The sequence below is a fragment of the Arvicola amphibius genome, chromosome 6, assembly GCF_903992535.2.
Source record: "Arvicola amphibius chromosome 6, mArvAmp1.2, whole genome shotgun sequence".
In the NCBI taxonomy this organism is placed as follows: Eukaryota; Metazoa; Chordata; class Mammalia; order Rodentia; family Cricetidae; genus Arvicola; species Arvicola amphibius.
The window spans coordinates 35140958-35192686 of NC_052052.2; the positions used below are offsets into that span (position 1 = coordinate 35140958).

Here is a 51729-nt window from a genome sequence, read left to right on the forward strand (position 1 = left end):
CTCTGTTGCTGCTCGAAATGCAGCCTTGCTCCTTTCTGGATCACTGCTTCTGTGTACCGACTCTGAGACAACACCCCCAGAAGACTCTGCTGTACCTAAGCAGGCTCATGGGTTAGTTGCCCAGAAGGAAGGAGTGAGAACAGCTGTGACTCTCGAGCCTTTGGCGTTCTGGTACCGTGTATCACCTGCTGGAAAAGGACTGAACAAGCTCTCCAACCTCTCACGTGCTTTTCCCCTGTACTGTGCTAATTCGTGTAATCATCTCTCTGGGAATTTTAAGATATCTTGAGAGACTTGTTCAGAATGTCCTAAAATGCCATTTCACGTGTACATAAGAACGTGTAGCATGCCATACTCAGTCTTATCCCTGCTGAGAGAAGAAGTTCACCACAGTAACCAGAGGTCCGATCCATTAAACTTTCAAGGGGCTAAGCACCTCCAGCCCCTTCTGTGGGGACACTCACCTGCCCAACTGGATACGAACATGTATCTTATCCAGTGGTGTCTCACCTACGTGGTGATGGGCTTTGCTTCAGGGACGTGACAGAAATCAAGAGCAGTTGGTGATTTTTAGTTTCGTGTTTGTCTTGGTATAAAAGACACTGACTGGCAGAAAAGCACACCCTGATTTTCTGCAGTGATACAAGGGAAGGAGAGGAAAGGTGATTGCAGTCCCTGTAATATTCTGCAGATTTGTGTAGAAAATATTTAAATTTATGATACTTGAAAATGACAAATTTATAACATCAATTCAGCTACCTTATATAGCCTACTGCAGCTGCTTTAGACAGCCTAATCCAGCTACCTTATACAGCCTAAACCCACCTGTTTAGATGGGACACACACACTCACACCCACACACCCACACACCCACTTACACACACACCCACCCACACACCCACTTACACACACACACACACACAGAGAGAGAGAGAGAGAGAGAGAGAGAGAGAGAGAGAGAGAGAGAGAGAGAGAGAGAGAGAGAGAGAGAGAGAGAGATATCTTATGGAATAATAGGTTTTCCTATAAGAATATTTTTGTTTATTTTATATTTATTTTATTTTATGGTTTGAATGTTTGACTGCATGTATGTGTGTGCCTGGTTCCCATGGAGGTCAGAGAAGGTGTCAGATCCCTAAAAATGGAGTTATAGATGGTTGTGAGCCAACACGTGGGTGCTGAGAAACAAACCTGGGTTCCCTGGAAGAGCAACAAGTCCTCTTAACTGCTGAGTCATGTTTCCAGACCCGAGCCTATATTTTTTTCAGTTTTATAATATATTTTTGCAAACTAATGTGAATAGCAAATCAATCTTATTGTTATACAAAAAGAAGTATCTGATGAAGCAATAAACTAAACTGATTTTATTGGAAGTATTCTATTGATACCCAACATTTATTTTTATTAATTATTTGGGAATTTCATACAAGGCACCCTGATCACACTTGTTTCCCTTTCCTTCAAGGTCCACCCTCCCACCCTTGTTCTTCCCAAGACAACCCCCAAACCACTAAGTCCAATTTGTGTTGTCCACCTACTCACTGGAGCATGGCTACACTTCCACAACAGCACAGATCATGATCATCAACATGATTTCCAGAGGGTGCAGGGATTACTGAAGTCTTTCAAGGAGGCTTAACACAGAAAATGAACCAGTCTTCATCTCTGATACCTTGTTTTTCAGAGTCAGGGTGATTGCACAGTTGATCAGTGTGCCCTTTGACTCCAGGCATGACCACTGTGTTTGTAACCCATACTCTCTTCCCTCCAGCAGGGAGAGCAGCTCAAACTGGCAGCAGCAGCAGCGACTCCATGCTGATGGCTAGGCCTGCAGACCAAATGGCTGCTGTACCTCTAGTTCCGATTCTCTCCACGGATTCACGCTTGCTCCATTTTGTCATCTTTTATTCTTATTTGAGCCTATATTTTAAACCGATGGTGTTATTGAAAATATGAATACAGGTGGAATTTAAAGTAGTTATGATTCACTGGGCAAAAATTCTCAATACTAAAATTCAGGCTTATGGTGGTTTTATGAAAAGTAGCAATCATGGAAAATCATAGATTGGATTTGCGACCTAAGAATATATATCTGTAAAAATGTTTATTTCTTATATTTTGATATTCCCAGCATCCATGTAAAATAATCTAGGTTTGATGGTACACATTTGTAATCCCAGTGCTGGGGAGACAGAGACCTGATAATCTCTGGGCTTGCTGAATAGGGAATCTGGCAAATCAGGTGAGTGCCAGGTTCAGAGAGAGACCTTGTCTGATGGAAAGCAATGGGCAAAGACACTGAACATTGGCCTCTGTTCTCTACACACCTGTACACACCTGTACACACCTGTACACACCTGTACACACACACACACACACACACACACACACACGCACACACACCCCACATGGAAAACATGATCACACCATCCTACACAGAAGAGCAGGGAAGCAGGAATTTTGAGTCTATGTTTTCTCTGTCAAGCTAGAGTGTTATGAGGACATGGCAGAGCCATCGTTGTCGTATGTGTCGGGGCGCAGACACATTTTTTAATAAGTCATGTTTTCTTTGGAGCTTCAACTCTGGATCAGGCCTGTAGAATAATTGACTTGGTCCAGCCTGGCTGCTTCACATTCCTGACTGCTCTCCTGCCTTCACCAGTCCTACTTACCCGCTTCTCCCTTCACACTTTCATCCAAAGCTGGCTGGGGTTGTCTCTGTGCAAATACAGTCTGAGCGGGAGGGCAAGACATTGGTAGAAAACAGATTAGAAAGTTCCAGATGCCAGGCTGAGGCAGGAATCTCCCCCGTTATTTCACCCACTTCATAATACACAGTTAATTAATTAATTAATTAATTAATGATCACATCTCACATAATACAGCAGCTTTCCACTGTGCATAGGGGGTTGCCATGGTCACAAGTTCCTTGTAAGAACCAGTGAAGAGGGCTGGGTGGCCAGGAGGTGATGGATCAGCACAGAGGACAGGGATTTATAAAGGGTCTGGCATTTCGAAGCTCCTTGAGTGTTTCACTTCCAGTGGAGAATTCTGCTCTAGCACATCTTTTCCTGTGAACATTATTTGCATCCCTGCTGCCTTCATTAAGAATCTATACCCAGGGCTGGAGAGACAGCTCAGTGGTTAAGACAGCTAAGTGCTTGTTTTTGCAGAGAGGATCCAGGCTTGATTTCCAGCACCCACATGGTGGTTCACACTCATCTGTATCTCCAGTTCCAGGGGATCTTATGCCTTCTTCTGACCTCAGTGGCACCAGGCACTCATGTGGTGCACACACATGCACACAGGCAAAACACACAAACAAAAATGAATGAGTCTAAAAAAAATCCTATACTCATGACTTCATTTTACCTAGCTTCCCAGAGAAGCTTGAGTGTCAATTAAATGTTCAGAGAGCTGTGGGTAGCAGTGGTGTCATGTGAGTGGATGCTGGCCCTGCTCTCTCCACTTCTGCATCACAGTACAACTTTTGAGGCTGTTTCACCAATATGGTTCTGGCCCCACTGAGTGCATTTATGCTCTGTGTAGAACAAGGGAAAGGCAGGCTTGGTCTCTGGAATGCAGCAGGTTGGAAAGATTTGAAGGCTATAACACACACTCAAATGGCTGCCAGGGAGAAAGTGCACGCATTTTAAAGGCGTGTAGATTAAGGTTTGAGCTGGTGTTTTTGGAGAGAAAGGCGCTGGCGGGAGGCTTCCCGGAAGAGAAAAGCACCTTTCTCTCTCATTTTCTCTTCCACGTCTATAGCCCCGGTTTTCCTCTGACAACTAACAAGTCTAGATTTTCAAATATTCTTTCTGAGGCTCTAAAAAAGGATCTTCCAGTCTTGCTACAGTCTTGCATCATGTGGACTCTCAGCCAAGGGCCATTGAAGAAGGAATTTAAGCCTGGGATTTGGGCCAATGGCATATTGGAAAATGTTTAACAGCTGGCTCCCCAGGAGAGAAAGCCTTGGTAAGTTTCACATTTCTGTGGTGTTAACGCTCCTACCATGGTCAATTTCAAGCTGCCTGTGTGATGTGGCTGAACCTAAGGTTGAGAAGAAATGCAAATCTGCTCCTGATTCCTAGTTCAGTCTGTCATAGCACACTCCTGGATTGTGACTTATCACCAAACTTCTTTTCACAAATGTTCTCTATGGTGGCCTTGAGAGATAGGCCAAGGTCAGTGGATGGGCACTTCAGAGAAGTATATATGACTTCCAAGGATCACTATTCATGTGGTAAAGTGTAGGTACCTTTCAGGGTAAAACTAGGAATGAACTGTTATTCAGCCTTTGGCTCTGGTCATGTGGCCACTTGTCTTTTGCCTTAGAAGTATGGGTGGTTGTTTAGACTTTAGGTGTGGGTGTAGGTGTTACAGCTCTGTTCCAGAGGGGGATGGTTTCCCCAGAAGAGTGTTATAGTCCTTGCTCTGGGTAAAGTTTTCCTAATGCAAGTTTAACAACTCTGCTCCAGCAGGAGAGGGTTTCCCCGGTGAGTTTGTCACAACTCTGAGCTCTGGTCAGGAGAAATGTTAGAGCTCTGCTCAGCTTCCACAGACTGTAACTACACTTTGCTACAGCAAGGAAAGGTTTCCCCAGCCAAAGTGTTACAGCTCTGCTCTGCTCCTGCTCCTCTCTGCTCCAGGAGAGCCATTACAGCTCTGCTCTCCTAAGGGAACTTTCTCCACAGAAAGTAGCAGTTCTACTTCTGCTCAGGTGAAAGCCATTACATTCTCTGCGTCCCCTCTGCTCCAGAGAAAGAAACTCGTTACCACAAACCTCACTCAAGAAATTTATTGGGAGGGAGGAATCCAAGAGAATGACTTGCCTCTGCCAGGGTGGAAAAAGGGCAACCCCAAACTGAACAGATACAGGGCTTATATAGGATTTCTTAGGGGCGGTGCTTTCCAAGATGGAGATTTTTCAGGGTGGTGATTGGTAGGATCTCAATTCCTGAGCTTGGGACAAGCTCAGAGATTGGTTGGTTTTCATGCTCAGGGTCTGATTGGATTTCAGTTCCTGAATTGGGAAGGGACAGGGTATATTTCTTTGGCTGTAGTCTCAGGGCCAGGGGTTTCTTTCACTGGCCCTTTTTACCCTACGGAGGGGAATAGGGTTTGTATGATAGATCCATCATGAGTCATGGACCTTGTTTCTAGCATGAAAAGATAAGTAGAATCTCTGAGGCTACCAGAGATGTCCTTTTTCTAACTTCATCTCCTAGACTGTCAACCTTAGCTGAGCCTCAGGCCCCTCCCAGAAGACCAGTCCAGAATCATGCTTTCTTCTACCTCACTACCCAGACTCGTCATCTCCTAAAAGAAACAGTGCATTGACCATTTAGTCTCCCCTCTAAGTGTTTAGCAGGCTTTACCTCCTACCTTCCAGAATCAACACACACACACACACACACACACACACACACACACACACAGAGAGAGAGAGAGAGAGAGAGAGAGAGAGAGAGAGAGAGAGAGAGAGAGAGAGAGAGAGAGGTGATCATCTTCCTGGAACCTCCTGACCACCCTTTATTCTGTGCTCTTCTTTTTTAAAAATATTTATTTATTTATTATGTATACAATATTTTGTTTACATGTATGCCTGAAGGCCAGAAGAGGGCACCAGACATTATTACAGATGGTTGTGAGCCACCATGTGGTTGCTGGGAATTGAACTCAGGACCTTTGGAAGAGCAGGCAATGCTCTTAACTGCTGAGCCATCTCTCCAGCCCTTTCTGTGCTCTTCTTATGAGACCTTTCCCTGGGTCAATCTCACAGACCCTTCAGTGCTGCGCAAAAGAATTTATGTTAATCCCACATGTTCTTTCTTTTTTAAAATTCATTTTACATACCAACCACAGTTCCCCCTCACTCCTCGCCTCCCCCCCCCCCCAACACCCTCATCTACTCCTCAGAAAGTTTAAGGCCTCCCATGGGGAGTCAGCAAGGCCTGGCGCACTCAGCTGAGGCAGGACCAAGGCTCCCCACATCAAGGCTGAGCAGTGCTTTCCACCACACAGAATGGGCTTCAAGAAGTCAGCTCATGCACCAGGGATAGACCCTGGTCCCACTGCCAGGGGTTCCACAAACAGACCAGGCTATAAATCTGTCACTCACATGCAGAGGGCCTAGTTTGGTCTCATGCAGGCTCCCCAGCTGTCAGTCTAGAGTCCATGAGCTCCCACAAGTTCAGGATAACTATCTCTGTGAGCTTTCTGATCATAATCTTGACTCCCTCCTTGCTCATATAATTCCTTCTCCACAAAGAAGCCAAAACTGTACAATGGGACAAAAAAAGCATCTTCAACAAATGGTGCTGACATAACTGAATGTCAACATGTAGAACAACTCCTATTGATCCATATCTATTGTCTTGCACAAAGCTCAAGTCCAAGTGAATCAAAGACCTCAACATAAATACAGGTACACTGAACCTGACAGAAGAAAAGTGTGAGGTAGCATTGGACACATTGGCACAGGAGACCACTTCCTTTTCATGACACCAGCAGCACATGTTACTTCCTAGGTTAATTTCATTCCATGTGGCTCAGGCTAATGCTCTAAATAAGTTTTAGCTTCATTTAACAAGAAAGACCTCTGCCAATTTCCTGAGTTTTCTCAGATATGTCATGTATGATTCCCAAGGTTATAAGCAATAGAAAACCTAACCTGAGTTCAAGCAATAAAAGAATTTATTGGTTCATATAAGTAAATGGGTTAAAGTTATTTGGAGCTATTGGTGAAGTTTGATCTAGGAGTTCAAGCAATGTAATTAGTGACTATGATTTCAATGTGTTTCCTAGAGGTTTATGTATTAGAATTTACCACGGTGGTCATCTTAAGAAGTAGTGGGACCTTTAAAAGTAGGCTCTATGGGAAGTTATAGGTTATTAAGGGTGATACTCCTGCAAGGAATTGATGTAGTCTTGTGTGATCCCTGGTTAGTTCTTGAAAAATGCTTGTTATAAGAGAATGCTAGACTTCTGAATCACACTGGGGTTTACTTTCTTGCAATGTGATTCCTATTTATTATAATGCATTTGCTATAATGCCATCTGACCTGAGGTCCTTCCCAGACCCAAGCTGATGGTAGTGCTGTGCCCTTACACCTCCCAAACTGTTAGTGAAACAGTCTCTTTGCTTTACAAATTATACAGCCTTAGGTATATATTTTTATAGTAATAGAAAAATGGATGAATACTGTTTCAGTGTGGGTATTTCTCACTTCTCTTACTTAGGTGTTGAGTACATTCTTGTTAACCTCTCCCCATATCAATAGCATGTGATATTATATTCTTCCAGGTCAAATTCAATAAGAGAGACAGACAGACAGACAGACAGACAGACACACACACACACACACACACACACACACACACACACTATCCAGACTCCTTAATTTAAGATAGAAGTTAAGTTTTATTAGCTTTGGTTGGATGACATTAGTTCTGTATTTATCCTGGAGATAACGAATCTATGGGAAGATGAATAAATACAGGTGTCTTTAATTATACTACCAAATGGCCAGGGATAGGTAGGATCAGGACCTCGGAGTTGATTGCTGTCTAGACTATGATTTTGGCCACAGAATGACCTGCCCTTTGCCCTAGAAGGATAACTAGCTGTCAGACTGTAGCAGGAAGTAGATGGCAGGGTGTGACAAACTGACTATAATTCTGTTTCTATAAATACAGGACCGTTCTGGAACATGGGGTAAGGCCAATCTCAATATACTCCTGAGACATTAAATTAATGGCACTGCTGAGAAGAGGGGTTCAGGAAAATGATACTGGGTACTCACTCAGCCAAAGTCTACTCTAACCACTCAAAGCTTTCTAGGCTAGCCCTTTTCTAGGTGAACCCCATGTGGTCCTTGGAAGGGTCTATGACCTCTTCATCAGCTTGGCACTCCCTTAGGTCCTTCCTCAAACACATCCTTTATCCTGGTGGGGTCATGCTGATATACAAATTTACTATAAAATGTGAAAGTCAGGAGATAGCTCATCATGTTCGCTAATTCTCTGACCTGGGTAAACTGTATTTTCATTGGGATAAAGTGAAACTTGTATATGAATTTTCAGAAGTGAGATAGACCAATAGAGAAGGAACTATTGGGGTTCCTTTCATCTTATTATCTCATGCTTCCCCACCTATGGTTAGGTCTGGCTCCCCTATCTCCTTAACAGGGAGGAGACTTGCTCTCCTCTGCCAGAAAGGACAAGAGGCCACATTGCCTACTCACTGTTTTCTGAGTCAGAACCTACTGTTGGAGTTCCAAGTCCACCTGTGCCCTTGTTTGACCCTGTCACCTTTGCACCACATTCAGTCTTTGTTTTTCTGTCCCTATGGAAGATCTGACTTCTACAGATTGACCCACCTTTATGCCCTTGCTATCTCCTGATTTGGTTGACTTTGGGGGGACATCAGTAGGAGGTTGGAAAGTGGAAAAAGAAAGGGTTCGGGGCATAGTTCCCTGTGCCAGCACTATTTCTAGCAAAAACAGTTCCGGTTGATTTTTGGAGACACCATTCTTGCTCCTTCATGTAAGAGTGTTGATGAGATCTTGTTGCTAATTTTCAGATGCCATGTCAGATCTTGTCTGGTGCGTTACAACCCTATCTTCCCTCTGATAGGACCCTAACATCAATATTGGTGGTGAATTCTGTGTTCTGTAGTTGCCCATCATGATACAACTCTACAGTGCAGGGAAGACAGCAGGCACTTCCTGTCAAGGCAAGGGCTGCAGTTAAGACTGTCCTTTAGCAGAACTCTTGGCTGTGGCATCCAGAGTAGCCATGATCTTTCTGGGAAACTGGGCATTTCTCTACTCATCACCAGGCCTGAGTGGCTGCATCTATTCGTGAGGGATTTGATGTTTTATCCTCATCATCTTGAAAGTATGTTCTATATTCCTGTTCAATTTGCACTATGGTTTTGGGGGTAGTAGTTCATCATCCTCTGATCCTTCTGGGGCTGTGACATTGTCCCTAATGTGATCTCACACAGAGGAACTAAAGACGTTATGAAACAGGCAAAAGGATGAATTCCATCATGGCTTCACATGAAGGGGACAGTGGAAGCTTTCTAGTGAGAAAGCACAGAAGATCTTATCTGGAAAACAGACACATAGAACGAGCTCCTATGACCTCTTTGGGTGGGTTAAGTGAGATAGTGTGTATAAAATCTCTTAAACATACAAGGTACTTATAAATAGAAAGCCAGTTGCAATGATCACACAGAGAACTGCCCTCTGTTCTCTTCTTCAAGAAACCAAGGTGGGATGTTCACGGTCTGGTCTCTATTAAGTTGTGTTTTGGTCAAAGTCAGTCAAGCTCTCTCTCTTGCCTATGAGCTTTGAGGCAGTTATCTCCACCCTATGGCACTCAGCCCAGTTTGGGCTGTTGTGGGCCGTCACTTGCTGTCGGGTGGGGCAAGGGGGTGGGAACTGTCAGGGTGCCTGTGTCCAGAGTATAAGACGACCCAAGGGCAGCTGGAGGCAGTTGGAGAGCCTGGTCCCTGCAAGTTTAGCCATGGTGCTCAGCCTCCTCTCCCCGAACTTGTCCCGCCTGGGCCTATGGGCTTCAGTAGTGATCCTGATCGTAAGCGTCCTCAAGCTCTTCAGCCTGCTGGTGCGGAGGCAGAAGCTGGCCAGGGCTCTGGACAGCTTCCCAGGGCCCCCTACACACTGGCTCTTTGGTCATGCCCTTGAGGTATGTGGGGATGGGGATGTGGGAGAATCAGGACTAATCCTCAGGAGGCTGGGAAAGGAGGCCATCAATTTGGGCAGGGGATAATGCTTGGAATCAACACTCCTAGTCAGCTTTGCTACCCCTGCCTTTCAAACTGAGTTCGGAAGCAACACAGCTCTTCAGAGTTAGAGCTTAAGAAGGGCTCAGGTGCTTTCCCATTATTCTGAGGTCCAAAGTGTAAATCTCTGTGGAGGCGTGTTGATAGCTCACACCAGGGGAGAGACTAAACCCTCAAAATGCCACCCAACAACTAGGCAGTCATGTTTGAATTTCTTAAGTGTCCTGCTCTGTGCAGTGTAAAGATTTCCAGGACCAATGAGGAAATTAAAGACAGAGGAAAGCTCTGCCTCCTGAGACCTCCCAGCATGTCCGAGAGATCGGTACCTAGAGCCAGGAGGTGCCTTCTGTGTTCTCTTCGTGTGGCTGAGCAATTACGGCATTTTCCCAGGCTCAGATCCTGTTTGGTTCTCCTGTGAAGGAAGCCCAGTTGGGGTCACCTCAGCATCCAGTGTCAAGAACTCCTCCTGTTGTGGGGATCCAGACCTTCTGGGGGGGGGGGTTGGAGTCAAGTTGGAGAAGCAGATGCCCCCTCCCATCCCCAGCTTCTAGAGATTCTAATATGTCAGGTTGGAACTAGGAACCTGAGATTAAAAGTCTTTTTTTTAAGCTGGTCGGTGGTGACACATACCTTTAATCCCAGCAATTGGGAGGCAGAGGCAGGTGGATCTTTGTGAGTTCGAGGCCAGCCTGGTCTACAAGAGCTAGTTCCAAGACAGGTTCCAAAGCTACAGAGAAACCCTGTCTCAAAACCACCTCCTCCATCTCCCCCCCCCCCCCGCCAAAAAAAAAACTTTCCTGAGTGTTTGAGCTCCAGTTAGGGAGCCCAGGCATGGATAGCAGGGATAAAGTCACAAAAAAGGGGTGTAATTCTTTCTCCATTCTTATTCCTCCATCTCTCTTTTGGAATTGACACTGTAAATGAATTTGATCTCTATTCTTTTTTTCTTAATTTATATTTTTCCTCTTTTTTTTTTATTAAAAGTTTCCATCTCTTCCCCTTCTCCTTCTCCTCCCCTCCCCTCCCTTCTGCCCATACCCCCACTCCCTCCCTCTCCAGGCCAAAGAGCCATCAGGGTTCCCTTCACTATGTTAAGTCCAAGGTCCTCCCAACTCTCCCTAAGTCCAGGAAGGTGAGCAACCAAACTGACAAGGCCCACAGTGAGCCCGTCCCTGCTGTAGAGTCCAAACTCATCGCCATTGTCCTTGGTTTCTCAGTCATTCTCCCACCGTCAGCCACATTCAGAGAGTCCGGTTTGGTCTCATGTTCCATCAGTTCCATTCCAACTGGACTTGGTGATCTCCCATTAGTTCTGTCCCACCATCTCAATGGGTGAACGCACCCCTCATGGTCCTGACTTCCTTGCTCATGATCTCCCTCCTTTTGCTCCTCATCAGGACCTTGGGAGCTCAGTCCGGTGCTCCAATGTGGGGCTTTGTCTTTATTCTTGTCCCATATGGATAACCTGTTGGGGATGGCCTATGAACGTCCCTGTACCACTGAGCATCCAGGATTTTTAAAAAGGATGGTTTGGGTGAAAGAAAGCAGACATTAGAGCCGTCCCTGCTCCCAGGAGTGTGGAAGTGCCTCCCCAGGGCCTCCCTTCTTTTCATATTAGCATCTTTTATCTTTCCCGCTAGCCTGAGACGATGGAGAATGGAGATCTGATCTGATTTATTTCTGTGTCCTCAAGGCACAGCATGAAACTTGACAAAGACCAGACGTGGCTGAAAGAAAGACAGCAAAAGGCTAGATTATTGAGAGAGTGTCCACAGAGGACAGAGAGTGGTGGGGAAGGGAGATGGGGGGATCAGGAGGACTTGGGAGGGCCCCTGCCAACTCTGGGAGGTTGAGGTCACACCCTGAAGGATCTTGGGAAGGTCTTCAGCCCTTTCCCTCTGTGCCATCACTTTGTGCTTACCTGATTTTTTTCAGAGTTGGGGAGGAGCCCTCAATCAGTGGACTTCCATAGCATGTGATCCTTCCTCTCTCAGAAATCCATACCAGAGGTGGCTGCCTCTTCTCCCCAGGTGCTCCACCCCACTTAGCAGTACACAGTGAGCCTGGAACATAGCCTAACTTCAGCTTCTTGATGCCAGTATCTGGAGGGCTTTGGCTTGACACCAGGACGGGCATGCCAAGATTGGAGTGGGGACTGATCTTGAGTACTACTATACAAGTTCCCTGGCAACCATCACAGGCACACCACCGTGGCATTTCTTCCAGGGCTTGGCACCTCTGCTGTGGTTTGTGTTCACACCTAAACCTGAGAAGCGTGAAGGACAGGGTGTGGATTTGTTCCAAGTGAATCAAGATGAGGAAGCTGAGATTCAAAGGGGACAAGGTGTTCACTTAAGGACATATAATAGTTCAGGGTTCAAATCAAGGCTGGAACAAGGACCTCTTGCCTTTTAATCGAGAACACGGTGAACCAAAAGAAGCAAACAAAAAGCTAACCAAATAACCCAGAAAACAAACAAAAAAGCAAAATAACTGAAAATTGATTCTAAGGATGGGCGTGGGAATGAGAGGAAGAGAGCGTGTGGGCGAAGGGCCTGGCTGTGCAGTTCCTACCAGGGTTAGTTTCCCCATTCCTGACTGCCAGCTACAATCTGCAGGAATTGTTAGCATCTGCCGCTCATCCTTTTCAGATCTCAGAATGTGTCCTTTTGAGGCAGAAGGTGTCCTTTTCCTGAGGAGCACAGGGAATGCTTTGTATATAACACATATTCCCTGTGGGCTGAAGTTTAAGGAGTTACTGGGAGCTGACATATCTAACTTGTGTGCAGTGGTGTGTGTGTGTGTGTGTGTGTGTGTGTGTGTGTGTAGGGGGAGTTTCCAGCTCAAGGAAAGGCAATCAATCCTCTGTGGCATCAGAGGCTCCATCTCTGACTCTGTTTATTACATTGCACTGTGTACAGAGAACTCTGGTTCACTCTATTCAGCCAACACTGATCATGGACCTTTGCTCTGCCCTATTTGATAAGTCATCTCTTGTCTCTGGGCTTTGTTGTTGATAAAGTGGGGTAGTCATCTTCAGACTGCTGAGACAGATGAGTATCCATAGGGCAAACTATAAGGATGTAGCAAACAGCTGGACAGTTAAATGTCAGATGTGAAATTTCTGTAGAGGGTGCTTGATGCAAAATACTTTGTTTCCTTTCTCGTCTTCCCTTCCAAATCCATCTGGTCATTGGTTTCCTTCAGTCTTCCTAACAAAGATGCCTGAACAACTCTATGACAGAGGAGACAAAGGGACAAGGATGGGGTGAAGGGCGAGCAGGAGGTAGGCCAGGGTTACTCCAGAGCTGGTGCTTCTTGTTTTGGTTGGTTCTTCCTGGAAGATGCTCCTACTCTTCTGCTTTATTTAAAATCTTTAAAAAAAATTAAATATTTTTAGTTGGAATGGAATTATACCACTATGCCTTTCCATTTTCCAGCAACTCCCAGTTACCCTCCCTCAAACCTCTCCTATGTCCCCCCCCCAAATTGATAGCCTCTTTTTCTTTATTGTTGTTCCATATGAGTGTGTTCACATAGGTGTGCACATGTGCATGTGTGCGTGCGCACACACACACACACACATTTCCCCTTAGTCTGTTTTTATTGTTGATATGGTTTCAAGACTGATCATTTTTGCACTGGAAAAGTCATAAGGGGTTCACCCCTGCGAGAGGCTAATTCTCTAGTTCTCCCTCAGAGAGACTCACTCTCAGCCTCCCAACAGTCTTTATTTGCTTGTAGCTTTTGTCTAGGGGTGGGGCCCTGTGAAAATTTCCCCCTTCATCGTTAACACGCCCGTTGACATTGCCATTGTCCTGGTCTTGTTTACATAGCTGTTTCTAGAAGAGATCGTTCCGCAGCTGACCTCCTGGAATTCTGTCTCTTATTTAAAATGCCCGCTGTGACTTGGAGTCATGCATACTGGGCCCTAATAGTCTTGTATATGGTAGGAAGAGAACCTAAAGGGTCAAGATGATTGACACTAGACACCCAGGACACCAAGGAATAGCTATCCAGGAGAGCAACTAGGTTGATCCCCACAAGGCTTCTCTGAGTGGCCTCAGAGGGTACAGCAGAGACTCATGGGAAGGGCGTTGGCAGTTGGCATTTGATTCAGGGACTGAGAGAGCTTGTTAAGATCTGGGCAATCCATTGATGGCTGTTGAGTTAAAATTTTATTCTGGAGATTCCTGAGCATTGGGGAACCTAGCATGTTGGGGAAGAGGGGTCTCTGTCTTCTGTCCTCAATTGTTTGTTTTTCTAGACATTCACCTCTGTTTTACAAGCAGATGAATGTGTGTGTGTGTGTGTGTGTGTGTGTGTGTGTGTGATGTATGTATGTTCACCTGTGTGTGTGAAGACCAGAGGCTGATGTTGGGTGTCTCCTTTAGCTCTCCACCTTATTCACTCATTTTTTTGAGAAGATTAAAAAAACTCGCTTCATTTTATTTTATGTATGTGGGTATTTTGTCTGCATGTATATCTGTGTATCACATGTGTGCCTGGTACTCGTAGAGGTCAGAAGAAGGTGTCAGAGCCCCTGGAACTGTAGTTACAGATGGATGTGAGCTACCATGTGGATACTGGAAACTGAACCCAGGTTGTCTGGAATAGCAGTCAGTATTCTTAACTGCTGAGCCATTTCTCCATCTCCTTTGAATTTTATTTTTAAGAATTAAAAATTACGTAAGTGCGCCGGGCGGTGGTGGCGCACGCCTTTAATCCCAGCACTCGGGAGGCAGAGGCAGGCGGATCTCTGTGAGTTCGAGGCCAGCCTGGTCTACAAGAGCTAGTTCCAGGACAGGCTTTAAAAAAAAAGCTACAGAGAAACCCTGTCTTGAAAAAAAAAAAGAAAAGAAAAAAAAATTACGTAAGTGCATGCCTGCATGTGTGTGTCTGTGTGTGTGTGAGAGAGAGAGCGAGAGAGCGAGAGAGCGAAAGAGAGAGAGAGAGAGAGAGAGAGAGAGAGAGAGAGAGAGAGAGCGAGAGAGAGAGAGAGAGAGAGAGAGAGAGAGAGAGAGAGAGAGAGAGAGAGAGAGAGAGAGGGAATGTGTACATGGAAGTGCAGGTGCTGACAGAGTCCGGAAGAGAGTGTCAAATTCCTAGGAGCTGGATTTACAGGAGGTTATGGGCAGTTCCATGTAGGTGCTGGGAACTGAACTTGGATCTTTTTCAAGAGCAGTGTGGCTTTTAATTACTGAGTCATATCTATTGCCCCATCCATTTCACATTTTGAGACAAGATCTCTTATTAAACCTGAAACTCTCCCTATTCTGGAAAGACTAGAAGGTCAGCAAGTCCCTCCCCAGACTCTCTTTATCTCACCCTGAGATTACAGATGTCAGCCACCATGTTTGGCTTTTAATTTAGGGGTTAACGGTCAAACTCAGGTCTTCATGCATGCGAAGCAAGTGCTTGCCTTACCGAATCATCTCTCCAAACAGATTACTATAGTCCTCACGCAGTCCCCAAGAGAGCTGTGGCTGCAGCAGACTGGTGAAGCAGGGAGCTTGTTCCTTGCACACTAGCAAACTGATCTTTAGGTTTATTAATGAATGGCCTGAGCAAATATGTGACAGGAAGGACAGCAGGACAAGCTCAGTCATGATCCCTGGTCTGTTGTGTCATGTGAGACAGTTCTGTTGGCCTTAGAATGCACCGTTCCTATCTGTAAAAAGGTCGTGGTTCAATTAAGCTTCATTAGTGTCCCTTTCTGACTTAATTCTTGGAGTCTAACTTACTCATACTCTTGGAGGGCAAGACCTTCCTATTGTTCGCTGCTGCCGGGGTCAACACCGGTGCAAATGAATGGATAAGGCAGGTTGCCGGAGAGCTGGGTGTAGTGACTTATGCCCATGTCCTGTTTTTCCCCTGCTTCCTTCCTTTGGGAGAAAACAAGCTGTCCTAGATCTGATAGTGAGTGTCCAGGATTAGTGCATCTGAGGACAAATCTGAGACATTTGTTGTGCAACTCAGAGACATTTCCCAGCAGCCACATGTCCCCTAGAGGAACAATATCTCAGCAGCCATTTTGAAGGATTGCAGCTGCAAAAGCAGGACCAGACACTATGAACTGTTCTCACCCTCACTGGGCTCCTGGGGACAATCAGGGCCCATAAGAGAAGGCTGTCTCTAGGAGGGTCATGATAATTCATGACTGAGGCGAGGCCTCCTGTCTGTGGTTGGGATGCTACAGAAGGGAGCAGGCATAGCTCCCTGGAGGTGGAACTACAGGGAACAGGATGTAAGGGGACCCCATGTGGGGGAATTAATATACTCAAGGATAATACAGACAACTAGTTAAGCCAATCAAGAATATCAGAGTCTTTTCATTCTGGCCAGCAACCAAGAGTGCGCTAAGGCCTCAGAGCATCTTGGTGCCGAAGCTCAGGGGTATAGCATTTTTAAAGACAAAAACCACAGTGACATCAGTGTTAGATGATGGTCAGAGGAGCCTTGCAACATTTGTTTCAGCAGAACCTAGTAGTTATTTAGACACAACATAGCAGTTAGTTTTTACTTACAAAGTAATGTATTATTTGGGTAATTCATCTGGACCATGGTCCAAATCACAGAAATCCTGAATGTGTTGCCAAGACAGACATGGCTAGTGGGAGGGGAGAGGCTCGGGTATTCTCTAAGTGGACATAACATGGAGTCAGGACAAAATGGTATTGCCTTAGTTACTTCGAGGGCAGGCGGGAAAGAAGAGAGACCTAGCAGAAGGGAGAAGTCCAGGGATTCACAGCTAGAAAGGGAGGGGCGTCATGAACGTCCCTATACCTAGAGGTAAAGATGATCTTTATCGCTTTCACTCCTGACACTGCACACATTGGGCAACCTTTTGGGTTGAATCCAGTGTTCAGAAAGATGACTCTATAGGGAGATTGAATCCAGTGTTCAAAAAGATGACTCTATAGGGAGATGACACCAGGTTCTGCAAAGGAATGGAATTGAGAACTGCAGAGAAGGCACAGATGGTAGTTAGAAATGAAAGTAGGATAATCTCCAGGGTCTTCAAAGGGAGTGGCTTGGTGTGACAAGCATTCCTGGACTTAGAGCAGCAGCTCTGGGCTGGAGAGGTGAAGTGTGCAGGAGACAAGGATACAGGAGGAGGGGAGGAGGCTCCAGGGTCTGCCTGGGCAGCGTCCTTCCTTCTTTTTCCAGAAATCTGGGGTCTGCTGGCCACACTGGATTCCTGAGTGGTCCTTGTCTTCTGTTATTGTTTCAGATCCAGAAGTTGGGGAGTCTGGACAAGGTGGTATCCTGGTCCCAAGAGTTCCCCTATGCCCATCCACTCTGGCTTGGACAATTCGTTGGTTTTCTGAACATCTATGAGCCTGACTATGCCAAAGCTGTGTACAGCCGTGGAGGTGAGGTGCCTTAGAGAGAGGGTGGGGTTTCCTGGGAATGATGGGACCAAGTTGGGGAAGGTCAGGGCTTGTGTCCAAAATCTTGGATAAGAAAGATCAAATTTCTACCTCTTTCATCACTCTGCCTCATCTGGGAATATTGTGTTTCTCCTTGACTGACATCCATTTATTCTGCAGACCCAAAGGCTCCAGATGTTTATGACTTCTTGCTCCAGTGGATCGGTAAGTGAGCATCTATCTTTCTGTATCTTCCTTTTGCTCCATTGTGCTAAGTGACCAGAATTCTGCCCTGCCATACTCAGCTGGTTATCCCCCCAGTGTACTGCTTGGCTCCTGAATGCCTGTCCTAAGCTTAGCATCTCTGTGGGGAAGCAGGGGAACCCATTGCAGGAACTAGACTTTGTCTTGCTGGATATTCTTCTTCCTCCCTTCTAAGCAGAGGTAAGGCAATGTGTATTTGAAGAAAAGCTTCCCAGAGAGGGCAACCCTAGAGCTGATCCTGTAGGATATTATAGTGATGTGTTTCCTGGAAGAAGGGTCTGAGAAAATGTGTAATTGTCATAGGATCATGGAGGCTGCAAGCTGTATGAGTGATCGAAAGGCAGACTTCAATTAGTATAGATGAGGCTTGTCAGGGAAGATGGACCAATGTTGGCTGTCAGTATGTAGACTGATGTTGAAAGTGAAGGGAGCCGCTGGGTCATCTACTTCTTTTAATTAATTAGTTGATTAACGAATTTATTTTGAGACAGGGTCTCACTATGTTGCCTTAGCAATTCTCTATCAGGTTGGCTTTGAACTCATAGAGATCCACCTGCCTATAACTTCTGAGTGAGTGCTGGGATTAATAGTGTACACTACCATACCTGGCCTTATTATTTTTACTTTTATTTAATCTCTATGTGTGTCTTTGTAGATATATGCCACTTGTGCACAGGTACTTATGTTGGATCCCTTAGAAATGGACTTATCTGTAGTTTTGAGCTGTCATGTGTGCTCTGGAAATTGGCCCCGAGTCATCAGTAAGAGCAGTAAGGGCCCTTGATCACTGACCCATCTCTCTAGCCTCCACTGAGTCTTCTTGATCCAGGGCCACATTCTACTCCAAAGTTCTTCTTATTTATTTATTTACCCTGGAAGCTAAAAAAGGAATGGTTAGTAGGGAGGTAACTGCCAAGAGTCTAGACTATTGACTTAGAAGTCCTGACCAAGGAGGGCCAGAGGTCTATACTGGTTCTTGTAGTGCCTCCCCACAGGGTTTTCCAGGTTTGGGAGTGGTAACTGCTGTGGTTGATCCCAGCTCTCATGGATAGATCAGGATTGCCTAGACTCCACAGGCTCCATCTCTCTTCCCTTCTCAGGGAAAGGCTTACTGGTTCTCCATGGGCCCAAATGGTTCCAGCACCGCAAGCTGCTCACACCTGGCTTCCACTATGATGTGCTGAAGCCCTATGTGGCCATATTTGCTGAGTCCACACATCTCATGCTGGTGAGTCCCCTCCCTGCGGCAGGCTCCTGGAACTGTGGGCTGCCGAGCCAGGCTTCTCTACCCATCCCATTTGCCTTGGTTGAAGGTGTGTGGTGCTCTCTTCTGGAGAGAGGGTCTCTGTCCTCATTATGCCTGCAATGATTGTGCCAAAGAATTTTAAAGTATATCCTCATGATTTTATTGATTTCTGTTGTTATTCCCCCTTCATCTCTAATTTTATTAATTTGGATATTTTCTCTCTGCCTTTAGTTAATTTGGATAAGGCAGTGGTTCTCAACCTGTGGGTCATGGCCTATTTGGGAGTCGAATGACCCTTTCACAGGGGTCACATATCAGAGATCCTGCATATCAGATATTTACATTATGATTCATAATAGTAGCAAAATTATAGTTATGAAGTAGCAATAAAATAATTTTATGGTTGTGGATCACCAAAACATGAGGAACTGTATTGGAGGTCACAGCATTGGGAAGATTGAGAATCACTGGGATAAGGGTAAGTCAACCTTAATGATTTTTTTCAAAGAAGCAGCTCTTTGCTTCATTGACTTCTTTTATTTTTTGTTTCTATTTTATTCGTTTCAACCCCAAGTTTGATTATTTCTTGCCTTCTATACTTTTGGGTATGATTTCTTCCTTTGGTCCTAGAGTTTTCATGTGTGCTGTTCAGTTACTAGTATGAAATCTCCACGGCCTCGTGGTGATGCACAGATTAATAGAGATGGGTTAAACTGAGATGTAAGAGTTAGCAAATAAGAAGCTAGAGCTAATGGGCCAAGCAGTGATTTAAATAATAATATTAAAAAGAAAACTCTCCATTTTCTTATGTAAGCATTTAGCGCTATGAACTTGCCTTTTAGAACTGCCTTCATTGTGTCCTGTAAGCGTGGATATATTCTTTTTAAATTTCTGTCTTGGCTCATTTTTTATTCAGCAATGTGTTGTTCAGTTTCTATGAGTTTGCAAGCTTTCTGTTGTTGTTGATATCCAGGTTTAGTCTGTGGTGGTCTGACAGGATGCTGAGTGCTATTTCAGTTTTTCTGTATTTGTTGAGACTTGCTTTGTGTCTGAGTATGTGTTGTTTTAGAGAATGTTCTATGAGGTACTGAGACTAAGGACTATTCTTTTGTGTTTGGTGAAACAGTCTGTAAATGTGTTGGGTCCATTTGCTTTATAATTTGCTTCATAGATGCTAAGAATTGAAAGGTCCTGTTGTGTATTTTGTCTTTGATGAACATAGATTGTCCTTCCCTATCTCTTCTGATTAGTTTTGCTTTGACGTTTATTTTGTCAGATATTAAAATTGCTACATCAGTTTGCTTCTTAGATCCATTTGCTTGAGATATTCTTTTCAACCCTTCCTGAGATAATGTCCATCCTCCTTGATGTTGAGGTGTGTTTCTTGGGTGCAGCAGAAGGGCCCTGTTTTCACACCCATTCTGCTAGTGTGTGTCTTTTTCCTGGGAAATTGAGACCATGAGTGTTGGGCGATATCAATGAGCATTGTTTTTTTTTGATTCCTGTTATTTTGTTGTGATGTGTGTGTGTGTGTGTGTGTGTGTGTGTGTGTGTGTGTATGTGTGTGCGTGCGTGTGCATGTGTGTTTTCTCTCTCTTTAGATTTGCTGGCCTGGGATTATTTATTCCTTGTGTTTTTTTCCAGGTGAGATAAACTGTTTTAGATTGAAGTTTTCCTTGTGTACCTACTATGGGGCTGGATTTGTAAATAGATACTGCTTAAATTTGGTTTTCTCACACAATGTCTTGTTTTCTCTGTCTAGTGTGATTGAAAGTTTTGTTGGGCGTAGTATTTAGAGGTTGTATCTGTCATCTCTTAGAGTTTGCAAAACATCTACCCAGGCTGTTCTGACTTTTAGAGTCTTCACTGAGAAGTCAGATGCACCTCTCATAGGTCTACTTTTATATGTCACTTGACCCTTTCCCCTTGCAGCTTCTAATATTCTTTCTTTGTTCTATATATTTAGTGTTTTTATTATTATTATGTGCTATCATTTCTGGCCCAATCTATTTGGTGTTCTGTATGCTTCTTGTATCTTCATAGGCATCTCCTTCTTAAGAGCAGGGAAATTTTCTTCTATGATTTTGTTGAGAATATTTTCTGTGCCTTTCAGTTGGGATTCTTATTCTTCTTTTATTCCTGTTATTGTTGAGTTTGGTCTTTTCATAGTGTCCCAGATTTCCTGTATGATTTGTGCCAGGAGTTTTTTTTTTATATCTTATATTTTATTTGCCTGAGGTATCCCTTTCTTCTATCTTGTCTCAAATGGCTGAGATTCTCTCTTCTGTCTCTTGTATTCTGTTAGTAAGTCTTGCCTCTGGGGTTCCTGCTGAAATTTCTAAAATTTTCATCTCCAGATTGCCCATAGTTTGGATTTCCTTTATTTATTCTATTTTCACTTTCAGAACTTAAATGTTTTTGTTCATTTCCTTCCACTGTTTGTTTATGCCTTCATAGATTTCTTTAAGCTGTTTATTAATTTCCTCTTTAAGGACGTCTATCATATTCATAAATGCTATTTTTATGGTTTTTATCTTGTGCTTCAGCTATGGGCCTGCTGTGATAGGGTTGCTGGGCTCTAGTGGAGACAAATTGTCCTGGCTGTTATTGATTGTGTTTTCATGCTGGCTTCTAACCATCGGGGTTTGGGAAGGCTACAATTCTAAGTGCTCTTGTCTTTGTTGTGTGGGTGTTTTGTTCCTTAGTTTCTGTTGCCCTTTCTGGTTCTTATGAGGGTGTGGTGGCTGTGTATTGCCTGGTAGAGAATTCTTCTCAGATTCTGATAAGGTGTTGCCATGGGAGAGGGATCCTGGTAAAATGTGTTTCTATGTATTGGGAGGTTAGGAATGGAGAAGGCCTGGGAGGAATGAGGGAGTCTACAGGAGGGAGGAAATCAGGGTGTAACACCAGGATGTGCTTTAGTCCCTTGGGAACAGGTCCAAGAGTGAGGAGAGGCACCAACCGGGAGTCTGCTGGAAACCTGAGGCTGAGACTGGGGTCTTAGACTTGGAGGAGGTGTGAGAGTGGAGGTCTGAAACTCACCTACCTTCTTTGGCTTATGTACTTCTCTGGCAGGCTTGCCTGGCAGGTTCCCAGGAAGTGCCTGCTGGAGCTGGGCACTGGAATAAAGCCATGAGTTGGGGGAAGGATGTTTGGAGGAGACTTGTTTGATCCACTGAAGATGCAGGCAGGGGGAGTAGGGGAGACCACACACTGCAAGTGGTCTGCTACAGAGCCAGGCATAAGAGTGGGGGAATGGATTTGGAGGAGTGGAGGCAGAAATGAGATCTGTAGTTAGCCTACCTGCTTCCCTGGCCAGGAAGCCCTATTCTTCCACACTTACCTCTCTCTCTCTCTCTCTCTCTCTCTCTCTCTCTCTCTCTCTCTCTCTCTCTCTCTCTCTCTCTGAATTCCAGGACAAGTGGGAGAAAAAGGCAAGTGAAAATGAGAGCTTTGACATCTTCTGTGACGTAGGCCACATGGCACTGGACACCCTCATGAAGTGCACCTTTGGTAAAGGAGACAGCGGCCTAGGACACAGGTCAGAGGCACTTCTACCCAAGGCTCCCAGATAAGGAAGGTGGAAGGGCACTTGCTCTCTGGTTGGAGAGGTCCTGCCTTGATTTACCCAGGCCCTACTCATGCTGGAGGATACACTGGGTGTTAGTGAGGAGGTTTAAGGAGGCAAGAAGAGGAGCGGGAAGTATTTTAGAGGGGATTTCTAAAAGAAATCTGCTCAGGCCTCTTCTCTCCCTCCGTCCTCTTTTGTGCAGCGACAACAGCTACTATACGGCCGTCAGTGAGCTCACACTGCTGGTGCAGCAGCGCATTGAATCCTTCCAGTACCATAATGACTTCATTTACTGGCGCACTCCACATGGCCGCCGCTTCCTGCGGGCCTGCCAGATAGCCCATGACCATACAGGTGGGCCTTTCCTTCAACCCCCTCTCTCTTGCCGCCTATGCCTACTAGGAAACCTTGGTTCTTCCTCTGGGATCCCTTGCACCCTTCCTGACACATGGCCAAAGCAGGCAGTGACACCTATGTTCTCGGTCTAGATCAGGTCATCAAGCAGCGGAAGGCAGCCCTGCAGGATGAGAAGGAGCAGGAAAAGATCCAGCAGCGGAGACATCTGGACTTCCTGGACATTCTCCTGGGTGTTCGGGTGAGTGCATGGTGTCCATCCTACCTGACATATGGTCCCTGGGAGGTTTTTAGACTCTCCTTCTAAGGCAGGCTCCTTGCTCAAATATAACTGACTGCTCGCCCATGGCCCAAATCAACGAAGGTAAAATGTGCAGCATAAGTGTGGTTGGGCTGTGACACCAGGGAGCTGACAGCCTGGGTCACATGGTAGCAGCTTGCAGATGTTTCTAGACTTCCACAATCCCTAAAAATCTTGGCATTGCAGAACCTTAAGGTTCTGAATTTTATTTCATTTCCTTCCTTCCTTCCTTTCTTCCTTCCTTCCTTCCTTCCTTCCTTCCTTCCTTCCTTCCTTCCTTCCTTCTTTCCTTCCCCTCCATTCTTTCCTCTGTCCATCTCTTCTTCCCCTTCTCCTACCCTTCCTTCCTCTATTCCACAAAACTCAGCGCCTATCCTGAATCAATTTCTGTGCAAGGATGTAGAGGTAAGAAAGAACTGGCATGACTATTGATCTGCATATAGTATAGTGACCAGGTTAGGGGAGGCAGCGAGTAGATGTTGACAAAGATGTTTTCCCTGCCAACTAGAAGCGGTGTCCCTGATGAGCAATAAAGTAAAGTTAAAGGTTATGTGTCCAGAGGGTTCAGGAAGGGTTTCATGAATGGGAGACATCTAGATTAGGATTGAAAGGGACAGAGGAAACTGGAGGAAGACTCCAAGTCTACCAACAAAGCGTTCATATGCTTCTTCAGATCTATATCTGACAGCTACTCTTGGGCATTCTTTTTAGCCCTTACTCAAAGGCCTTGAGCTCTCCCATTGTGCCTTCTCTTAGGATGAAAGTGGGCTCAAGATGTCAGATGCAGATATCAGGGCCGAAGTGGATACATTCATGTTTGAAGGCCACGATACCACCACTAGCGGTATCTCTTGGTTTCTCTACTGCATGGCCCTTTATCCTGAGCACCAGCAGCGATGTAGGGAGGAGGTCCGTGAGATCCTAGGAGACAAGGACTCTTTCCAGTGGTGAGTGGACCTGAAAGTGAGTTCAGCTCCCCTTGCTCAGCCCAGGGAGGGGTTGTGCCTATTCTGCCAGTGCCTGCCAGGGACAACCCACACCTGTTCTGGAAACGAGGTGAAGTGGGCAGCAGTTGTTCCCTTTCTTTGGTTTGATAGCTTTCTTCGGGGGGGAGGTTAACAATAGAGACCCCCCCAGACCAATCACCCCAAATGGAGGCTTTTCAGCATCACATAATGTTGTCAACAGAGGCTGAATTTCATAAAGACAGAAGATGAATCTCTACTGGGCTTCTGGATAGAGTAGAGGGGCCTGAGAAAGAGGAGGAAGTGGGAGACGACAGAGAAAGAACAGCTGGGAAAGTCATTGCCTAGCCACTTGCCACCTGCCTTCGGATGGAAGCACATAGGTCCCAGACTCCACATCTTTTATCACAGTGAAGGAGGCAGATCCTAAACGCCACCACTTAAAAACTTCTGTGTGTCCATCCTTGTTTCTCAGCTCAAGTCTGAAGTCCTGAATGTGACACCAGCTGAACCATTTTCTCTCTCTCAGAGTGGTCTCTGAGAGTCCCACCCAGATCTCTTCTGTTGCTTCCTCCTCTGAGGCCTTTGTAGCCTGACAGCCACCCCAACCTACTGAGTTCCTAGTCTGCCTCTTGCATGGAGCAGGACACCCAGCAGGGATAGAGGAAATGGCCCATCAGTGTCTGCAGTCCTGTTCTCCTAAGGGGGACTGATCACTAATTCCAGTGTCAGAGATTTGAAGGATGGAGACTCCATAGCTAATGTGTACTTGCTGGATGTTGGAAACCTTCCAAGGGGTCCAGCCATGGGCACGGTGCTCCCGGGAGTGCATTGTAAGTATGAAGAGGAGAGGAGGAGACAATTCGCTGCTCCTGGGGAGTTTTCAGAAAGTCAGACTCACGTGACTGAAATTCAAAGAAAGCTGCAGGATGGAGTAACACTGAGTGACAAGGATGTTGAGGGTAGAGGGTGAGGAGGGAAGGACTGGAATGGACTTTATAAAGAAGGTTAAAACTCAGGAGAAGAGAGCTGTGCTCTCCAGCTAGATCACCATGGACATGTCTGAGGCAGGGAATTAAATACTTAATATATTTTTAGTTAGTTTTATCCAGAATTTGAAGCGGCTTACAGGAGCCTTATTTAATAAAAAGTACATGAAACGAAAAATCACATTAGGGGGAGAGTGACTTGGAGTTTGGGGTTCTGTAAGAAGGTATTATATAGTTCTGGTGACTGAACCTCACATTTGGGCCTGAGCTTCCTGGTGGCCAAAGATGGTATTTATGCGAGTTTATCAGTATTCAGCCATGAACATTGGTTCACTCACCTAACCGTATCAGACCACCTTTTCCATTCCGGCCCCATAAGAAATGCCACTTGTGGGACTTTTGGTAAGGCCCCAAATGACACAAAAGTGGCCTTGTCTTTGGGGGTTGGTTCCCCATATGTCTCTCAGATCCCGTGTCTTCTCTTCCCAGATAGCTAAGTTTGTATGGACACCCAGTGTTATGTTATACTTAGACACTTGAAACCCTCTTGACTCCTCTGTTGGAAGTGTGGTAGGGGCAGAAATTGAAAATCATGGGGAAGTAGGAAATGCGGCCTACCTTCTGGGATCCCACTGTTCCCAATTCCCAAGTGTCCCGTGTTGCTGGTAGGGATGATGTGGCCAAGATGACCTACCTGACTATGTGTATGAAGGAGTGCTTCCGCCTCTACCCACCTGTGCCCCAGGTGTACCGCCAGCTCAACAAGCCAGTCACCTTTGTGGATGGCCGCTCTCTACCTGCAGGTGGGTTGGGGAAACAGTTGGGATGGAATGAAAGTCCCCTCTATGCTCTGATATTGCCTACACCGTTGGACAATCTTGACATTAAGCTTTGTGTGCCGAGTCCTGGGCCCAAGCAGCAACCTCATTGAGAGAACTTGTCTTTGCCCCAAACCTCCACTTCCTCTTCTGTAAAATATGACCGAGGGTATAAATATAAATGTTCATTTTCCCCTAGGTTTCAGGGTTGTTATGTGGATTCATCTTTCTGTAGATTGATGTAGCAAGAACTAATTTTTTGTCTCCCAAAAGATTCTGACATGAATTATTTCTTTGAGGCAGTGACTGTGGAGGTTGGGTTTTCCTTTTGACCATTGCTGCAGTAGGACCCAGGCACAGCTAATCACTGGGTACAGTTGCTGCACTGTTCTCGGGAGGAGAGGAGTTCTTGTAACCTGAAATTTTTCTCTTTTTCTTCTTTTTAAAACTATATAAAATCACTCTACTATGGTGCTACTTAACAAGAAGATTGTAATGATACCCATAAAATAAAACAAAATTAAAATAGAGGGTAGGAGGGTAGGATAGAATATATTTTTCATAGTTGACAGAATTAAAAAGAGAGAACAATCGTCAGGGTTTTCACGCACCCTGTGCCTACTCTGACTGCACCCTGGACAACTCCAGGAGATGATTCCCATAGACTATGATGCAGCACATGTACAGTGTGTCTGCTCTGTGTCATGGCTTCATAAAACTGGTCAGACCTGAGCCTGATGTGGAGCAAATATCAAATGAAGGTTATCTCATTATTAACAGCATAATAACTTCCTGAGAGCTAGTCGATTGACAGTCAAAGGCTACAATAAACAGCTGCTGCCTATATGACTTTACAGTAGCCTGGGCTCACTGTTCTCATTTCCATTCCACAGATGTCTGGGTTAGACACTGTTCTCAGTACCTGGCTGCTGGAGCTGTTGATTATGCTGATTAAAATACTTTGAATGTGACCAAGAGCTCAGTGGCACTGTCAGTACACAGACAGAGGCTTGTGTTCCAGATAGGGGGACATCAGGGAATTCAGGCCTAATGTGGAGGTGAGCCTGGCTACCTCATGACCCTTTGTTATCAGACCTCTTTTCTGCTTACAGGCAGCCTGATCTCTATGCACATCTATGCCCTCCACAGGAACAGTGCTGTGTGGCCTGACCCAGAGGTACTGCATCTCTGGGCTTGGAGGGCAGACAGGGTGTGGGCTGTGGGGTTACCTCTGCCAGGATTAGGTGAGTATTTAAGAAATATCCTATCTTGTAGGTCTTTGACCCATTGCGCTTTTCTCCTGAGAATGTGTCAGGACGCCACCCTTTTGCCTACATGCCTTTTTCTGCAGGACCCAGGTAGGAAGAGGGACAACATTCTCAGGCCCTCAAGATTGGGAGTGAAAAATTGAAGGCCATCATTGGGGAGGCATCGTTATGGAGCATGCTGTGACAAGGCGGGGGGGGGGGGGCTTTTGTTATTTTTCCTGTTCCTGGAAAATGAGTGGAGTAGATGTTCCCTTTTGTGGGAGACTGCAAGCCCACTGGGACCCTTTACCATGCTCCTAAGATTTGCCTTTTAAGCCTACACCAACAAATCAATCAATCATTATGCATCCACAAATAGTTACTGCTTTTTTGTGGGTCTCTAAGAACACTGAGTAGGCAACAGTTCGATGCCTCTTTTTGCTCCTTGCTGCAGGAACTGCATTGGGCAGCAGTTTGCCATGAACGAGATGAAGGTGGTCACAGCTCTGTGTTTGCTGCGCTTTGAATTCTCTCTGGATCCCTCAAAGCTGCCCATCAAACTTCCCCAGCTAGTCCTACGCTCCAAAAATGGCATCCACCTCCACCTTAAGTCACTGGGCTCTGGGAAATAGGTCTTTGGAAATCACGGTTTGGACAGCACAGGCTGTGGCTTTTCCTGGGACGTTGCCCTCCTAGACTGAGTGTGGAGTCATGAATCCCAGATTTTGGGGGCTTAAAGATGTGAAAGCACTGGGGCTGACAGTCTCATGGAAGGCAGTCCCTTGTAAACACGTGTGTCTAATGACTCAATGCCTGGACTCTGGAATTTATTTCTTCACTCCACAAACATTTGTTGAACATCTGGCTGTCCCAAGAAGCCTCATTTCTTTCTCATAACTGTCTTTCTAAAGCAAACAAACAAACAAACAAACAAAAAACCAGAATCATACATCCCAAGCCTTGAAAAATCTTAGTGAAGACAATGGCAATTGTCTTGAGATCTGTGGAGGAGGGATGGCTGGATAGAATGTGGCCCTTCATTGATGTGCATGTCTTTATCTGCTTCTGTGTGTGTTTGGAATATAATGCAAAAAAGAAAAGTTGATTCAACTAAATCTGTACAAAATAAAGAATAATTGTAAGATCAAACTCCCACCACCAAAGTGACAGAACAGGAACGGTGTCTTTGCTGATTTGACATCTTCCTTGGGACATCTCTGTGGACTCTTGTCATTCCTAGCAGTGGTGTCTCATAGTCACACAGTGCGCTGTCCTTCACAGTATTGCTAGGGAAGGTGCTTCAGTAGCGTTAAGGTGGAAATCCTGGGAGAAAGGGAACTCCTTTCTATAAGGCATGACTGTGCAAAGAACTTTTAGGGTGGAGGTTAGTGTGGGGCCCACGTGATGATTGAATGTTGTTTCCTGGCAGTCCCTGCAGCAGCATCTCGATGGCTATGGGACCCTATATCTCTAGGGTTTAAGGTCTAAGGCCAGTAGGGGTTCCAATCCAGGAGTTAGCTTCAGAGGGAAGGAAGGACACTAAAATCTAGGCTCACAGGCAGGAGCTAGGAATTTTGTCCCTGATACTTGGTGAAGTCTCTAGGGCAATTGTATTCAATGGGTGTGGAGGGTTTTGAATGACCCTTTTAATTGGTTGGTAAGAGCATTGGAAAACACAGATGTTCACATTATGATTCATAACAATAGCAAAATGACAGTTTATAGTTGGGGGTCACCACAACATAAAGAACTCCATTAAAGGGTTGTAGTATTAGGAAGATTGAGAACCACTGCTCTAGGGTGTCCTGGGTTATGTGCCATATACTTTCTTACTATCAGTCTTTTCCCACTTGAAAGAAGGCTACATCTTGGCAATCTGCCCCAGGACACTTGCTAACTTCTTATCAAGCCACATCAAGACACAGATCTCCTTGTAAACTCGAAGATGAGATGCAAAGGTTCCGGCATAGTGTGCCTGTTGGCTATAAGCCTTAAGCAGCTAACTTGCTTTTTTGTCCTAGCACTAGATAGACCTCTCTGAACAAATGTAGTAAGGATTCAGAAGTTATCACTCAGTGCCAATTCTGCAGTCATAACCACCATGTGCCGCTGGGTGGCGCCTGAATCTAAACTTTATCATTTTAGATCTTCAGATCTAGGAGAAACTTGAGCTGAAGCTTCCTGACTCTGATATCTTTTGTTCAAAACTCCATCATTAATATCTGTTCTTCTTTAGTATAGGTATCAATCGAAATAAATTTTCATCATTACTACCAGTTCTTTTTGAGTATGTCTATCAGTGGGAATAAAGCCAAGATCTCTGACTCAGATGTTTGGGTGTGATCTCTTGAACACTAGAGTATGTTCTCTGTTTATGTGTGTGTATTGGGACCTCCTGGTGAGGTGAGTGGACACTGGAACTGGTGGCCATCACAGATGACCACAGATTCATCTTTTTGACTTTTCAAACACACCCTGAAGCTCCCCTGTTCTTGGGTATGCAATGTCCACATGTGGGTGGAATGTGCTGTGCATGTGCAGAGAGTGCTGGCATGAATGACAATTTGCATGCATCATGCAGGGGAATGCTCAGGACTGTGAACTCAGCCAGAGTGGGTCATTGCTTCTAGGCAGTAGAATTGCTTTCTGGTTACACATTTCATCCCATTTGGAATCCTGTGGTTAGAATGTGTGCCCTTGGCTGGGTACCCAGCATTCTGTTCTGTGCTCTCAATTTCCTTTGTTCTCTCAGCATGGCCAGCATGAGACTTTCTTGATTACTTGAAAGTTCTGCACATGACGATTTGGGGTAATGTTCCTGCCCAGTTCTCTCCTTGGTCAGGTTCTTGGTATCTAGTTTGGCCTCTCCTGCCCTTCTTCAGAACCAACCTGCACTATCCCAGATAACTAGAAAGTTAGGAACTAGGAAGGACGTCCTGGTTGCAGAAAATGGCTTTAAGAGAAGCCATTCTAAGAAGCAGGGCATGGCATACCAGGGAAATCTGTCCATGGCATCATCGATCCTGATCCAGGAGCAGTTTGAATGTGGGAACACGACAAACACTGTGTGTGATACTTTGAACTTTATTGTCCAGAAGAGGAAAGATGAACAAACTTGTGTGAAGGATAGTCAGGTAGAGAGAGAGAGAGAGATGTAGACAAAGCGACCATGTGACAGTCATGTAAAGACTATGCCAGGCTTCACAATGATGTTCAAGCCCTAAGTTTGGAACCCATGAAGGTTTCCTCATAATTCCAAAGAACTTAGTATGTTGCATTGAGAAAGACATATTATGCTGGGAGAATTACCTTGGATTTTTTTAGTGGGCTTGATGATGTCACAAGAGTCTTTACAAAAGGGAAAGAAATTAGAAGAGAGGGGTTCAGAGAACAGTCCTGTGCCAAGAAATGATAGTTTATACTGAAAAGTGGATGAGGAAGACTCTTCAGAGAACTCTTTAGAAGGTTGGGCTCACCAACAACTGGTTTCCTGGAAGTGACACCCATTTCAGACTTCTGAGATCCAGAACTGTAAGATAATGACATTCAGTTAATTCAGACCACCAAGGTTGTGCCAGTTGGTTATTGGTACAATGAATAATCATGTAGGAAAAAGAAGACAACAGAAAGATAAAAGGTAAGGAGAGGAGGCTGGAGGACAGAGAAGACTAGGGATCAGTTGCGGGTAGTAAGAGACAGAAAGACAAATAGGGAATTTAGAGGAAGGAGAGAGAGGAAGAGAGAGAGAGTGGGAGAGAGAGAGAGAGAGAGAGAGAGAGAGAGAGAGAGAGAGAGAGAGAGAGAGAGAGAGAGAAGACCAGGAGGCATGGGAGCAAAGGAGTGAGGAAAGCTGAGCAGATAGAAAGCCAGATGGTGACAGAAACAGATGACATGAATTGGGGATGTCAGGCAGCATGCTCATAGAGTCTGTCCTTGTCCCTACCAGAATTAGTGGATCTTCTTGAGACGCAGGTAGATCCCATTTTTGGATTTCAACACAAGTCGTGGTAAGGGGACTGGGACTCTGGTGTCATCTGGCAGTAACTCAAAGCGGAGTAGGGTCAGCGCCACAACCACCTTCAGCTCATTCATAGCAAATTGTTTCCCAATGCAGTTCCTGGGTCAGAAAGGGGCAATAAAAGTCAATGACTTCTGACCTGAGCAGGGAGAAACCCCTGAAATAGCCCAGAACAGCATTCAGGGGCTACCTTCACAGGTCCAGTCTAACCTCTGTCATTACAGACCATGTCCACATCTTCCCCAGGCTGTGGCTCTCCTGATTTTTGATTCAGCCTCTATGTAATTAGTTCTTTTAGAGTTGTGAAGTCTGCTAGGCTAGTATTCTAAGCATTAGAGCTCAAACTTGTGAATTATTTACCAAGTTAATCATTGCTTAATTTACTTCATCCAGGGTGATCTAGGGCATGGCTTCCAAGGAGTGGAGTCAGAATTCAGTAGGAAAGTTCCTAAGGGGGACTGTGTTGGGGATACTCAATTTGCTGTCCCATCTTTCTCCTAATTAGGGTACCTCTAACTCATTACTCCAGAATCTTGGCCTCCAAATTGGCCTCTTCAAGAGACAGATAGATGTTCAATTACTAGGAATTGTAACCATATCGCAAGTTAAACAAAGCACGAGATGGGTTGACTATATTTGGCCAGAAGTATGTGGCCAATATTGCAGTAAATTTATGGTGTCATGACCTGCTACAGCAATGGAATACCCAGATTAACGTTCCTGCAGTTCCAGGAACTCATAATTCTGGGAAGGATATTATAAGGTACTATACACAAAGGTCACCAACCATTCAGGCTGTACATAAGTATAAAGCAACTAGCAAACCTTTAGAGGTAGCAACAACCCTACCTTTAAAATGGTTAACTGAGAAGCCTATATGGGTTAAACAGTGGCCTCTATCTGACGATAAGTTGCAGGCTTAAATTAAGTTTGTACAAGAGCAACTAGATGCTCACTATACTGAAGAATCAACCAGCCCTTGGAATTCTCCTGTATTTGCTGTAAAAAAGAAATCTGGTAAATGGAGAATGGTGACAGATCTAAGAGCTGTCAATAAGGTAATTCAACCTATGGGCCCTCTACAATCTGGAATTCTTCTGCCTTCTCTATTACCAAAAGGATGGTCTCTTATAGTTATTGATTTGAAAGATTGTTTCTTCACTATACCTTTACAAGAAAAAGATAGAGAAAAATTTGCCTTCACAGTGACTCCTTATAATGATTCTCAGCCTACTAGGAGACATCAATGGACTGTGTCCCAAAAGGAATGTTCAATAGCCCCACATTGTGCCAATACTTTGTAAGTCAGCTATTGAAAACAATACGTAAGCAATTTCCTAAGTCTATAATTTACTATTATATGGATGATATTTTGCTATATGATTCAAACATGGATACTTTAGAAAGAAAGTTTGAAGAAGTAAAGAAAGTTTTGCCAAATGGGATTATAAATTGCTCCTAAAAATACAGAGAGAGGATTATGTCAATTACCTAGGTTATAAAATAGGTTTGCAGAAAATTAGAACACAAAAGGCACAAATTAGGAGAGACCGGGTGAGGACTCTTAATGACTTTCAAAGATTGTTAGGAGACATTTCTAGTCTATGACTGGCTGTGGGGATAACATGAGATCTAATAACTCATTTAAACAAAACCTTAGATGGTGATAAAGATTTGAATAGTCCCAGAGAATTAACAACTGAAGCAGAAAAGGAATTGACAATTGTTGAGGAGAAATTATAGGAGGCACATGTGGATAGGGTGAATCCAAATCTTAATTGTATTTTAGTCATATGGCCTTCCAGAATTTCTTCTACAGGAATTTTAATGCAGAGGGATGATATTATCTTAGAATGGATCTTTTAACCACATAAACCAAGTAAAAAAAGTAAAAACTTATGTGGAAAGAATTCTCTGAATTAATTATAAAAGGTAAATTGAGACTTTGTCAGTTAGCAGGTATTGACCCAGCAGAGATTATAGTGCCTTTCACTATTGATGAAATAAAAAAAGTAATGGGAAGACAATGAACCATGGCAAAGAGTGTGTGCTAATTTTTTTTGGAGAAATTAATAGTAATTATCCCAAAAGTGATAGTCTTAATCTAGGTCTTATACATTGTTCACATTTTGAGGTCATTTTCCTCATTGGTTGCACAGTTGTTTATTGTATAATATTCTAATATGAAGTCTTAGTCTTTAAGTTATATAGGTATTAAGAATTATAGATCAATAGTCATCTATGTTTGTCATACTTATAGTTAGACTAATCAGGTTCTTTAGATACATAGAGATTATATTCTGCATAGATAGGTGATCTTCAACCACTTGAAAGAGCTGTAGAATATGGCATTTAAATAACTCAGGGTTCTGTTGAAGTGAGACACAATTGCTCCTGGCAGCACTAATCTATTCCCGAGAGAATGTTGAGCAAGAAGACACTCCACTTGGAGTTTGTTTTCTTCTTGGCAAAACTGGCCTTTAAACAAAGAAATGACCATGCATCAACCACTGACAAGATACATAGTATCCAGAAATGGATAAGCAGAACTGTCAAATCTTGCCAAGACAGGGTAAGGCAGTTTTGAAAAATTTCCTGCCTCTGAAAATGGTCTGTCAGTTACACTAGGCCTTAGCCAAAGGTGGTTGCTTCAACTTTTCAAATCAGACTTTGCGTGATTGCTTAGATAGCCAGTTGTCTCTGTCATTTGTTGAACATTTTTGGAAGTTGCCTGATTGCACTTCCTGCTTACTTAATTAATATTATTTCCCTTCTTGGATCTTTGATGGGGTTGAAGACTAGATAGTTACTTTCCTCTCATGACTTCTCCAAGTTATTTATTATACAAGTTTTAAACTAGTTAGGACAGGATAATTATTGAATATATTTATTCTTATTGTATATAATTTTGTATTAGCCTTAGAACTCTCTTATTTAAACAAAACGGGGAGGTGCTGTAGGAAGTCTTACAGCCAATGGTTACCTGCCCACTGGGGCATGGCCTCTTATACTATATATGCCGATGATGAGCATGCGCCCAGCCTCTTTTCTGGCCTCTCTTCCGGTTGTGGATTTCAGTTTCTGATCTGCATTCAAGCAGAGGATTCTGATTTGCGAGTCTACCCCTAAATAAATAACCATATATTTCTCAATTCTGAGCTAGTGTGGGATTTCTTTTAAGCGTCCTTCTTCAGTCTCCTCTCCCTCAGACTGCATATTCCCTAAGCTCAGATCAATGAGCAGCTGCCTCTCATTTATTTGCTGATTGCCCCCTTTCTTACAGGGCACCCACGGAATTATCAGTGCAATATTTAAAGACAAGCCATAATCAGGGCATGCGATGATGTCAGGAACATGGATCATTTTGAAAACTTCTCAATGAATGAGTGAAAGAATGGAGGAAGAACATATTTTGACTACAGATATATTTGTGCTTGTGGAATACAGTTTTGAGTTGGAAGCAGGGGTAGGATAGTATCTTTCATTTCTTTTTTTTAAAAAAAAATCTAGCATCACACCTGATACAAAGGAACTCCTTAATAATTTATTTTAAATTTAAAATAAACATTTCTATTTGGTTCTAAAGTGTAATTCATTTAAATTTAAGGAATAAAAACGGAATGAAATACAATGGAAATTAAGAAAAACTTCTGAGCAAAGCAAGGTGTGGTGGTCTCTATGTGGATCCCAGAACTTGGAAAGTTGAGGCAGAGGAATCATGAACTCCAGGCAATCCTAAGCCTGATTTAGAAAACTCCAGCAGCAATATGCTTCATTCCAACTTATGCTGAGTTACCCAATACTCTGCTGTCTTCTAGTGTAAGTGGCATAATTCCCAGTGCACGGAGGAGGGAGCATTCAACCTGAAGTACGTCAAATGCTAGACAGCCTGTGTCTGGAAGAACAACTGACTTGAAGCCTGTTCTGTGAAATCTCATTTGCCACTTGAGTAATTCATTAAGTATAGGATCAGCAAAACCTCTGTGCTCTGCCTTTTAAAACTAACAGTAAGTTGGGTCCCATGGGAGCCTTGAGGATTTTCTTAGAAGCTATTAAAAGCTTTCAAATGAATCAATATCTATTTCAGGATGGTTTTATATTTCATTCACCAAAAACCTTAATAAATGCTATGTGTTATATATAAAACAGATGGTTTTCTCAAACAACAGTTTATTCTCTTATTCTTTAATGCTTTTTTTTCCCTGAAGACCACACAGCCTCTAAGTGTAATGTCAAGGAATATATATTATCTGTCAAGGTTTGGCCTTGGGCAGTTACAAGAGGGATGTGCACATTGGCACTGAGTCTCTGTGCTGGGAGAGACTGCACAGGTGGAGTCCATGGAAGTGGAATAAACTTTCCTTTAAAGACTTTCTGTAACACCACGAGCATCTGATGGACAGTTGTCCAGGGCTGACACCCAAGCAAAATTATCACTTTCCACAGTGATTCTAAAATTTGAGAAGTACCCAGGAAGGATATTTAGCCTGGCTTAAGTGCAGAAAAAGGAATGGCACTTAAGAGTTCTGAAAATTGAAAAGCTAGACGATGAAGTTAAATTCACAGGATAAAAATACCAACTTACAGTCCTTCCCCTAATATATGAGCCCATTTGCAAGTCTGTGGCATCCACTGAAATAGAAATTTTTCTGGCCAATGGGAAGAGCAATGGGTCAAGGTCTTCACAGTGTTTCCTGCAATGCTACCCTACTTATGTGTACAGACAATTCCCAAGAAGCTTTTATCTCATATCTACCAACAGAATATACCTGGAGATGTCATGTATGCATGAGGTCAAAAACATCAAGGTATGCTGGAAATATCCCCATAGTATATATCAATATACTCAGGATGTCTCACCTTGCTCCTCCCGAGAAGGGCAGGAATGAATGGCTGTGTCGGGGCGAATCTGGTGCAAACCTGGAAGGGTCAAACACCTGCAGGGATATGACACCTTTGTCAGGACAAGAAGAGGTTAAACCACTGTTTAAACCCACCAGGGTACAAGGTGCTAGAGGCAGGGACAGCAGGTTTTGGTCTGGAGGGATCTCCCCCAGCCCTCCTGTGGATCCTCCTACCTCTGGGTTTGGCCACACCTTCGGGTTGTGGTGGAGTGCATAAATGGAGAGCGTGACTGAGATACCTGTGGGGCAGAAAGGAATAGGGGAGATGGTGGGTTATACCCAGGATGTGAACCGTGGTTCCTGAGACAGTAGGGGACATGCCTGCACAAAAGGACATGCTTGCTAATAAACAACATCACTATGGGTAGATGTGGGTGACTTGGAAATGAACTTGAGGCACAAATGAGGAATATACAAATTAATCAGGAAATGCAGATTAAAAATAAGAGAATTAATTATAATCTAGTCATATTGCCGTCCAAAATTTCTCCTACAGGAATTTTAATGCAGAGGGATGATATTATCTTAGAATGGATCTTTTTACCACATAAACCAAGTAAAAAATTAAAAACTTATGTGGAAAATTCTCTGAATTAATTATAAAAGCTAAATTGAGATTTAATCAAATAGCAGGTACAGACCCAGCAGAGATTATATTGCCTTTTACTGCTGATAAAATAAAAAAAGTTATGGGAAGACAACAAATCCTGTCAAAAGGCTTGTGCTATTTTTGGGGAGAAATTAATAGCAATTATCCCAAAAGCAATAGACTTAACCTTATAAAGAGAACTTCTTGGATTCTTTCCCAAACTGTACATGATACAATAATAACTGGAGCCTGTACATTTTATACTGATGCAAATTAATCTGGAAAGGCAGGTTAAATATCAGAGAATTAAATAAGGTGGAACAAAGCCCTTATAATCCTGTCCAGTATGCAGAATTATATGCTATTCTTATGGTACTAAGGGATTTTAAAGAACCTCTTAATACAGTTACTGCTTCACAATTTGAAGAAAGAGTTGTCCTGCATATTTAAACTGCTGAATTTATACCAGATGATACAGAACTGACTTCATTATTCATCCATGTGCAAGACATAATCAGGAATAGGCTTTGTCCTATATACATAACACACATCCGATCCCATATGTGTTTTCCAGGTCTTCTAGCACAACATAATGCAAAAATTGATCAATTACTGATTGGAAGCATGTCGCAGGCCTCTGAATTTCATAAAAAACTTCATGTCAATAGCAAGTGTTTGAAGAAAGAATTTCTTATTACATGTCAACAAGCGAAGCTTATAAGATTATAAAGAGATGTCTTTCTTGCTCTTTCTATAACCAAACACAGTTTCCTGTAGGGAGTAACCCTAAGGGTACTCAAAGGAATGAAATCTGGCAGATGGATATGTTCCACTTTGCAGAATTTGGTAAATTAAAATATGTGCACCACACCATAGACACATACTCAGGTTTTCAATGAGCAACTGCCTGCAGCTCGGAAAAGGAGGGTTCAGTAATCACACATTTATTAGAAATTATGGCCATCATGGACATTCCTGCACAAATAAAGACAGACAATCATACAGCATATGTATCTAAGAATATGAAATGACCTTTTGCTTATTATAATATAAAGCACATTACAGTTATACCAAATAATCCTACAGGTCAGGAATTTATAAAAAGTTCAAGTTGTACTATAAAGGATGCTGAACAAACCAAAAGGGATGGAAAATACTCCCAGAAATAGATTGCATAATGATTTATTAATTTTGAATTTTTTAATGCTAATGAGAAAGGAACAACAGCAGCAGAGAGGCATTGAATAATGGAAAAAACTTCTGAACTGAATCAACCAGTGTATTTCAAGGATGTGTTGACTTCACAATGGAAACCAGGAGATGTGCTATATAGGTTTTGCTCCTGTCTTCACAGGAGAAGAAAAACTATAGATACCATCAGAATTAATAAAGATTTGCTTTGAGAAGAAGAAACCTCTTGAAAAAGAGAAATGACAGCTCATCCACAACACTAACAACCATACAGGTGGTAAGGAAAGCATATAGGGTTGGGGCAGGGTTCTGCTCTGTTCTTTACAAGAAAATATACATCTTCAAAAATTTAAGACACTCTGGATGTTTGAATTCTGACAGAAGGAAAAATAACTATCCAATAAGGATCATCTAGAAGAAGGAATACGAGTGATGAGGCCAGGTAATTTGTATATATATATATATCTTTATGAATATATAGAGCTGGTTTTGGAGTTGGACAATGGCTATGTACTTTTATAAATCCAAGTGTGTTGTTAAAAGGAACATTCAGAGTTTCTGTTTCTTATCGGGAGCCATCTGGTATGGGACAGAAGGAAGACTTTAGGAAAAATTTTACTTTCTCCATGTCTATTTTGTCTCTATTGTAATCTTTACTGAATGTATGTCTCTATGAATAATGTTAAAGTTTTCCATGATGAACAATAGATTTTTCTACAAATCCTTTTGTTGCAGTAATCTTGAAGTTTCCAGGAAGAAGATGGGGCCCCAGTTCAAAAGCTCTGCCTGACCTAAAGATACTTAAGGGCATGCTCAACCTCCTTAGCTATCAGGGAAATGCAAATCAAAACAACTTTGAGATACCATCTTACACCTGTCAGATTGGCTAAAATCAAAAACACCAATGATAGCCTTTGCTGGAGAGGTTGTGGAATAAGGGGTACACTCATCCATTGCTGGTGGGAATGCACACTAGTGCAACCACTTTGGAAAACAGTGTGGCGGTTTCTTAGGAAATTCAGGATCAACCTACCCCAGGACCCAGCAATTCCACTATTGGGAATTTACCCAAGAGATGCCCAATCATACTACAAAAGCATTTGTTCAACTATGTTCATAGCAGCATTATTTGTAATAGCCAGAACCTGGAAACAACCTAGATGCCCTTCAGTGGAAGAATGGATGAAGAAACTGTGGAATATATACATATTAGAATACTACTCAGCGATAAAAAACAATGACATCTTGAATTTTGCATGCAAATGGATGGAAATAGAAAATACTATTCTAAGTGAGGTAACCTAGACCCAAAAAGATGAACATGGGATGTACTCACTCATAATTGGTTTCTAGCCATAATTAAAGGACATCAAGCCTATAATTTGTGATCCTTGAGAAGATAATAAGAAGGTAAACACAAAGAAAAGCATATAGTAATCCTCCTGGATATTGGAAGTAGACAAGATTGCCGGGCAAAAATTAGGAACTTGGGGGTGGGGTGGGATGGGGGCAAGGGGAGATGGAGAGAGGAAAGCGTGAAGGGGAGAATGGGGGGAGCTTGGGGGAATGGGATGGTTGGGATATAGGAAGGGTGGATATGGGAGTAGGGAAGCATATATCTTAATTGAGGGAGCCATCTGAGGATTGTCAAGAGACTTGACCCTAGAGGGGTTCCCAGGTTTCCAGGGAGACGCCCCCAGTTAGTTCCTTGGGCAGCTGAGGAGAGGGAGCCTGAAAAGGCCAGTTCCTATAGCCATACTGATGAATTTCTTGCATATCACCATAGAACCTCCACCTGGTGATAGATGAAGAAAATGACAGAGCCCCACATTGGAGCACCGGACTGAGCTCCCAAGGTCCTGATGAGGAACAGAAGGAGAGAGAACATGAGAAAGAAAATCAGGACCGCGAGGGGTGCGTTCACCCATGGAGACGGTGGGACAGAACTAACGGAAGATCACCAACTCCAGTTGGATTGGGACTGATGGAACATGAGACCAAACCAGACTATCTGAATGTGGCCGACAGTGGAGGCTGACAGAGAAGCCAAGGACAAAGGCGCTGATCTTTGACTCTTCTGCATGGACAGGCTCTGTGGGAGCCGTCTCAGCTTGGTTGATCACCTTCCTGGACCTGGGGGGAGTTGGGAGGACCTTGGTCTTAACATAGAGTAGGGAACCCCGATGGCTCCTTGGCCTGAAAAGGGAGGGAGGGAGGGAGGGTATGGGGGGAGGGGAGGGGAGGGAAGGGGGAGGAAGAGGGGAGGAGATGGAAATTTTTTAAATAAAAAAATAAAAAAAATAAAGGTACCCTTACAGCTGTGCAAAAAAAAAAAAAAAGATACCAGGCAACTTGGGTGTGGTCTCTTATACTGTAAATGCAGCTATAAAGTGTGTTCTCTCTCTCTCTCTCTCTCTCTCTCTCTCTCTCTCTCCCGCTCTCTTGCTTTTGGCTCTTGCTTCTGGCTGCCAGACTATGTTCCTGTTCCCTGTTTGAGTAGAGGAGTGTTATCTAGGACAGTGATCTGTAAGTTTCCCCTAAATAAATATGACTTTATTATTTATAATTCTGAACTAGTGCGGGATTATTTTGCAACTTCCACCTCAACAACTTCATATGGAAAAGTAAAAAAAAACCCAGGATAGCCAAAACAATCCTGTACAAAGAACTTCTGGAGGCATCACAATCCCTGACTTCAAACTCTACTACGGATCTACAGTACTGAAAACAGCTTGGTATTGGCATAAAAACAGATAGCAGGACCATTGGAACAAAATTGAAAATCCGAATATTAATCCACACATCTTGGAACACCTGATTTTTGACAAAGAAGCAAAAAAATATTAAATGGGAAAAAGAAAGCATATTTAATAAGTGGTGCTGACATAACTGGATATCAACATGTAGAAGAATGAAAATAGATCCATATATATCACAAAACTCAAGTCCAAATGGATCAAAGACTCAATGTAAAGCTTGCCATACTGAACCTCATAGAAGAGAAAGTGCTAGTACACTTGAATGCATTGGCACAGGAGATCACCTCCTAAATATAACCTCAGTATCACAGACACTGAGAGAATCAATTAATAAATGGGACCTCCTGAAACTGAAAAAGCTTCTGTAAAGTGAAGGACATGGTCAACAAGTCAAAACAGCAGCTTACAGAATGGGAAAAGATCTTCACCAACCCCACATCAGACAGAGGTCTGATCTCCAAAATATACAAAGAATTCAAGAAATTGGTCATCAAAAGAACAAATAATCCAATAAAAAGGGAATACAGATCTAAACAGAGAACTCTCAACAGAGGAATCTAAATTGGCTGAAAGACACTTAAGGAAATGTTCAACATCCTTAGTCATCAGAGAAATTAAAATCAAAACAATTCTGAGATTCCATCTTACACCTGTAAGAATGGCCAAGATCCAAAACACTGATGACAACTTACGCTGGAGAGGTTGTGGGATAAAGGAACACTCCCGCATTGCTGGTGAGAGCACAAGCTGGTATATCCCCTTTGAATGTCAGTGTGGAGATTTCTCAGAAAATTAGGAAACGACCTTCCTCAAGACCCAGCAATACCACTCTTTGGGTATTTATCCAAAGGATACTCAATCATGTGACCAGGATATGTGCTCAACTATGTTCAAAGCAGCATTGTTTGTCATAGCCAGAACCTGGAAACAACCTAAATGCCCCTCAACCAAGGAATGGATAAGGAAAATGTGGTACATTTACACAGTGGAGTACTACACAGAAGAAAACAATAGTGGCATCTTGAATTTTAGAGGCAAATGGATGGAGTTTGAAAACTTCATTTTGAGTGAGGTAACCCAGACCCAGAAGGACAATTATCACATGTACTCACTCATAAGTAGTTTTTAAACATAAAGCAAAGAAAACCAGCCTACAAATCACAATCCCAGAGAACCTACACAACAATGAGGACCATATGAGAGACATACATGGATCAAATCTACATGGGAAGTAGAAAAAACAAGATCTCCTGAGTACATTGGAAGCATGTAGATCTTGGGAGAGTGTTGAAGGGGAGGAGAGAGGCAGGGAGGGGAGCAGAGAAAGTGTAGAGCTCAATAAAAATCAATAAAATTACAAAATTCTATAGATTATATCAATGGTAGAGGATGATAAAAGATATGAAAATTAGAGATGGAGAGACAGATAAACTGATGAAGCACTTGTACAAACTTATGAACCTCTGTTTGGTTTTATTAAGCTGTGTATAGTGGTACATACTTTCCTGGTACTGCTGGTAAGGTAGGGACAGGCACCCAGTGGACATCTTGCCTAGCCTAATAGGTGAGTTACAGATCAGCGAGAGACCTTCTGACCTCAAAAATATCAAGTTGGATGGTATCTGAGGAATAAAACTGATGTTGACCTTTGGCTTCCACTTGTATGTGGAAATGTGCAAGTGTGTTCTCAGCCACAACATGAAAACACACACATGTGACAGTGAGGACATATGAAGGATAAGAATGGCTATGAAATTATGTAGTGTTGTCACCTGGAATGAGTCTAGGGTATAAAAATCAAAGAATGTCACTGTTCCCATGTAGGAGGTCCTTCTGTTTGTGTGTTGCTTTCATTGGTTAATTAGTAAAGAAACTGCTTGGCCTGATAGGGCAGAACTTAGGTAGGTGGAGAAGACAGAACTGAATGCTGGGAGGAAGAAAGCAGGGTCAGGAAGAGCTGCCATGGAGATGCCAGGTCAGACATGCTAAATCTTTCTTGGTAAGCCATGACCTCGTGGTGATATACAGATTATTAGAAATGGGTTAAATCAAGATGTGAGAGTTACCCAATAAGAGGCTAGAGATAATGGGCAAGACAGTGATTTAATTAATAAAATTTCTGTGTGATTATTTTGGGTGTAAGCTAGCCAGGTGGCCAGGATGACAAGCAGCCTGGTCTTCCTGTTACATTCCCAAACTAAATGGATACATCATGAGCAGGATACAGATTCAATAGGAGTGTTATGTAGTAAAGGAGAGACACTTACAATTATTCATCCAAAGCATCAGAATTGGAGATCATCTTACCTGATAGGAGATCATTTAAGCTTATGCTCTGTATTAGAAAATGTACTTTATGAGTAAGAGGAATTTATTTACTAAAAATAAAATGGGTAGGATTTAACAGGATTCAGGACTGTTGAAGCACACAGATTGCTGATCCTCCCTTATCTCTGGAATGAATTTAGGTGAACAGGCTTTGAAACCTCATACCTTTGGGTAAAGAGCGCCCATCAGGGAAGGTAACAGGTGTGCTGAGCTCTCTGACAATGCCTGGGACAGGTGGGTAGAGCCTCATGGCCTCCTTGATGCACATGGTGGTGTAGGGCATTTGGTCAAGGTGATCCCTGAAACAAGGTCCATCCTGAAGTTCGGGTAGACTGGAGACCAGCAACTCCTCCCTACCCAAAGAATAAGGGTTCTTCCACCTTTTGAACGCTTACCAGGTAATGGAGGATCCATCCCCCAGGAGGCTCTGAACTTCCTCCCTGCATCTCTGTTGGTGTTCAGGGTGTGTGGCCAGAGCATAGAAGATCCAGGAGAGTCCGCTGGCTGTGGTGTCATGGCCCTCGAACATGAATGTGTCCACCTCAGCACGTATGTCCTTGTCAGACAAGCTATCCCCATTCTCCGTCTGAGGGAGGCAACAGGTGTCATCAGAGCTGTGCTTGTTCCTTGCTGTGTGCTCCCAGGCAGACTCTCTGTGACACACACAGCTCTGATACACACTCACTCTGGCAAACAAGAGGATGTCTAGAAAATCCAAACGTCTCTTCTTCTTGACCTTCTCCAGCTCTCCCTCATCCTGCAGCTGATCCTTTCTCAGCTTGATCACTCCATCTGCTCCAGAACATGGGTTATCACATAGACCCTAGAGCTACAGTAACCCCATGTAGCACCATGTGTCTCCTTGCCCATAGCTATGTGCTATACATGGATCAGCAAGTAAGGAGTGGACAGGGTTAGAAGACCATTACCATTGGATACAGGCTAGAATTCCTCTCAGTACCACGGGCCAAGGAAGCTCTGCTTGAGATACTGGGTCTGATATCACTAAACATTACCAAACTGATGGCACCCACACAGCCCCTGGAATTCTGACATCCCAACTCAAACATTTGCAGTTTGAGAATATCTACATGTGTGTGACCCAGGCACTATAGGGGCACTGAAGGGCCCAGATCTGCCTATGAAGCCATCAACAACCCCTTTGAGCTAGTCCTAGCAAAAGAAAGGAGACATGAGCTACAGACAGAACCTGTATGATCATGGGCAAGTTGACAGGCACGGTCAGCCAAGCGGCCATTTGAGGACAGACTATAGATGGTATCATTCTGATGAAAGATGTTCCTCACACGGGAATGAAATAGGTTGTTCAGGTCTCCAATAGCCTGTATATAGGTCTTATAGTTTCTGAGGAAGAAGATACAGAATATATTAGACTGTGGAGAGATCTGACCTGCAGATAGATGGACTCTGGGAAGAGATTTTCTGTATGGGTGAGATATATGGCATTGGTATACACATTAATTCTGCCTTATAACCCTTGTAATTTTCAAGACTGCAGAAGGTGGCATGAATATGTTGGCATCCACCTCAGGTAGGGATCAGTAGTCTGTGATTGGGATAGGGTTGGATTTTTTCAGGAATTAATCTGGAATGGGCTCAGACTTTTGATTTTTTTCTGGAGGCCAGTATCCATGGTACCTTACCTCCTGCATGAGAGATGAGGCCATCCCAGTAGGTGAGACCAAAGGCCCTGAAGTTCAACAGTTGACACTCACCCATCCACCTGGACACTACCCTTGTGGCTGAAGGCACACTTCATGACGGTGTCAAGAGTCATCAAGGAGATGGGTTGAAAGATCTCTATAGAGGAGTCCTGTGCAGTTAGCTGTTCCCATTTATCCTGTAGTGGGAGGGAAACACTGACCTAATTTCCACAGAAGACCTGTGCTCATATACTGTATTATATCCGTATATTTTCAGATATGTGTTGTCTACATCCTTCAATTTAGATAACATATTCAGCAGATTGCAAATCAAATTCTTTATAAAAGGACACGTACACTCTTGTATATTATTTCAAAATTAAATTCAGAAACTTTTAAGATAGGAAACAAGATTCAGAAGTGTATAACTAGTTAAGGTGTTTTATCTGACAAACACTGTTTTCGGGGTAAAGTAGACAATGTGTCAGTATATGGAGAGCTGAGCCCAACCTGAGACCATGGTAGGACTTCCATGTATTGAGCATAAGAAAGCCCAAGTAGCCACTATGGGCACTTCTAGTGGGGCCACCAGTGACTTCAATTACTATGTATTCCTCAAAAGCTTGCGGAGAACAATTGAGTCAGAATCCAAAGTTCTGTTGATAGTTTGTGGTATGGTGAGTTTGGCTATGACAGTGTGGATTTTGTGTCTGCTTGCCTATGAAATCACTCAAGTCCATGCAGAAGCACTGAGACCCAGAAAAACACTGACTCGGTATCGTCCTAGGAAGTTCCTCTGAAGCTGAGGACTTGAAGAGGTAATTGGAGTCTCTATCTACCAAGATGCTTTTGCCTTGGGCAATGAGCAAGTATGGTCATATTTCATACCTTGAATATTTCTGTTCTGCCTATGTTGGAAGAACCTGTATTCATACTAGAAAACACATGTGGAGTTTGTTGATGTACACTCTGAGTAGTGAAGAGATTGAGAGGGTGTAAAAAAGAGAGGGGAGTGTGAGGAGTAAGAAGGGAAGGAAGAAGATGATGATGATGATTATGGTGAAGCTGTGGTAGTTCCAGCAGGATTAGAAGAAGCCAGTGATGTAGAAAGGACAGCAGAGCTGAGGGGAGTAGAGGAGAAGAAAATCAAATGAACTCACGAGCATCAACCGGACAGAGTCGGCCATGGTTTTCACATAGGGCTTCAGAATGTCATAGTGGAAGGCTGGGGTCAGCATGCGCCGGTGCTGGAACCACGGCTGTCCATTCAGCAAGAGCAAACCATAGCCTGGGCCAGAGATGGGTGTACGTGTGTGTGAGTTGGAATCAGGGAGCCCGTTAGATAAACTGTGTGTGTATTGGGGGTAGGGGGCTCTCTGGAGTGGAATTGAGGATGAGAGCTAAGAATGGTAGAGTTCAGAACCTGAAATCCCTTCCTTGTAGGACTGGCATACAGTCTGTGATGATTATATCTGTGAGATAAAAATTGCAAAAGAATTGCAGGGGTGGTGGTGGTGGCATGAAGATCAACCAGGGACATACACAATAGTTAGCTAGGACTGTTTGGAGCATTGAAGGGTCAGACACCTAGCTTCTACTTCACTTGGGCCAGGGAGAGGAGGGCTAGATCAAGGCAATGGTAGCTGGTCACATTTTGTTCTCTGTGAAACAGAGTCACAGGTCTTGGATGCTCTAACTGGGGCCAGACCACATTCTCCATTCAGACACACATACCAATCCAAGGAGCCAGCAATCTGTAGGCTCCATGTGCCTTTGGATCTGAAAGAGAAACAAGGAATGGGATATGTAAGGCAGCTCCGAGGCAGCTGTGGTGGAAGCCACGGGCTTCTGGGATCTTTTAAGAGCTGTCTGTTGGCAGACTGTCCTGTTCACTGTCCGTTTCCTCATATCTCCTTCTAGCTTTGCCTAACAGTCAGGCTTAGGAAGTCAGGATTCTTGCAGCAGTAGCTGAGCTCCTCCAGAGCACGGATGGTGAATTGGTTAGGAGCAGGTCATGTGCCCACACTCAAAGAGCAGAACAAGTGCGTGAATGTCTCTCTCTCTCTCTCTCTCTCTCTCTCTCTCTCTCTCTCTCTCTCTCTCTCTCTCTCTCTCTCTCTCTCTGTGTGTGTGTGTGTGTGTGTGTGTGTATGTGTATGTGTGTGTATTACTGTGGATCATGTCTTAGTTATCGTATGACACCAACAGGCAGGTAACAATTAGAAATTTCAAACCTCAAACCAATATGCATTGATTAAATAGCTTAGAAAAATAAAGACTTTTGGCTAAAGGCTTGAAATTTCAATACTGAGTGCTGCTGGCCATGTTCTGGGTTTTTGCCTGGGAGAATCATTGTTAGGGTGTGTAGGGCAATGGCCTGGTACTACAGTCTTCAGGAATTCAAGAGCCTTGTACTAGTCACAAAGACGACAGAACAAATCTTCTTAGAATGATATACTCTCACCTGATCGCCCTAGAATCACCTTCATGTAGTCAGGGTCATAGACAGTAAGATAAGCTTTGCTCCCCCAGAACCAGCGAGGAAAGGCGCTTGGGAAGTTCTCCACAGCCTTCATAATCAGCTGTAGCTCCTGATCATCCTGCAACTGCTGTTGAGGGAAAGATAAAGCACTGGACTCTAGTTCAGTTTTTTGGGCTGGAGACAAGTGCAGAACAAGCATAAGAACATAGTTCTAGACTTTTCAGAAGTATTAAGGATTTGTAGTGTTTCATGGAGTATCTGTGCTATCTATCACTCAGAGCTTTGCTACACTAGGGACACAGGGGATTGGTCCTGCGTTGGAATTGACAGGGGGTGGATCCTCAGCTCTGCACACAAGTACTGCATCCCCGTGTCCTTCTAAGAGTATTCATTGTACAATCCTTTGTTGAATGCTTCTTTATGTATCCTCCAATTTGGCTCTGGGCATTAATTCCTGGGTGACAGTTCAAGGGGTCAATACCTTCCATTCATAATAAACAGGGTGCTGCACCATCTCCTTCCTGGAAGTTCTCAGACATGCGTGCCTGGTTCTTGAACTGAGCACTGTGGTATATGGAAGTGATGGTGTGTTTATGAAAATTGCTTTCAGTATGGGTTGTGAAGGAGAATAGAGAACTAAACAGACACTGAGGAAATTCTGACATCTGTGCCCTCATGTGAGGACACTACACAGCCTTATTCCTTTCTGTGCCATGATTTCAGGATTTTAGTCATAATCTTTCCATCCTGAAAATTCCCTTGCAATCAGGGGAAGTCATCTGTGCCAGCTACCCACTCATCCCCGTAGTGTGAACTCTTCCTGTGTCCGACAGCTCCTGAGATGTGTGCCATTGCCACACCAAGAACCCCACGGGGCCAGGCTTCCATGTCACTGACTTCTATGTTCCCAGCAAACCCTGAGCTTGGGAGAGAATAACCATAGTGAGTATGCAAGGAACCACCTAGAAGCTGTGTGAGAACAGCAGAGGCTGTTGAAGAAGAGGAGACTAGGTAGGCTCACCCACAGCCTTCATGTGCAGGGCTCTCAGTACAGAGCTGGCTACAGCCAGACAGGTGGAGCCACCTTAATGCTGGAATGTGTCTCAAGCTGAGCTCTGTGTCTCATGAAGTACTTAGACTTCTTATACAGTAGGTTTTGTCCTGTCAATTTGATGGCCAGTCTCTGAGACCTCCATCCTCCCTGTACCTCTATCCTCCCTGCACCTCCATCCTCCCTGTACCTCCATCCTCTTTGATCTCCCTCCCACCCTTCCCTTTCCTCATACCTTGTGTCCAAAGAACCAGTGAGAGGGTGGGGATGGGAACTGCTGGAAAGCCTTGAGTAGCCATTTCCTCTGCAGGTAGAACTGGACCACTTTGAACAGCAGCAGAAGCAAGCCGAGCACGGAGGCCACTTGCAGGAAGCCAGAGATGCTGCCTGTGAATCTGGCGGGGCTCTGAGCAGAGACACTCATGGTGCAGTCAGTCCTGGGTCACAGGCTCCCCTCACTCTCATGAATCCTTTCTAACTCCTCTATAAATCCTTTATGGACTGCCTGCCTCTCAGTCAGAGGGAGAAAGGTTAAGGCAGACAGAGTTTGCCCTCACAGTGCAGTTGGTCAGTTAAGGTGAATGATTTACCTTGAGAGGCAGAGAAATGATTTGTCTGCTGCCAGTGGCCAGGGGCCAGACCTGCACCCACTTTCCTGTCTTTGTGTTATTCAAAAACATTTATATATTTGCTATTTTATTTTTCTTTTCACTATATCTTTCTGTATACATTTATAGGGTAGTCTGATATTTAAAAATATGAATACTGTGCATATTAGGTAGGTACAATAATTATAATTTCCTTTATTATTCACCCATTCTTTTTTTTAATCCAAAGTCTTATTTATTGTCTTTAAAAATCAAACAAGGTTGTGTGATGTGGGATTCCCCTCTGTATGCTGTGAATATGATTAGTTAATAAAGAAAGCTGACAGGGCTGGAGAGATGACTCAGAGGTTAAGAACATTGCCTGTTCTTCCAAAGGTCCTGAGTTCAATTCCCAGCAACCACATGGTGGCTCACAACCATCTGCAATGGGGTCTGGTGCCCTCTTCTGGCCTGCAGGCATACACACAGACAGAATATTGTATACATAATAAATAAATAAATATAAAAAAAGAAAGCTGACTTGAGCCTATGGCAGGGCAGAGCAGAGGTAGGTGGGAAAGACGGAACTGAATGGTGGGTGAATGAAGGGCAGAATAGAGAGAAGCCATGGAGCCACTGCTGGAGACAGAGGTGCTGAAACTTCGTGGTGATGCACAGATTAATAGAGATGTGTTAAATTAAGATGCAACAGTATTCAAATAAGAAGCTACAGCTAATGGGGCCAAGCAGTGATTTAATTAATACAGTTTCTGTGTGATCATTTGGGGCTGAGCGGCTGGAACCAACAAGTGGCCTTCCTTCAACAGTTGTCATATAAATATAATCATCTTGCTGAAACAGCATATGACAAGGGGCCACCATACTCTGGCTCTTTCCCCAGGCTTCCTGTCTTAATTCTGTGTCTTGTCTTATTGCTCTTGAGAGTTCCTTGAGTTCCTACAGCAAACCCACCACCTACATAGTTTCCCCTGAATTGTCCATGTTAGGTGGATTGTGAGTGGTTGCTAGTTCAGATGGCAGAGCATCCAGGCACAGCTGCCCTTCTCCCTCTAGGCCTCATGGGAAGTCCATGCCTTGTGATGCCAAAGGCTCTAGTGAATGTCTTGCATCATTTCTGGTCCATTCATCTGCTATCTGAAAGGGGTTGAGCATCCTAAATGGATTGTGAGACATCTTCCTGCTCCAGTTTCTTTTGCCTGGATAAATTGGAAATTTTCTTCAGGGGATTTTCCATGAACATGCCAATACACAAAAGCATGCATGCACACATGCATGAACACATACATAGTTTTTTTTGCTATATTAAACTTTTTGTTTTCTAGGGTCATTATTGATGTTTATGATTCTATTATTTCTACTGCTTCAGTTAGGTCTGGGCTCATTTCTATGGGGTAATTGATGGAATGAACCTGGTTTTCCTTGACATCATGTTTTTCTGATTGTGGACTCTTTCTGACAAATTTTCTCTCATTGATGCCCCAGGGAGCCAAGCTAGGCAGGGTCATGAGTGTCCTTTCAGCAACACGAACCACAGATTTTCCTTCCTCATCCCTGTCCTGTTTTGTTTTTCTGGATCTAGTGGGTTTCTTTTTATTCTTGCACACCATCTTATGAGGTTTTGTGGACAGCATATAGTTGAATTTCACTTTTAAAATTATATTCAGCCAACATAATTCTTTTAATTGGAAAGTTAATCTTTTCCTGAAAAGTTTCTGTTCTGGACTCTAATGTAGTAGGAGAGGAGTGGGCTGCATCCTGTCACCCAGCTAGCTTAACCCCCAAAATAACCACACAGAAATTGTATTACTTAAATTACTGCCCGGCCCATTATATCTAGCCTCTTCTTGGCTAACTCTTATATCTTGATCTAACCCATTTCTATTAATCTGTGTTCACCACGAGGTCGTGGTTTACTGGGAAAGATTCTAACCAGCGTCAGCCTCAGGCCGGAGCTTCATGGAGTCTTCCACACTACCTTCTTCCTCTCAGAATTCTTTTTTATTGTCCCTTCCTACCTGAGATCCCCCCCCCCCCTATCAACTAGGCCAAGGCAGTTTCTTTATTCCACCAACGAAAGCAACACAAATACAGAAAGACCTCCTACACCACTCTAACGCTAGTTTACTATGGCCTAGCTTGTATGCATTTCTCAACATTTGGAAGGCTTTAAGCTATTATTTAACTAGACTTATTTATTTATTTGTATGTATGTTGCACATGAGTGTCATCATGTGTGTGGAGGTCAGAGCACACATGGGTCAGTTCTCTCCTTCTATCAGGTGGGCCCCAGGGATGGAACTCCTGGCATCAACTTGGAAACAGGAATCTCTGACCACTAAGCCACCTCACCAGCCCTCACAAAGTAGGTTTCTTTTTATTCTGTAACTTCTACAATGCACACATTTTTATTTATAGAGTCTTGTTTGCCTTGTATGTTTTATTCTTTGCCTTTTCTATATCTATCTCTTTGTTTTGTCTAGTTCAGTTATTTTAAAAGCCTGTGTTCAAGCTCTGAATTCATCCTTCTGCATGATGCAATCTGTCATGGAAACTCTCAGTGCTATTTTTATTTCATTTATTGAGTTATCCAATGTGGGTCTCTGGCTCTGTTAACATCAGTTGCTAGATGAAAGTTCTATGGTGATATTTAAGATATTCATCAGTCTGACTTCAGGGCAAGGCCAGTTTAGACCCCCTCTCCTCTATTGCTTAAGGTCTTAGCTGTGGTCATCCTTGTGGATTCCTGGGAAATTCTCTAGAGCCAGGTTTCTTGCTAACCCCACAATGGCTTCCTCAATCAAGATAGCTCTTTCCTTGCTCTCATTTCTGTTCTTCCTCCTTCTCGACTATCGCATTCCCTCAAGTTTTCCTTGCTTCTCCTCTTCTCTCCTCCTTTCCCCCTTCTCCCCTACCTTTTCCCTCTACCTCTATGTTCCCAATTTTTTTGGGAGATCTTGTCTATTTTGATTCTCCATGTGGATCTATATATGTTTTTTAGGGCTCACTTTGTTACTTAGTTTATCTAGGATTATGAACTACAGGCTCAGTATCCTTTGTTTATAGCTAATATCCACTTATGATTGAGTACATACCATATTAATATTTTTGCATCTGGGCTCCCTCACTCTGGATGGTGTTTTCTAGTTTCATCCATTTGCATTCAAAATTCAAGATGTTATTGTTTTCTAACCACTGA

At 43.6% G+C, this 51729-nt stretch overlaps 2 protein-coding genes across 3 annotated transcripts; one reads left to right on the top strand and one right to left on the bottom strand.

Annotated features, from left to right (window-relative positions):
* The first annotated feature begins 9479 nt into the window (after positions 1–9479).
* Positions 9480–28088, top strand: LOC119816438 (cytochrome P450 4B1). The gene is made up of 12 exons (XM_038333087.2): positions 9480–9714; positions 17046–17187; positions 17365–17409; positions 18549–18676; positions 22111–22235; positions 22468–22619; positions 22754–22860; positions 23677–23867; positions 25544–25677; positions 26805–26869; positions 26968–27050; positions 27394–28088. Exons 1-12 carry the CDS (start codon positions 9535–9537, stop codon positions 27569–27571), a joined length of 1530 nt encoding a protein of 509 aa, XP_038189015.1. The 5' UTR covers positions 9480–9534; the 3' UTR covers positions 27572–28088.
* Positions 28089–30007: 1919 nt separating this feature from the next.
* On the bottom strand, positions 30008–48474 carry LOC119816437 (cytochrome P450 4A10). Of its 2 annotated transcripts, none has more exons than XM_038333085.2 (13): positions 48161–48474; positions 46857–46998; positions 46127–46171; positions 45553–45680; positions 44465–44589; positions 43939–44093; positions 43414–43520; positions 43124–43314; positions 42894–43027; positions 36036–36100; positions 35818–35894; positions 30883–31056; positions 30008–30468 (listed from the first exon to the last, which is right to left on the bottom strand). In XM_038333085.2, exons 1-12 carry the CDS (start codon positions 48347–48349, stop codon positions 30888–30890), a joined length of 1527 nt encoding a protein of 508 aa, XP_038189013.1. In that variant the 5' UTR covers positions 48350–48474; the 3' UTR covers positions 30008–30468; positions 30883–30887. The 2 variants fall into 2 exon arrangements, with proteins under 2 accessions (XP_038189013.1, XP_038189012.1); XM_038333084.2 differs by having other exon boundaries at positions 46857–47001.
* Positions 48475–51729: the final 3255 nt, after the last annotated feature.

What these genes read in the sequence shown, in the direction of transcription:
- LOC119816438 (XM_038333087.2), top strand. Translation starts at nt 9,535, where the DNA reads ATGGTGCTCAGCCTCCTCTCCCCGAACTTGTCCCGCCTGGGCCTATGG. An exon ending in CTTCTTGCTCCAGTGGATCG is followed by an intron (nt 17,410 to 18,548) that starts GTAAGTGAGCAT and finishes TTCCCTTCTCAG; the next exon opens with GGAAAGGCTTACTGGTTCTC. An exon ending in CCTTTTTCTGCAGGACCCAG is followed by an intron (nt 27,051 to 27,393) that starts GTAGGAAGAGGG and finishes TCCTTGCTGCAG; the next exon opens with GAACTGCATTGGGCAGCAGT.
- LOC119816437 (XM_038333084.2), bottom strand. Translation starts at nt 48,349, where the DNA reads ATGAGTGTCTCTGCTCAGAGCCCCGCCAGATTCACAGGCAGCATCTCT. An exon ending in ACTCTGTCCGGTTGATGCTC is followed by an intron (nt 44,590 to 45,552) that starts GTGAGTTCATTT and finishes CTCCCACTACAG; the next exon opens with GATAAATGGGAACAGCTAAC. An exon ending in AGGTGTGGCCAAACCCAGAG is followed by an intron (nt 35,895 to 36,035) that starts GTAGGAGGATCC and finishes ATATCCCTGCAG; the next exon opens with GTGTTTGACCCTTCCAGGTT.